Consider the following 72,089-nt stretch of genomic DNA (forward strand, 5'->3'; position numbering starts at 1 on the left):
AGATAGAGAGGGAAGGAAGAGGGGGAGGGGTGGAGAAGCAGATGGGCTCTTCTCCTGTGTGCCCTGATTGGGAATTGAACCCTGGACTTCCATACGCTGGGCTGACTCTCTGCCACTGAACCAACCGGGCAGGGCCAACAATCAATGTTAAAAAATAGAAAAAGAACAGACACTTCAAACGAGAGGATATGTGAATAGTCAATGGGCAGATGAAAACATGCACATCCATCAGTGGCAGCCCAGAGAGGTAAAGAGTGCAAATTTATGGGCCTGACCTGTGGTGGCGCAGTGGATAAAGCGTCGACCTGGAAATGCTGAGGTTGCCAGTTCGAAACCCTGGGCTTGCCTGGTCAAGGCACATATGGGAGTTGATGCTTCCTGCTCCTCCCTCCCTTCTCTCTCTGTCTCTCTCTCCTCTCTCTCCCTCTCTGTCTCTCTCCTCTCTAAAAAACTGAATAAAAAATCTACCTAAAAGAGTGCAAATTTATTAAGTGAATACTCCACAGCAATAAAGCCAACCCGGGTCCCTCAGACATAATAGTGCATGAATAAAGCCATCACTGAAGAGAACGTACTGTGTGGTTCATTTTGATAATTCAAACAGGTAAAACTAATCTATTTTGATCATATTCAGAATATTATCAAAACTAGCTTGTGCAGCAGAGCAAGTATTCTCAGCGACAGCACGGGCCTGGCGGCTGCCCCACCCAGCGGGTAAGTGGGCGTGTCTGAACGCGACTGGACTCCCAGGCCCAGGGAACTGGGGTACGCTCCGCGGCAGGCGCGCAGGCGCACTATTTCCTTTCTTCGGAGGGAGCTGCCCTGCTGAGCTCTGCCAGCCTGTGACAATGACTCACTCATATGAACCTCCTCCCGGGAGACAGGAGAATCCCTGTGCCTCCAGCTCAAGTCTGGGGCTCATCTCTGCAGGGTGTGTGGCAGTTTAGGCCCCAAAACATGCTCTGGGTGTCACCAGGCTCATTGCTGCAGCAATGAGCACCAGACTGTGGCTTGTATACAGTTAGATAGCGTGGACAATACAGTTTCAGATCACAACTGGCTCTTTCCAGAATTCGAAATAGTAATAGGAACAGGATGAGATTACACCTGAACTTTCAGGAAGAGAAGATGAATTGGAGATTTTCGGGAGCACGGGTGAAGAATTGAGGAAGAATTGAATTTCATGGCAGAACATGAATCAGAGGCAGACTTAACGGGGGGGGGGGGCACACCGGGCGCGCCCTGGGCCCCGACTACTGAAGGGCCCCACAAAACCCCAACTTGACACTTTATTCTAATGACACCAAATTTGGTTTCAAATGTGCAATTTTAACATTAATAGTGCATAATATTTTTTATTTATTTAAAAATATGGTTAACATGTATTTTTATTTTCCCTATCTCTCTTTTTTTAAAGGGGCCAATATTTCTTCTGCGTCCAAGACTTCAAGCGACCTTAATCTGCCTCTGACATGAATCCAAGAAAGATAAAAATTTCCAGAAGTTTAAAAGTAAACAAGCCCTGGAACCAGAAGAGATTCTCAGATATGGCAGGCGGATCGCCCCCACCCTGGCTCCACAGAGGAAGCAAGATGTAACAGATGCCCTCAGACAACAGTGTAAAGTCTGTAAAATGCTCATATCTTTTACATCTTGCAGTTCCAGTTTTAGGACTTTATCCTAAGGAAATAATTATACCAGAGAGAGGAATACAAAGATCTTGTTTTGAAATATCTAAGTATTAGTGAAACAAAAATGTGCAGTGACAGAAATGACGTAAATTTTGGTATACCTACCCAGTGGATAAGGTACAGATCTAAATTGACACAAGATGCCACTATAGATGGCATTCACAGTGGGATCACATGAGTTGATTACATAGTGTTTTATTTTTTTTAATTGAAGCCTTTTTGTCACGTCAACACTTTCATGTTCACGGCATTGCAGCGCTTTGAGGCAAGTAAAGCTTTGCTCTTACTTACTCCTTGCCAAGCTGTCTGTTAGATGTCACAACTCAGAGATCTGTTTGTTTGTTTGTTTTGATTTTTATATACACTGATGGGGGATTGAATCCACAACCTTGCTGTATGAGTCTCGACGCTCTAACCAACTGAGCTACCCGGCCAGGACTCTCATGTTCCTTTGAAGTAAATGTGTCACAGAAAGTTCCAACCAAGAGCAGAGATTGTCACTGGGAGGAGGGAGGAGCACACAGAGAGGAGGGAGAAGGTCATGATTTGGAAGGCAAGCATGGGAGGGGGTGTAAGGACCCAGCACGCTGCTCCCTCACGGAGCTTTGATGTGGTTTTGGGCTCCAGGGAAAATGGTCCTGAAGGTTCGCTGCACGTAGCGGCACCCTAGAAGGAACCCTCTGTGTTTTCACTAATGTTCCTCCTCCTCCAGATCCTTCTGGTTTCTCTTCTACCAAAGCCCCTTGAGGGAAGTTTCAGTCCTTAAGCTGCAGATTGGACCATCGTGGTCAAAACTTCCTTGCAAAGTACTATTTTATGACAGAAAGGGTTCCCTTTGAGTGCAGCCAGTGCATTAAGTTCCGTCCCATGCAGCAGTGGGATGCTGCTTCGGACCCGATCAACCAGATCCTAAAGGAATCAACCCCACCTAACACCAGCTTTGGCCAGAACCCAGACTAGCCTCAGAGCACACCCCAGGCAGGAAACAAGACTACAAATTGGCCCTGTCATCAACCGCATTACTTTCCCACAGGGCTGGCCTGTGTCCTGCGTACCTGTGCTCAGACTCTGAGGGAGTTTAAGGTGAGGCGAAGGAGGGGGAGGAGGCAAATCATGGGGTGATGGGATGGGCTCCTACATCACCCCAGATTGGGGACCAGGTCTATTGGTCCCTAGGACCCACGCCAGCTCCACCTCCTAGAATCCTCCTCAGACTCTGGGCCCTGCCTATGCCTGCCAGCCTCCAGGTGTGGGAACTGTTAAAGTGCCCACAGATGAAAGCTTTTCTAAAATAAAGGCTTTATTGAGCCATACGCTTGCTCAAAAAGGACCAGGTCCTGTGGCACAAAGTCTAGGCCCCCATCAGCAGAGGTAAATAGGAAAACAAACATGTCTACGGCCCTGGAGTTGACAGACCCTTTTCTATATGTGTTGGGCATGGGGGGAAGATGTGAGTTGTTTTGAAAGAATTTACGTTGTCTATAGATAAGGGAGTGTGGGGACAGCAAGGAATGGGCAGCCCTATGACAGGTGCACAGTCTGAAGTGAGGGAACATTGACTACTTTTTTGTGTTGTTCAATATTGCTTTATTCCTCTGGCTATTGGGAGTCCCTGCCCACCTGCCCTATCAGCCCCAAATTCAGGATGGGCTGAGTGCCCTGGAGCGTCCTCCTCGGTGCCCAAACCACCGAGCCTGTGGTTCTGGGGGGCGTCTACAGATACTGCACCCAGACAGGTAAAGCACAAAAGCCTGGAGGTGACTGTCCCCATCAGCCTCCTGCAGTCCCACCCGGGTGACCTTCCTCCGTAGCTGCTCAGGAGTGGCGGCTATGGAGTGAACATTGCAGGTGGCGCTGAGTGGCAGCAGCCCTGCTGCTCCAGGGTCGTGGACTGGAAGCCGTAGCAGCAGGAGGCTGGTGGTGCTCAACCCTGTATGCCTCCTCTCCTCTCCTTTTCCCTGACCTGGAATCTGGTGACTTTTACCTGGGGCACCAGGTGAGTCAGAGGTAAAAATGTATTGCTCATCCTGTGACACTCCTGGGACCTAGTTGCCCTAGACTCTCTGCCACAGACCCCTTCCTACTTTAGGACTGCCACCTCCCATATGGTCCTAAGCCCTGGGCAGAGTATCTGGGGCGAGGGGTGGTGCATGCTGAAAGTTCTGCAGTGTGGGTTGCTGCTATCAAACAAGTAAAAGAACCAAGAAATCTATTTTTGTTTTTGCCTCGTCCTGTCCCAGAAATGCCAGCCTCTTGCCAAAAGGGGCCTGGCTTATTGAGACCTCAGACTCAAGCTCAACTCTTTCTCTTTTGTTCCATTCCTATTCCAGCCTGCCTGTACTGTGGGCCTGGAGGAACATTCCCCTCCCTCACCAGGTCCAGTAATAATAACAACAACACCTCCGCCCTCTGCGTCTCATCTTCTTAATAAATCCAACCTCACATCCACTTCCTGTCCCTTCTCTCCTAATCCCACACCCAGCCCTCTCTCCCTCCTTCTCCCCAACACTAAACTCCCCCTTCTGTCCATTTCAGGAAGCTGGGAGCTGCCTACTTGTGGGTGCGAGCTGCTAAATTTAGTGCCTCTGGCACCTTGAAGAATTTCCCACTCATTATCTGGGGATTTCAACCCTCAAGTCCTGCTCCGTGGACATAGATAAAAGTCAAGTGGTTACCCAGGGAAGAGGACATGGAGGAGGGGGACAAGAAAAGAGGTGGGAGGAGGGTGTAAAGAGGGACAAATATAAGGTGACGGATGATTATTTGACTATGGGTGATGAGCATTCAACTCAATCAACAGTTCAACTGCTATAGAAATGTTTACCTGAAGTCTATGTACTCTTATTGATCAGTGTCACCCTGTTAAAGTTAATTTTCTAAATAGAATTTAAAAATTAAAAAAAAGAAAGAAAGAAATGTAAACTGAGCTTGACCTGTGGTGGTGCAGTGGATAAAGCATCAACCTGGAACGCTGAGGTTGCTGGTTCAAATCCCTGGGCTTGCCTGGTCAAGGCACATACAGAAAGCAACTACTATGAGTAGATGCTTCCTGCTTCTGCCCACTCTTTCTTATTGTCCTCTCTCTCTCTCTCTCTCTCTCTCTCTCTCTCTCCTCTGTCTCTAAAAATCAATATATAAAATCTAAAAAAGAAATGTAAGCTGATTTATATCCCAGTAATCAAGTTCTTATCGGGTTGCTGCGGAGGGGGGTCTTCTTCAGCCTTTTCCACTACGCTACCTTCTATGGGAGGACCTCTCTTAGGCAGGGACTCACTGCTTTGCTGGGCACCCTGCTCTGCTGCAGGACTGCTGCAAGGGACAGGAGGGGCCAGCAGCCCAAGAATAGGAACTAGTGCCCCTCTCAGGCTGGACGACTGGAGCTCCTCCCTCCTGTCCAGGGTGAGGCTTGAAGGCCCTTTACCTGGAGTTTGACTGGGGGATACTCAGGAATTCTGACAGTTTTCTGGTGAGGTTAGGCCCAGGGCTGGACTGGGTACTTCACTTTTGACAGGGTGTTTGATGTAGACACTCTGATAAAATGGCTCCAGACCCCAGGTCCAGTTTTGAAGGTGGCCACAACCCAGAGACATCTTGAACTTCTAGTGCCAAGGGCCTGAGGGTCTCTCTCCCACCCTCCAGTCTGGACCCAGCCCAGAGCCTGGGTACAGCGACTGAGGTGCCATTGTCTTGTCACAGGTCTCCATCAGCTGTCTGTCTGCCGCACACTCTGTGGTTTCTCCTAGACCAGTCAGTCCAGAGACCTGAGAAGGCAAGACATGAGTTCTGGGCATGCCCCCATCTCCCCCTCGGGCTCCTCCACAGATAGAGGACCACGTCTCCCAGCCACACCTGCCGTGGCGAAGGCAGCCCCAGCTTTGCCACCAACCCACAATCAGGGCTGTCTTTTTAACTTAATCCTTTGGTGCCCTTTCTGGTGCCGGGACCAGTCCCTACCTGAAAGTCGGCCCTCTGGAGCTAGTGGGTCACCTGGGTGACAAGACAGAAAGGGGTCACAGGGAACAGTGGTCCTTGGGTTCTTCAGGGAGGGGGTAGCAAGAACTGCTGGATGGGTGATGCCGAGTGTCTTTAAACTTGGGATCAGACTGGAGGAGATGGAGGTTGGGGTGTTCGCTACAGGGAAAGACCTCCTACAGGCCCGAGTCACTCCCCTGAGGCAGCCTGAGGGAGGCAGCTCCTAGGACTCTTCCCTCCTCACAGGCTACTCCCACAATGCTCGGCTTGAGGTATTTTAGATCCACTCCCAGGAAAAGAAGTTTCTGGCAAAGTGTTGGCTAGGAGGCATGTGGTAGCAGAGAGCTGGGCTTGTGAGAACACATCAGTGAGGGACCAAGGTTGGGAGGAAGACCAAATCGGGACTATTTAGCTTCCTCCATGCAGGCTACTCACTGCGATGGGTGTGCATGTGGGGTGCGGGTGGGGGGAGCAGGGACAGGCGTAGGGGGTGAAGGGCAGTCACTGACAGAAACAGGGCCTGGCACCAACGAGGGACCCTGAGATATAATGGGGACCTGGACATGGAAAGGCAACTTATTAAGAGGAGAGGCCCTGTCATTTGAGGACACACGAGCGTGGAGAGGAGCTCCCAGACTGAATGGAGGCCGGGGCTGCAGAGTAGGACGGAAGCAAAGTGGTTTTGGTTTAAATCATTTTTTGTTTTTTTGTTTGTTTTTTATTCAGTGAGAAGAGGGGAGGCAGCAACAGACTCCCGCATGTGCCCCGACTGGGATCCACCAAGCGAACCCCATACTGAGGGATGCTCTGCCCATCTGGGGCCATGCTGGCAACTGATGCCATCTTAGTGCCTAAGGCAAGGCCATGGACCTACTCTCAGCACCTGGGGCCAACTCATTTTAATTGAGCCATGGCTTCAGGAGAGAGAGAGAGAGAGAGAGAGAGAGAGAGAGAGAAGAGGAGAGGAGAGGAGGAGGGGTGGAGGAGCAGATGGGCGCTTCTCCTATGTGCTCTGACCCGGCATAGGACCCAGGACATCCACACGCCAGGCTGACGCTCTACCACTGAGCCAACGGGCCAAGGTGGTTTAAATCTTTAATGCACCTCCTGGCTAGGCAGTGACAGCAGGCATGTGTCTGGGGAGGGCATGACCCAAGCGCTGGGGATTGGTGGCCCAGACCACTTGACGGACAGCTCATCAGGCCCCGCAGAGGTTCTGGCTTCTGCTCCCAGGAGTGTGTGAGCTGCACTCCCTCCGCCACGTGCCGCCACGTGCACAGCCACAGCCACGGGAAAGGAGAGCAGCTGCAGTAGGGCCCTTCCTCTGCCTCTAGCCCCCTCGCCTCGCCTCCTATCTCCTCAGTCCATCACATCCCTCTGAACGGCTCCTGGGGAGCAGAATGATTGGCTCAAAGATTTCCCATGCTCTGCGCCTTGTCTGTCATTCTCAGGTTCAGTCTGACTTGTTCTCGGGAATCTGAAGCAGGTGGCCCGGGAGGACTCAATTGCCGCATTTTGGAGGCACTAGACGCTCTCCCTCACAGGAGCACCCATGCCTTTCGTCCCTCTGGCGCCCATCCTCTGGGGCTCCCCACGGAGGCTGGCGGCCAGGGGCGCAGTGGGCAGCAGCTGTCCTCCTGGACTCACCCCCAGAACCCGTCTCCAAGGCCCCTTTCCTCTGACTCCTCAGTGAGCCAACAGCAGCCCCGCCCGGGCTCTCCTGTTGTTTCTTCCATCCTAAGCCCTTCCTTGTTTCACTGTCCCCAGCTTTGTGAAATGGAGTCTCAAGATACAATTTTAAAAAAGAATTCGGAGGCACTAAACACTAAGGAATTAAGAGATTGGTCACTGCATGGGTCTGGAGCATTTAGCGGGCCAGGGTGAAAGCCTTTGAGGTCACTGGGCTGGGATGTTTGGGGATGAGGAATTTTAGCAGCGGGGGTTACACCTCCATTTACTACTTTGCATTGGTTACAGGCAACAGTCCTGAAAGTTCGTTCATATTCAGGAAGTGGTTGCCTAGTGGCGCACTAACAAATGCCTGGAAGCTGATTCAGAGCTCCAGCACTGGACGGCCAGTAGTCGCGGCCATCATGTCCAAGCACGTGCAGGTTCACATTGGATTCGGGCAGATAGTAAAGAAACGGTGGAGCCAAAAAATGATGAGCCATTCCTTTATTCAAGTCTTGCATCGGCCAATGATCAAACACACAGGGCTCCCAAAGCCACTGACACGTTCTCTGGTTCCACAACCAGGAGAATCTTCTCTGGTTTCTCCTAAAATCAAAGGCCCTCCCCAAAATCTGTGGAGCTCACAAAAGCCTGTCACACCTCTGCACCATTTGCACACCTTCTCTCTCTCTGCCAATCATGGCTTCTCCTTCTCTCTGTAAAACTGGCTTCTCTCTCTCTGCCAACATGGCTTCTTCTCTTCTTCTCCTCCTTCTTTTCTCCTTTTCAAAACTTTCTGGCCTGAGAACCTCTCCTCCAGCAAACATTAGCAAGACAATGGCCCTTCCCAAGCAGGAAGGTAATTTGCAATTTCACAGACCATGTTTACCTGGCGCTGCCCAGCCCCCATTGTTAACTATAAGTGATCAAGCATAAAAATCACATTTTGCAAACTTATTTGACCAACATTCCACCCCTTTTGTTCGCTTTGCAATCTATATCACAGAGATTTCTGTACAATGAATAAGGTATATCACACATACAAATTACAGCAACAGCACAAGTCATACAATTTCAATAATCACAAAGGTGCCCTTCACCATGTCTCTCTGAGCACTTTGCCCAAAGTGCAAAATGTCCTTGTAGCTTCTCTCCAACTGGATGGAAAGCTTCCCAGTGCAGGAGGGCCTCCACCAGGGCCGCCCTCCCCCTCATCAGGGTCTCTCATATTATCCCAAAGCTGCATGTCCATCCAACAAGGGAGCTGGTGCCCCCTCTGGTCACAGTCCAAACGTCAGTCCACACACATGGGGCCTCAGGCCTCCCCCCTCATCCCTGCCATCCTGGCAGCTCTTAAGACCCTGCCCCAAGGAGGAGCATGTGGCAATGGCAGCCAACATTTCCACCTCTGCTCCAGAGAGCATGCTGCCATCCACCTCTCTGTCGCCCAATCGCAAACCCACCTGGGCCTTAGTAGGTACTCTTCGCTGCTGGGTTTCTACCTTCTGGAGTCTGCGGACGGCAGTTTCAGCCCTCTCATCCTCAGAAGAGGAGCTGGAAACACCTGCTCCTGCCGCCTCAGAGCCACTCCGCCGGCATGGCTCCATCTTAGGCTCCAGCAGCTGCCAGCTCTCAGCAACTTCCAGGGCAAACTGCAACTCATGAACCTATGCAGCTCCTTCTCCAGCACTTGCTCCAGTTCCAGGATCTGTGTCTCTTTGTCCCATGGCCACTACAACTCCTTCCACTCCTCGGTTTGCAGGCCTCGGGCAGCCTCTTCCATAACCCTCTCAGTTTCCTCTCGCAGGAATGTACAAATCAGCCAGCCCATGGTCCCCAAAAGGACAGCCATGGGGAACCATGACAACACCCAGTCAGTCCTTCACCCGACCCCTCAAAGGTGGTGATGGCTCCATATCAATCTGATCCGAATCCTGCCGACAACTCCGCTGCCCTGCCCCCAATGCAAACTATAAGCGAGCAAACATAAAACATCACAATTTACAAACTTATTTGACCAAAAAACACGCATTCAGGAATGTGAGCCATCTTTAGTTAGTTGGCCTACAACTATTACCTGGTTCACTTTCTGTCTCTTTCACTTTCCTGCCCACAGTTAATTTACAACACTTTAAATGATTCTCTTGTCAGAACCAGATATATGACGCCACAGAGAACTGCTGTGTTGAAGAGACCATAGTGCAATTGCCTGGAGTCGCCTGTGTGGATAAACTGCACCAAGGGCCCTGCATCCAGCTGTGCCACCTCAAATCCTCTGGTTTCCTGGAGAAGATGACTAAGGCAAAAGGTGCCTGAGTGCTCATTGGCCCCTGTCATGAAGAAATGCCTCAGGTAGGGTCCTGCTGGGCTCCAGGCAGGAGGGTGGGGTGTGGGGCAAGCAGGGGACGGTTCAGGTGTGGGCACACCTGCTCTGTCCTTCATCTCTCCACCTCTTGTCCCAGATCCTCACCCCCCTGCCCACCCTCTATGTCGCCCTCAACCCTGGTCTCACAAAGTCCTTCTCTGTGACTTGCTGGTTGAAGAGAAACCTGCCAGGTGGACCAGAGCTGATGATTCCTGCAGCAGCTGGGGGAGGATCCGGGGCTGGGCCTGGCCCTGGGATGTGGGGGTGGAGTGTGGTGCGGGGTGCTCTGATGGCTTGGAGACCACAACTCTGTGCGTCCCATCTCCTCATGATGCAATCCAAAATACAGCAATACTGAATGCAAACACCATTAAACACTATTAAACAAAGAGATTGTTTTTCTTGATTCTCTGCTTGCAAATTGTGTGGCACCCAGAGATAAAATTGTCTGTCTCTTAATGGCCTCACCTTCCCTTCATGAGTAGGCAGCATCAGCAGTGGCATCCTTCTGAGAATTTGTTGTGAAAGACTCAGCCAAAAAGCCTTGTTTGTTGTGATTGTAGCCTGAGCTAATGTGTGTTGTGAAGAGAAAGAGTTTCAAGTGACTCAGGCATCTCTCACCCTCTCAGCCTCAGGGCCCATTGTTTGCAAGGCACATTTAATCATCCACGGACTAGGACATACATCTCATTATCCAGCCTACTTAAGTTCCACTCAAGGCAGGTCTCATGCCAAGGATGACATCACCATTGATTAGAATAAAAGAATGTGTTTCCCCTCTGCTTTCAGATTTTGTCTGGAGGGACAGTGCAGAGTCCCAGCTCCAGGTTGTAGGTAGAAAGTGGGAGAGATGTCCAGTTAGCTCTGCACAGATCAGGAGGTCCAGGCAAAGCTTTCTGGACTGAGAATACCTGTTGCTTTCTGGACTGAGAATGAACTGCCCCAACACAAGAGGGGGACTGCTGAGCTTAGTTCCAGGGCCCATCAGAAAGCAAGCCAGGCCTGACCAGGCAGTGGCACAGTGGATAGAGCATCAGACTGGGACGTGGAGGAGCCAGGTTTGAAACCCCGAGGTCGCCAGCTTGAGTGCGGGCTCATCTGGTTTGAGCAAGGCTTGAGCCCAAGATCGCTGGCCCGAGCAAGGGGTCACTTGGTCTGCTGCGGCCCCACGGTCAAGGCACATATGAGAAAGCAATCAATGAACAACTAAGGTGCTGTAACAAAGAATTGATGCTTCTCATTTCTCTCCTTTCCTGTCTGTCTGTTCTTCTCTCTGCCTCTCTCTCTCCTCTCTCTCTGTCACACACACACACACACACACACACACACACACACACACACACACACACGAAAGGCAAACCAGCCATTGCCAAATGCTAAAAACAAAATCTTCTGCCCTTCCCCTGGCTTCTCTTCCACCTGGATCTTCTGTTCCTGAGGTCTCTTGCCCTGTCTCTTCCCATCCTCTGTAACTCTTCTCTCTTGACACTCTTTCTCAATCTACCTTTGTTCAATTTTTATCAATCTTCAGATATCACTTAAAGTAACAATACAGACAACAGGAATGTATTTTACTAAAAACTGTGCCATCTTTTGAAAATTAGAGCTTATACAGTGAGAATTGACAATATTGCTTACATCTCTTCCCCTCCCTAGCGGTAACTGCATTTACAAAATACTATTCGTATTTTTTATAAAGTTTATGCATTTCTATACATACAAATATGTGTACATATATGCCATGCTTTTCTCTTTATAAAAGTAAGGATAATATTATACCTACCCCTTCAGTACTAGGATTGGAGCTGTGAATCAGGTTGTGTAACATGCACTGAGCCATATTGTTGCAGGAACAAAGGAAGTGACTCTTGGAGGAGAAAGGTGCTCAGACAATGTTCTGGAGGAAGAGGCTTTATTCGCCAGCAGAGCAGTGTGACCTTCTAGGCATCACAACACGAACTCCCCCAAGTTAGCTTTTCTGAGTCTTATATACCTTTACAACTTTAGCTTGCATGTGAAAGTTGCCTGATATCTTTGACTTGTCTGCAGGCCTACCTGACTTTCGTATCTCTGGTAGGGAAGGAGGTATGAGATGAGGTTTGGACCATTTGTCCTTGATCGTTCACATATCCCGTTTTCCTTGCTTATGTCACAAGATATCTTAGGGAGCTAATAAAGAGGCTGCACAGCTGTGGTTTGTTACTTTTTAAACTAACTCAGTCAGCCCTTCTAGCCCTTCCTCCCTCGATGTGTAAATAGCAAACAAAATGAAACTAAACCATGGACAAATTGGTTGTCTAACACAAGAAGAGTATGAGCCCAAGTGGATCCAGGATTTTAGTTCCAAAATACATTTTTTAATGATTTCATTTATTGATTTTAGAGATAACAGAGAGAGTGAGAAAGGGTGGGGAAGAATGGGAAGCATCAACTTGTAGTAGTTGCTTCTCAAATGAGTCTTAGTCAGGCAAGCCTGGGGTTTCGAACCAGCAACCTCAGCATTCCAGGTCAATGCTTTATCCACTGCACCACCACAGATCAGGCTTTAAAAAATTTTTTTAAATACACTTTTTAATTTCCTGTAATAAATTTGACACTGACTCCAAACCCACCAAACAAGAGAATCATTTTTATTAAAGATTTTGTTTCTGGAGATGTTTCCTGTGGTTGCACAACTGTGTCTGCAGTTCTGACTTAACTTTCCCACACCCAGGTCAACATTTACAATCTCTTTTAGGGGAAAAGACTTTATTATACAGAGTTTGTCATGGAGAAGGGCCCTTGCTAACATACAACATCAAAGAGGCCCTTGCAGGTTGGCTCAGCAATAGAGCGTCCACCAGGTGTGTGGAAGTCCTGGGTTTGCTTCCCTGTCAGGGCACACAGAAGAGGCAACCATATGCTTTTCCCCTTGACCCATTTATCTCTCTATCTCTCTTCCCCACCCGCAATGGCTCAGTTGATTCGAGCATGCTGGCCCCCAGGCACTGAGGATGGCTCTTAGGAGCCATACCTCATGTACTAAAAATAGCTTGTTATGAGCATGGCCCCAGATGAGCAGAGCATTGGCCCCAGATGTGATTTTACGGGTGGATCTCCATCAGGGCACATGCAGAAATCTGTCTCTCTATCTCTCCTACTCTCATTACTGCTTTCTTACATTGCACCAAAATAAAGCTCCTCTCACAAATGGAGGCATGGTTAGTAGTTAAAGAAACAAGGAATCACAGTTTCTACTCCTTCTCTTACATGGATGAGCCTAAAACGCTCCTGTCGGGATAGCAGGATTTGATTTCTTTGGGATGTGTGATTTATGTTAAAGTGTTATTTCCATGTTTTTTATCTTGGAGAGAAATAAGTAATCCCCAACAGGTTAAATTGCCTACATCTTCCAGGTGACCCTTAGGTGATAACATTACACTATACTCCTCTGAGGTCTGTAATATATGACCAACAAAGTGTAGCCCCCAACAATCCTGTAGCCCTCCAATCTCAACTCTGGGGTCTGTTGGCATAGATGCGATCCAGCTCCATAACTCTTGAAATCCAGAATCTCAAGGACATAATCTTGGTTCTTTTTCTGCCCATGTCTATAAAACCAACGTTTCCCTCCAACGTGCTTTCCCTCACTCCAGTGGCACATAGGACAGCAAATTCAGGGGTTCGGTATGATTGACCTATGACACACATAATTTCACCTCCCCCTCTATCATGTGGGAATGAAAAGAAGTTACAGTATCTTTAGGAAAACAATATTCTTTCCCCTTATATCACCCCTTTTCTGGGTTCCAGTTTCTTCTTACCTGTCTAGTTGGTTCAGTCCCTCTCGCATCTAGTGACCAAGGCGAGTTACTTTTTTAATTGGTTGATTTCAGAGAGAGAAGGAGGGAGGGAGAAAGAGAGAAACTTCAATTTGTTGTTCCACTTATTTATGCACTCATTTGTTGATTCTTGTATGTGCTCTGACTGAGGATCGAACTGGTAACCTTGGCATATCAAGATGCTGCTCTAACCAACTGATCTACCTGGCCGAGACTAGGGGAGTTTTAAACCAAATAAAGAAATATACAAATCTCAGATGACTAATTTCATTGATGTCCTGTATTTTTCAGCATACAGGATCTATATTTATACCTAAATATTCCAATTTTTGAGGGAGCTATTTATAAATGTAATTGTTTTCTAAATTTTCCTTTCCATTTTTTCTGTGTGATGTCCTGTTCGACAACTTTTCTAAATTTACTTATTAGTTCCAGGAGCTTTTTGGTAGGTTTAGAATGGCTCCACCCTAGTGTCCTAGTGACCCTGCAAGTCTCCACATAGGCCACATAGGCAAAGCTTAACTGTAGCTGATCTATGTCTTGGAGAACACATTCTGACCCTTCCAGAACATGAGAACATAAGAGGCTTGTGGCTTGTGAAGAGCTACTACACACGGTTTCTCACCCACTTCTGTGTCTACTAGGGAAGCTGTATTGACGTAGTTTCTCATCTAGGATTCTGGGGAAGTATGAGGCTTTCTATCTTGCTCTCCTGATGGCAGGACTGCAGGCTATAAAGCTGCAGAGCTGGAGCATGGTATTGCCTACCCAAAACAGGGTGCCCTATCATCTGTTTTGCAGTCACCTGGCCTCTTTTGTTCCAGTGCCATCCAATGCAAGAGACATGAGGTTGTTGCTCCTGTGGCTAGTCTTACTTCTGCTGTCTATGTAAGTACTAAACTGAATCTAAAAAGCACTTGTTGCTTTGTGACTGACTGGCTGAATTTATCAACCTTTCCTCTGACTTGACAAGAGCTTTCATAAGATTTCTATGTGGATAATGCCATTATGCAGACATGAATTCTTGTAGTAATACCCTGTATGATTTTTCTTCATGATCAGTTCTACTGTTTATTGAGGGTTTTCTACTTTAGTTCAGAATTCCTTGCTTGTAAGTAGAGAATAATGAACAAAGAACCAAGCTAATTAATTTAAGAAACAGGAATGTAGTTCTTCCCGATCTATATTTCCAGCAGGTATGGTGCATAAATAGGCAGTGACTCCTATGAGGTGCATGATCAGAAGAATGCAGATGAAAACCTGCCAACGCAAATACCAATCTACACAAATAGACACCTGCCAAATTAGGAGAGGAAGGTTAAGGTGTATGTGTGCACTCGGCACTCTCACTGAAGTACCGCACATACATGTAAAGAGGACGGAGCCCTCCTCTAACCACGAGCTTTCACATGTATTAAAGTCTCTGCCTTATTTCTCTTTTAACCTCCCAATCTTTTTTACTGTGATGTGGGAGAAAGCCAGCAGAGAAAAGAGGGGCCCATCTAAACATAAGCCACTTACTATCTCATCTCAATAACAGCGATGGCAACAAAAAATAATAGTAGAAAACACGGAAGGAGTCTTTCTTTGGACAAGGAACTCTACAAGGCGCTCTTTCAGTACCTTTTATGGATCCAAGATGTCTATCCTATGTCTAGCTATTTCTTTTTCATTCTCCCAGCAGGGTTTCTGTGGCCCTTGCTCTTCTTCTAGATCACACTGCAACTTCATTATTTTCCTAAATAACTGCAGACAGCAAAGGCTGGAGGTGGATTGTGTGTAGGAGAGAAAAAACCCCTGGCAACTTTCAGGCTGGAGAAGAATGGCAAGTCTGGGACAACCTGGCATTTGATGTATGTTAGCCAAGGAATCTTTGCCAACTGTGTTTCCCTCTTGGCAATGTTAAAAAAAAAAAAGACACATCAACACTTTGAATGGTTCCAAGGTGGTATATAGGTATATACCCTGAGTCTTTGAGATATCTTGGAAGATGAAGTTCAGAAACATGTTACTAAATGTTTTTTAACATGTAACTATGACTCTTTATGCCCCTCCCTTTTTGTAAGCCCTGCCCTTCTGCTGTAATGTGAGGTGGGTGTGTTACCAGAGTATATAGGTCACAGCATACGGTCACAGCGTATGGTCCCAGACCTGGTCCTGCTCTCTGCCATCAAGTGCTCCGGAGGGTGATCAGGACCCATGGAGGCCAGAACCTCAGGTAAGGGCGCTCCAGCCCCAAGTCTAGTTTATGTGTTATCACTCCCATTGTTCCTCTGAACCTCAAACTTAATTCTCTTTCCTGCCCACATTGCCTTTCCACATTGAAATCACCCCTGTGTTATTTGTGACTTTATCAAATCACTCTCTTGACCTTTAAATTTTAGACTCTTAAATCTATTTTTTAAAAAACCTACATGTCCCATCTTTTTATACATTTCCTTCATCTCTCCAACTTTATCCATAGTCATGGTGCCCAGAAACTGAAATGAAGGAGCTTCAACTCCAAAACCTATTCAAGCCTGATCATATCCCCAAAGCGACCCTGCACCCCATTACCCCCTTGTCAACCTAACTTCAGCTTCCTCTCTCCTTCTTAATGACCTTACTGATCCCCTGCTCCGCCCTTCTCTCAACTGGGAAACTTCACTGCATTCTTTGATTCCTAAGGTCTAGTTCCAAGAGTTTTCCCTGTATTCTCTCCCCTCAAAAAGCCCAGGCTGCTCAGGCCCAGCTGTCTGGAGTCTTATCTGTGTCAGGAACTAGACCCTAAGCAGAGATGACCCTAAATACAAACCTTTAGAGCAAATCTGGAACTAAGCCCTCCTCACACTGCCCCGCTCTTTCTTGAGGTCAACAATCCCAGCCTCATCCTCAACCCCTTTTCTGGTTTTCCAGGTCTTGTCTGCATATCAATCTTCCTCCTCCTCCAGTGCTCAAAAGCAGACACAGGTGAGTGCAGGATGGAGAAGAATGAAGAGGGATGAGGCTGCCCTTGGGAAGTAGGACTGTGGTTCATAGAAGGCTCCTGATTTGGGGGGTAGGGTCCGTACCTGGTCCTCTATGAACCCACTAACAATTTCTGTCCAGGGGCCCGCATCAGCTCTAGGCTGTGGCTGATCCAGCGAGCACCCAGGTGTGGGAACCAGGTGTACAACCCTTTGAAACACTGTTGTGACCATGACACCATCCTATCCTTCAACCGGACCCGCCTCTGTGGCCCCAGCTGTACTTTCTGGCCCTGCGTTGAGCTCTGCTGCCCTGAGTCATTTGGCCCCCAGAAAAGGTTTGTTGTGAGGTTGAAGGTTTCTGGCATGAAGTTCCGGTGCTCTTCGTCTCCCATCTCCCGGGTCTGCGCCAGGTAAGGACCTGCCTCACTCTGGTGACATCAGGAAGAGGGGACTATGGTAGGGAGGGACTCTGGAGGCTGGGGCCCTCCTGGGTGGGGATCCTGGTCCTGCATCTCCCCATCCCTCTCTGGGTCTGCATGTCTTCTAAAATGCTCAGTCTCAGTCTCTCTTATTTTCTGCAGGGCATGAGGGACAACTAAGTTGTCCTCGTGGAACTGGAACATCTTCCTATAAGGACACATTCTTGCCTTGGTCAAGTAGCTCCATTGGTTAGAACATCGTCTCAATCTGCCAAGTTTGCTGGTTTGACCCCTGGACAAGACACATACAAGAATCATCAATGAGCCTGGCAGGATAGCACTGTGGGTTTGAGCATTCTCTCCAATACACCAAGGTTACAGGCTCAATCCCCTTCAGGGCACATACAAGAATCGATAAGTAAATACATAAATAAAGTGGAATAGCAAATTGAAGTTTCTCTCTCTTCTTTCTTCTCTCTAAAAATCAATAAATAATAATAAAAGCTGTGGTTTTTAATAAAGGACTCATTTTAGGATATAATAAAGAATGGGGAGCGGCACAGTTTTCAAATGATAAAAACATACTTTAGTGTCTGGTGAGGTTAAACATGTTCTTTATGAATTTCCAGTAGCAACTTGCTGAGAAATGGTTCCACAGGAACTTCTCTCTGCTCCTAAAGCCCACCGTGACTGCAGCAGTCTGGGTCACCTCAGTCAGCCTAAGTATTCTATCTCCACCTGGCTCAGGCTTCTTCTCTTAGCTAGTGGAGCAGGCGTGGGGAGGGGAGGTGCGTGTCCCTCCCTGTGGAGTGGAGAAGGCCCCAGCCCAGAACCACCTCGTGGTTCCTGCACCTGCAGCTCCTGTGGGAGGTGGGGAGGGCCGAGCCGCCCTGAGGGTCTGAGGGGAGAGGAGGGAGAGAACCTCAGCCTCACTGGGATGGGTGAGTTCTTTGTTCTGAACCCCCACTCTCTCCCCCTTGATCCCCAGCTCCCAACACTTCTACTCATACTTGATGGAGATGTCTCTGGTTGAAGAGAGAGAGGGATACAGTTTGAGAGTGAGTGAATGAGAGACAGAAACAGAGACAGAGAGTAATAGAAAGACTCCTGGGCCAGTTTGTCTCCTACTGAGTGTCTTGGTCATGAACATCTGGAAGCCCAGTGGGAGGCTTGGTGCAGAGCACTGGTTAGGAGGCCTAGATGTGGAACCTGACAGGGATGTGTGATCATGGGCTTATCAAATGTAAGCCTTCATTTACCATCCGAAACTGGAGGAAAATATCACCCATGCAGTAAGCAAATATGTACAGAGATCTGCTAGGTGCAGACACATTTTATTTTATTTTATTTTATTTTATTTTTTTCTTTTCTTTTCTTTTCATTTTTCTGAAGCTGGAAACGGGGAGAGACAGTCAGACAGACTCCCGCATGTGCCCGACCAGGATCCACCCGGCATGCCCACCAGGGGCGACGCTCTGCCCACCAGGGGGCGATGCTCTGCTCATCCTGGGTGATGCCATATTGCGACCAGAGCCACTCTAGCACCTGAGGCAGAGGCCAAGGAGCCATCCCCAGCCCCGGGCCATCTTTGCTCCAATGGAGCCTTGGCTGCGGGAGGGGAAGAGAGAGACAGAGAGGAAAGCGCGGCGGAGGGGTGGAGAAGCAAATGGGCGCTTCTTCTGTGTGCACTGGCCGGGAATCCAACCCAGGTCCCCCTCACGCTAGGCCCATGCTCTACCGCTGAGCCACCGGCCAGGGTGCAGACACATTTTAGAGTTGGAATCAGAGAGATGACCAAGTCACTGGTCAGGACAAGGCCTGCTATTGTGATGGTATCAGGCCCTGAGCAAGACAGCACAGTAGTCAGACTTGATTGTGGGCTCAAACACACCCTGAGTTCAAATTTCATATTTGTTAGATTCTACCAGAGTGAACCAGGTGAGTTCAGGCCAGTTACTAAAATCTCTATGAGCCCCATTTCCTCAGCTGGAAAGCGGGGATTCTGTTATTCCTAAACTCATGTGATAGTGGAGATGATTAAAAGGCTGGATGCCTATAAATGGCTGAGAACAGACAGGACCCAGCAGGTTGTCAGAGTGGCTCAGTATTGTCACTCCCACCAGGTCGACATCCTGAGGGATGTGACTCTCTGACACTGCCTACTCTGCCTCTTCCTCTCACCCAGCCTCAACACCTCTGCCTGTTCTACCATATGATGAGTTTCTCTCCGCTTTAGGGCCTTTGCTCCTGTTATATCTCCTGTCTGAAATTCTCTTCCCCTGTGTCACTCCAAAAGCCTCAGCTTCAGTATGTCCTCCAAGAGGCCTTTATGGCCCACAGAATCTATGTTCATTCATTACATGTCATTTGTTCTGTTTTCTTATTTGACAGCTTCCTTACCTAAAATAATGGTGAAAATAACATTTATGAGTATTTTAGTTAAAATTTTCTTCACAATAGGAAAAGTTTAAAAGTTCTACTAGAATTCATATTTAAACGAGTATATTGAGTCTTACTTCATTGAAGAGTACAAATGGTGTCATGACTCAGTTAACAAGAGGCCTGGAAGCTGGAGACAGAATCCTGTGGTCCTGGGCTGGCTGCCTAAGGAAACCTGATGGAGAGAAGTGAGAGTGACCTACCTGTAGGCCCCAGAAGAGGTCTGTCTTTGTCTTTGCAATCTCTTTCAGTTCAGTTCAAATAACACCTTGTGAAGCCATTTTTCTCATTAAATCAGAAAAAATGTAAGAGAAAAATACATGTGTGTTGATATATTGTTATATTGTCTTGCAGCCCAGAAATATGAATTTGTTCTAAGCAATTTAAACTGAGAAACTCGGGTCAAGAGACCCTGGGGCTGCAGATATATTTAAAGTTTTCTAACCCTATGAGCCTAAATTTATTAGGACCCCTCCTTTATGATTAGGGAAATTGAGGCACACATTGTAAAAGAAGCATTGTGAATTCGCCCAGATCTCCCTGTTAGTATCAATGAGAGCTGAGATTTAACCCAGAATGTTTTTGGAGCCAGTTAGAACTTGATGACCACATTCTGTTACCAGTGCCAGTCTCCATGACAACGGTGGGGGCTTGTCCCTGACATGGACATGTCTGTGGGACCAACATACTTTATTTCCTCTGAATGCTCCACTGGCATTCTCAGAGTTTTCTTCTCTTCTTCAAGCCCCAGGCAGAAATCTCTAGCACTCAGTCCCTTTTAACAAACACCCCTCAATACAGAATCACCAGTCTTTTTTCCCCTTTACCTTAAATGTTGCAAGTCGTAAAGAACAATCCTTTCTTCTTACTTGTTACTATAAGATCTGACAAAAATTCTAAGTCCTTGAGAATCAGTCTTTCCATGTAAAAATTTTTAATATATCCTTAATTCCATACATTCCAAATAAAAACTATTCTAAATACATCATATAAAATTTGTTATTTTTAAAAATGAAACTACATGAATTATTTTTAGAAATTGACACATGAAAAACTAAGTGTTGGCAATTCCTCAAAAATTAATAAAAAGTGAATAAATGAAGGGCTACTTTCTATGTTAAAAATGAAAAATAAGCCTGACCAGGCAGTGGCGCTGTGGATAGAGCGTCGGACTGGGATGCAGAAGGACCTAGGTTCGAGACCCGAGGTCACCAGCTTGAGCGCGGGCTCATCTGGCTTAAACCAAAAAGCTCACTAGCTTGGACCCAAGGTCGCTGGCTTGAGCAAGGGGTTACTCGGTCTGCTGAAGGCCCGCGGTCATGGCACATATGAGAAAGCAATCAATGAACAACTAAAGTGTCGCCACTAAAAACTGATGATTGATGCTTCTCATCTCTCTCTGTTCCTGTCTGTCTGTCCCCATCTATCCCTCTCTCTGATTCTCTCTCTGTCCCTGTAAAAACAAAACAAAACAAAACAAAAACCACAAAAATAAAAAAAAAAAAATGAAGCAGAGGATTACATCTGACCCAGCAAAGACTCTATGCATGGACTGAGTGAATTCCTGGCCTCGTGAACCTGAAGCTGCGATAGACTCTCTGTGCAGTGGCTTTGGCCACGTGGCTTGACAAGCATCTCTGTCATCCAAACACTGAACACCTAAAAGGGGATACAATAATGGGCACTCCTGACCAGTGACGGGTATCTCACCTTTTATCCATGTTCTAACAGCTATACTTTCTCTTTTTAAAAATTTTATTTAGAAAACTAAATTTAACAGGGTGAAATTGATCAATAAGAATACATAAGTTTCAGGTAAATATCTCTATAGCATTTGGACAGTTAATTATGTTGTATACCCATCACCCAAAGTCAAATCATTTTCTGCCACTTTACATTTGTCTCTCTTTACATCCTTCCCACCGCATCCCCACAACCCCCTCGCCCTGGTAACCACTTCACTTTTATCTATGTCCATGAGTCAAAGTTTTATTTCCCACCTATGTGTGAAATCATACAGTTCTTAGCTTTTTATTATTTATTTCTTTAACTCAATATAATGTTCTCAAGGTCCATGCATGTTGTCATAAATGGCACTATGTCATAATTTCTTATAGTTGAGTAGTATCTAAGTCTCTTAACATTGCACGATATCTCATGTGCTTCTCAGCACAAGGATGGAGGCAGACTGTCAGTACCATGGACAGATCCCATTTGTTTTGGTGCTACCAGCATATCTTTGTGTGAAAAAGTAGACAGCTGAAAAGTTTTCCACACTGTAGTACAGAGAACCCCAGAAAATGTTCGAGGAATATGTCCTGGGATGACAGAGTAAGGTCTGATTAAAAGTGTGAATGAATCCTGAAGGAACTAAAGTCAGGGAGATCTACAGGGACCCAAGTCCTAGAACTCATCTTTACACATGCCTTGTGTCAGATTTCTGGTCACAACTACCAGTTGTGCAACTACCAGTATCCACATTCAATAATGAAAGAATCATTTTATAATTGCTCTTGAGTCCACAGGTCATCTAGGTGGTTATATCAATCTGAGCCAAAATCAGTTAAAGTTGATCATGGCAGGGGTTATCCAAATGATTGTGCTCAGCTGGTGAGTAGACTGGGTTTTGGCTCATCTACAAACTAATTCACTTGTCAATGTAAAAATACTCAAACCTGTAAAGAATTTATATAAAAATTTATTTAAAAAATGACATCAGAGTAGTGGTGGCATGAGGGATGTCCTTGAAATTTTGGCAGGTTGAGAAACTGTAGCACAGTGAGGGAACTACAGATAGGCTTTCAGGCTTACCTTAAGGAATCTGCACGTGAAATTGACTGATGGTGGGGTGGGGTGAGAAGGGGGCGGAAGATAAGATGCACTCACAGTTGTCCTCTGTAGTGGAGATAGGCCCAGACTGTCTGTTTTTTTGTCTTCCAGGGCTCCAGAGATGGGAGAGGCCTGGAGTGACTGGGTCTTCTCCTGCCAGGAGGAGGGGAGAGATTGAGAAGCAGTTGGGGACATACTAGACTAGGGCAGTGGCAGAACGAGGGGTCACAATCAGTGTTCCACAGTCTGCCAGGAGTTTTCACTTGGCACAGAGACAGAGAGAGACAAACTGCAGCAAAGGTGTCTCCAGATCCCGCTTCTCTCCTCTCATGGGTTGCAAAGAATGGTGGGGATATGCCCCACAACTGGTTCTATAGGACTGCTTTTTCCCCTGAGGAATGGGGTGCTCTGTGTCTGGTACCCTGGTCTGATGGCATGTGCAGAGAAGTGTGAAGAGACCTAAAATTGCCATTGCTAAAGCCATAAAGCCCTCAGAACATACCCCACTCATCATCATGACTGCAGCCCTGCCTGCATCATCACAACAGTAACATCTCAGCAAAGAACAGCCCAGAAATTTCAGAGTTAAAATTTGTTATCCACTGCAACATACTGGAAGAAAACAGAAAAACTTCTCAGAAATAAAATTTATTTTTTTCTTCTGAATTTATTTCCTTAAGTTTTTATTTTTTTATATTTTGTGGGTGTTTTGTTTATGATATTGTATTTTGTTTTTTGTTATTCTTTTGTGGTTTTTCTCTTTTACTTTTTATTATTTTTTAAAGTCTTATGTTTTTATTGTCTTTTCTTTTCCTTTTTTTTTCTTTAGGTTGTGTTTTTTTCACTTCTTAGCAATATTACTCTCAACTTCCATCAAGGCAGAAGAAAATAAACACCATGGTTACATAAGAAAGAGATGTAGGTCAGAAAGAAAATGAAAAATCTCCAGAAAGCAGTTCAATCACATGGAAACCTTGGAGTTAAACAATAAAAGAAAATCAAAATTGGAAGTTTTTGAAAACACTCAATGAGATGAGAGAAAACACTGATAGGCAATTTAATGAGCCAAAAATAACAACAACAACAAATTAATGAAAAAAATAACTATTTCATCAAGCAAATTGAAACTTTAAAAATGAACCAAATGCAGATGAAGAACTCAATTCATGAACTGAAAATGAGCTAGCAAGTTTAGCTATAGAACAGGCTAGACAGAGAAGAAAATCAGTGATATCAAAGACAGGCAACTAGAAATGCTACAGAGAGAAGATAGAGACTCACAAATTTTAAAGAATAATAATAGAGCTCTACAAGAATTGTCTAAGTCCATCAGAAAGAACAATATAAAAATAATAGGTATTTTAGAAAAAATAAATTACCAGTAAAAGCCACAACAAGGTCACAATAAAACCAAGAATTAAATGTGACAAAAACATAGAAGGGGAGAGGATAAAAATCAACAATAGCAAAGGAAGATGGAGTGGAGAGGCACTCATTAGACAAAGGACTCTTTTTTTTTTTTTTCTTTCTGAAGCTGGAAACGGGGAGAGACAGTCAGACAGACTCCCGCATGCGTCCGGCTGGGATCCACCCTGCACGCCCCCCAAGGGCGACGCTCTGCCCCCCAAGGGCGACGCTCTGCCCACCAGGGGGCGATGCTCTGCCCACCAGGGGGCGATGCTCTGCCCCTCCGGGGGCGTCGCCCTGCCGCGACCAGAGCCACTCCAGCGCCTGGGGCAGAGGCCAAGGAGCCATCCCCGGCGCCCAGGTCATCCGCGCTCCAATGGAGCCCCGGCTGCGGGAGGGGAAGAGACAGAGAGGAAGGAGGGGGGGTGGAGAAGCAAATGGGTGCCTCTCCTATGTGCCCTGGCCGGGAATCGAACCTGAGTCCCCCGCACGCCAGGCCGACGCTCCACCACTGAGCCAACCGGCCAGGGCCGACAAAGGACTCTTGTACATATGAAAAATGTTCTCTTAATACCCTAATGGTAACCACCCACAAAAAAAACACTACTGAAAACATACCCTAAAATAGAAGATGCAGGGGAAAGAAGCATGGAATACTACCAAACAAAAACAAATGATAAAAACACAAAAGAGAAGAACCAAAGGAGACACAGAGCCAGAAGAAAACAGACCACAAAATGGCTATAGGAAACCCTCAAGCACCAATAACTACCCTAAATGTAAATGGACTGAACTAACCAATAAAGAGGCACAGAGTAGCAGATTGGATCAAAAAGCAAAACCCAACCATATCTGCCTTTAAAAGGCATATCTAAGTTGCAAGGACTAAAGTAGACTCAAACTGAAAGGTTGGAAAGCATTCCTCATGAAAATAATACCCAAAGAAAAGCAGGTCTAGACACACAAATATCTGACAATGCTGACTTCAAGACAACACAGGTAACAAGAGAAAAAGATGAGCATTTCATATTGATAAAGGGGACATTGTATCAAGAAGATATAACACTTCTTAATATATATGCTCAGAATCAGGGAGTACCAAAATATATAAGACATCTATTATCTGCTCTAAAAATAGAAACAGACAAAAACAAAATCATACCTGGCAATCTCAACACACCATTGACAGCTACTAACCAAACAGAAGATCAATAACAAAATATTGGCCTTACCAAATAGACATGATAAACATTTACAGAACATTTCACCCCAAAACATCAGATTATACATTATTTTCCAGTGTGCATGTAACTATCTCAAGGAAAGACCATATGCTGAGACACAAAACTAACATCAACAAATTCAGGAAGACTGACATTATACCAACCATATTTTCTGACCATAAAGCTTTGAAATTAGAATTCAGTTGCAAAAAGGAAGTAAAGAAATCCATAAAAATGTAGAAATTAAGCAACATACTTCTAAAAAATGACTGGGACAAAGAAGAAATAAAAGCAGAGATCAAAAAAAAAAAAAATAAAAAAAAAATAATCAAAAAAAAAAAAAAAAAAAAAAAAGCAGAGATCAGTCTGACCTGTGGTGGCGCAGTAGAAAAAGCATCGACCTGGAAATGCTGAGGTCACTGGTTCAAAACCCTGGGCCTAAAGGCAAGAGAAGTGAAGGCAAAAATTAATGAATGGGACTACATCAGACTAAAAAGTTTTTGCTCAGGAAGAGAAACTGATAACAAAATAAACAGACAGACAACAAAATGAGAAATGATATTGTCAAACAACAGCTCAGATAAGGGCCTAATATCCAAAATTTACAAAGAACTCATAAAAGTCAACAACAAACAAACAAACAATCCAATAAAAAATGGGAAGAGGACATGAACAGACACTTCTCCCAGGAAGAAATACAAATGGCCAACAGATATATGAAAAGATGCTCATCTTCTTTAGTTATTAGAGAAATGCAAATCAAAACTGCAATGAGATACCACTTCACACCTGTTAGATTAGCTATTATTAACAAGACAGGTAATAGCAAATGTTGGAGAGACTGTGGAGAAAAAGGAACCCTCATACACTGTTGGTGGGAATGTAAAGTAGTACAACCATTATGGAAGAAAGTATGGTGGTTCCTCAAAAAACTGCAAATAGAACTACCTTATGACCCAGCAATCCCTCTACTGGGTATATACACCCAAAACTCAGAAACATTGATACATAAAGACACATGCAGTCCCATGTTCATTGCAGCATTGTTCACAGTGGCCAGGACATGGAAACAACCAAAAAGCCCATCAATAGATGACTGGATAAAGAAGATGTGGCACATATACACTATGGAATACTACTCAGCCATAAGAAATGATGACATCGGATCATTTACAGCAAAATGGTGGGATCTTGATAACATTATACGAAGTGAAATAAGTAAATCAGAAAAAACCAGGAACTGCATTATTCCATACATAGGTGGGACATAAAAGTGAGACTAAGAGACATTGATAAGAGTGTGGTGGTTACGGGGAGAGGGAGGAGAGGGAGAGGGGAAGAGGGAGGGGGAGGGACACAAAGAAAACTAGATAGAAGGTGACAGAGGACAATCTAACTTTGGGTGATGGGTATGCAACATAATTGAATGACAAGATAACCTGGACTTGTTATCTTTGAATATATGTATCCTGATTTATTGATGTTGCTCCATTAAAAAAATAAAATTATTAAAACAAACAAACAAAAAAAACAAAACCCTGGGCTTGCCTGGTAAAGGCACATATGGGAGTTGATGCTTCCTGCTCTTCTCTTTTCTCTCTCTGTCTCTGTCTCTCTTCTCTCTCTCTCTCTCCCTCTCTCTCTCCTTTCTAAAATGAATAAATAAAAAAAAAGCAGAGATCAAAAGATATATATAGATAAATGAGAATGACAACATAACATATCAAAATTTCTGGGATGAAGTGAAAGCAGTAATAAGAGGAAAGTTCATATCATTAATTCCTGATCTCTCCCCTTGAAATTTCAACAAATTGAACAACTATATAAAACACAGAGAAGAAACCCCAGGTAGGCTCACAGCCATGCCTGAAAGATCCACACACTCAAGGGACTGAAGATGGGATATGTTGAACAGGAAGGCAAGAATAAAACACTTTTGTGGTAGACTCTGGAAAGGAGAGAAGCCAGATGACCAAATTTTTCGCTTTCCAGTCTCAAAGTGGTTGATCAATGTCACCCTGTTAAATTTAATTTTCTAAATTAAAAAAATGGGGAGAGGACCTAAATAGACACTTCTCTCCAGAAGATATACAAATGGCCAACAAATGTATGAAATGATGCTTATTTTTATTAGCTATTAGAGAAATGCAAATCAAAATTACAATGAGATACTACCTCACACCCATTAGATTAGCTACAATCTACAAGACATGTAATAACAAGAGTTGGAGAGGCTGTGGAGAAAAAGGAACCCTCATTCACTGCTGGTGGGAATGTAAACTAGTACAGCCATTATGGAAGAAAGTGTGATGGCTCTTCAAACAATTAAGACCAAAACTATCATATGACCCAGCAATCCCTCTACTGGGTATCTATTCAAAATCTTGTAAACATTGGTATACAAAGTTACTTGCACCCCCATGTTCATTGCAGCATTATTCACAGTGGCCAAGACATAAAAACCACCAAAGTGTCTTTTGATAGAGGATTGGATAAAGAAGATGTGGTACATATATACAAGGAATACTACTAAGTCACAAGAAATGATGACATTTTGCCTTTTACAACAACATGGATGGATCTTGAGAACATTATACTAAGTGAATTAACTATGTCCCAAAAAGCTAAGAACTATATGATTTTGCACATAGATGGGATATAAAATTGAGACCCATGGGCATAGATAAAAGAAAAGTGGTAGGCCCTGCCCAGTTGGCTCAGTGGATTGAGCATGGCCCAGCATATGGACATCCTGGATTCTATGTCCCATCAGGGCACACATGAGAAGTGACCATCTGCTTCTCTTCACTTCTGTCAACTTTTTTCCTGCCTCTTTTCTCCCATTACCAGTGGCTCAATTGGTTCAAGCATAGGCTCTGGGTATTAAGGATAGCCTGGTTTGGTCCAAGTGCATCAGCTTCAGGCACTAAAAATAGCTTGGATAATTTGAGCAGCAGCCCCAGATGGGTGTTGCCAGGTGGATCTTGGTCAGGGTGCATGCGGGAGTCTTTCTTACTATCTCCCCTCCTCTCGTTTTAAAAAAATAAAGTGAAGTGGTTACCAAGGGAAGGGTGTTTTGAAGAAGGGGTATGGTGGAGGGGAGTAAAAATGGACAAATATACATTGATGGAAAATTATTTGACTTTGGTTGATGGACACACAACACAATCAACAGTTCAAATGTTATAGAAATATTTACCCTAAAAATATGTACTTTTATTGATCAATGTCATCCCATTAAATTTAATTTTCTAAATTAGAATTGTTTAAATATAAAAAAATTTTAATTAAAAAATTGATATAATATCAAGCATAGTTTTATATTTCTGACCATGATGGCATGATACTAAAAATCAACTACTATAGAAAACTGAAAAACATTCAAACAGTTGGAAGCAAAATAGCATGTTATTAAATAACAAATAGGTTAACAATGAGAGCAAGGAAAAAATAAAAAATTTCCTTAAAACAAATGAAAATGAACATACAACTTCTCAAAATCTATGGGACACAGTGAAAGCAGTCCTGAGAGGGAAATTCAAGCATTACAGGCATATATCAAGAAGCAAGAAAAATCTCAAATAAACTATCTAACCCTGAACCTAAAAGAACTAGAAAAAGAACAACAAAGAAAGCCAGGAGGAAGTAAAGGAGGAAATAATACAGATCAGAACAAGAATAAATGACAGAGAGGCTAAAAAAACCCCCAAAAAACAGAGATTAATGAAACCAAGATCTGGTCATTTAAAAAGGTAAACAAGATTGATGAACATTTAACCAGACTCATCAAGAAAAAAAGAGAGAGGACCCAAATAAATGGAAGTAGGAATGAAAGAGAAGGAACAACTGACACCACAGAAATACAAAATATTGTAAGAAAATATTATGAAGAGCCATATGCCAAAAAACTGAACAACTTGGGTGAAGTGGAAAAATTCCTAGAAACATACAATCTTCCAAAACTGAAACTGGAAGAATCAGAAAATCTGAGTAGACCGATTATAACAAATGAAATGGAAGCAGTTATCAAAAAACTCCCAGCAAAAAAAAGTCCTGGACCGGATGGCTTCACAGGCAAATTTTACCAAACATTCAAAAAAGAACTAACACCTACCCTTATCAAACTAATCCAAAATATTCAAGAGGAAAGAAGACTGCCAAGCTCATTTTACGAATCATACATTATCCTAGTAACAAAACCAGGTAAGGACACTACAAAGATAGAAAACTATAGGTCAATATTCTTGATGAGCATAGGTGCTAAAACTCTCAACAAAATATTAGCAAACCAGATCCAGCAATACATTTAAAAGATCATACATCACAATGAAGTGGGATTTATTCTGGGGAAGTAGGGCTGGTACAATATTTGCAAATCAATAAATGTGATGCATCATGTAAACAAAATGAAGAGTAAAAATCACATGATCATATCAATATATGCAGAATAAGCATTTGATAAAATCTAGCACCCATTTATGATAAAAAAAACACTCGGCCAAGTAGGAATACAGGGAACATACCTCAACATAATAAAGGCCATATATGACAAACCGACATTCAACATCATATTCAATGGGCAAAAACTAAATGCAATTCCCTTATGATCAGGGACAAGAAAGGGGTGGCGCTTTTCACCACTCTTACTCAACATAGTACCAATAGTCCTAGCCACAGCAATTATACAAAAAGAAGAAATAAAAACATCCAAATTGGAGAAGAACTAGTAAAACTATCATTATTTGCTGATGACATGATACTGTACATAAAAAACCCTAACAACTCCACAAAAAATCTACTAGACCCAATAAATGAATTTGGCAAAGTGGCAGGATACAAAATTAATATTCAGAAATCAGTGGCATTTTTATACACCAACAATGAATTTTCAGAAAGAGAAATTAAGAAAACAATTTTATTTATTATTTGGAACAAAAAAATGAATAAAATAAAGTACATGGGAGTAAATTTAACCTAGGAGGTAAAAGATCCATCCTTAGTCAAAAAATATAGGACATTGAAAAAAGAAATCGAGGAAGATATAAACAAGTGGAAGCATACACTGTGTTCATGGATGAGAAGAATTAACATCATTAAAATGTCCATACTATGGCCCTGGACAGTTAGCTCAGTCAGTTAAGAGCGTCATCCCAAAACAACAAGGTTGTAGGTTTGATGCCCAGACAGGTCACACATGAAAAGCAACCAAAAAATGCACGACTGAGTGGAACAACAAATGCTTCCCTTCCCCCTCCTGTCTCTCTCACTTCCTCTCTCTGTCTTTCTAAAAATCTATTTTAAAAAATGGCTGATAGCTCAGTTGTTTGCAGTGTCATCCCAGAGCAATGAGGTTGCTGGTTCGATTTCCCCATAGGGCACATACAGGAGCAGCTCCAAGTTCCTGTCTCTCTCATTCTCTGCCTCTCTCTCAAAAAAGTTATACATTTAAATTATATCACCCTGCAAATAACACATAGACTTATTTTTTTTAAACCCAGCCTGACATTTTTAGTCTTAAGCTTGAAGTATTTAATTTTAATTACCACAAACTTAGTGGTTTAAAATAACAGAAGAATACAGTTCTGGAGGCTAGAAGTCTGAAATCGAGGTATTAACAGGGCTGAGCTCTCTCCAGCTTCTGGTGGATTCTGGCATCTTTGGCTTGTGTCTGCGTCACTCCAGTCTCTGCCTCTGTCGTCACATGCCTTCTCCTCTGTCTGTAGTTAAATATCCCTCTGCTTCCTTCTTATAAAGACACACATGACTGCCTGACCTGTGGAGGTGCAGTGGCTAAAGCGTCACCCTGGAATGCTGAGGTCTCTGGCTCGAAACCCCGGGCTTGCCTGGTCAAGGCACATACAAGAAGCACCTAAAGAGGGTCCTTGGGTTACAACACAGTTCCGTTCCCACGACAATGATGTAAACCGAATTTTGGTGTAAGTTGAAACACACCCTAGCCTAACACAAACAGAACACTTGAGCTTTTAACAGTCCAAAATGGCGTAGGTAAGCGTACTGGGGGTCGCCATCTCCCTCACTCATAGACAGCGTTACTGCATATCCTTCTGCTGTGCAACCAAACTAGATCGCCCACGTAGTCAATAAGTATGATGCTAACGGCGTAAGCCAAAACACTCATATCTGAATTTTTAAAAGTTTTTATGGGACTAAACATGGTCAACTTGAAACAATGTATGTTGACACTGTCGTAACCCAAGGACCCTCTCTACTATGAGTTGATGCTTCCCACTTCTCTCCCCACCCCCTTTCTCTCTTCTCTTATCTCTAAAACCAATAAATAAAATCTTTTTTTTTTTTTAAAGACAAGCAAGATTGTACTTAGAGGCCACCTGGATAATTCAGGACAACCTCTCCATCTCAAGGGCATTGACTTCATCATCTCTGCAAAGACCCTGTTGGGGTATGATCATGGTGGCACTGTGGTGTTTTGCTATATAAAGTAACATCACGGGTTCCAGGGATTAGAACGTGGATATCTTTGGGGGAAACTTTTTAAGCCTACCAGACCCATTATATTACATAGCTTTCAAAGATACAGTAAATACAACAGTCCTAATCAATTGGGAGTTGAAACAAAAAGAATAGTGAAAATCAATTTCATTTATGAAGTGTCAAAGGGCAGAAGCATTCGGTAAGAGGGCCGATGCTAGGCGAGGTGCCCCTCAGCGGCTCAGCAGTGTTATCAGAACTCGGTTTCTCTCTGCATCTTCTCTGCCTCTGGAGTGTTGATCACACTAACTGTGGCTTCCCTCCTGGTTGAAACCTGGCTTCCATAAGCATTCATGGTTATAAGGTGCGCTCCACCAGTGTCTCCCACTCCCCCCCTCTGCCACCCAGGATGATCTCTCAAAGATGCAAGTGGCTCACATCACTCCCATCCTTCTATGCTCTTCCATGGCTCCCCAGTGCCCTCAGCATGAAGTCCAAACCCTCTGTGAGCCAGACAAGTCCCAGAAATTCTGCAGACCTAGTTCCCCACACACCCCGGTCCTTTACACTCGAGCAACGTCAGGTTTCTTACAGTTGCACAAATTACCCTGAGTCTTCTCTTCTCCGTGCCTCTGCTTACCCGGATCCCTCTGCCTGCAACAGTCCTCCCTCTCTCTTTCTTTCTCTCTCTTCACTCTGGCTAATTGTGCTATAGACTCAGGTAGATCTGCAGGACTAAAGTGTTGCGTGATTTTTTACATCAACATAAAACTCAGTAACTCTTGGCTTTAAATTCTTCATACTCCTGTTGCTATTACCGTCATTAGGAACAAACCACCGCTCATCCTCTGGTGGCAGAAGGAGGCAATAACAAAGGATGTCACATTTTCTTCTCCAGAGCAATCCCAAGGTCACAGTTAATGATGTTCCCTGACCACCTGCCAGGCACCCCGCTAATTGTATTGTGCAATATAGTGTATCTTTTTTTTTTTTTTTCAGAGACAGAGAGAGAGAGTCAGAGAGAGGAATAGCCAGGGACAGACAGACAGAAATGGAGAGATGAGAAGCATCAATCATTAGTTTTTCTTGTGCGTTGCAACAACCTTAGTTGTTCATTGATTGCTTTCTAATATGTGCCTTGACAGCGGGCCTTCAGCTACCACGTAACCCCTTGCTCGAACCAGTGACCTTGGGTCCAAGCTGGTGAGCTTTTTTTTTGCTCAAGCCAGATGAACCCGTGCTCAAACTGGCGACCTTGAGGTCTTGAACCTGGGTCTTCCGCACCCCAGTCTGAAGCTCTATCCACTGCGCCACTGCCTAGTCAGGCAGTGTATCTTTTTTTTTTTTTTTTTTTACGGAGACAGAGAGTGAGTCAGAGATAGGGATAGACAGGGACAGACAGACAGGAACAGAGAGAGATGAGAAGCATCAATTATTAGTTTTTCATTGTGTGTTGAAACACCTTAGTTGTTCATTGATTGCTTTCTCATATGTGCCTTGACCTCGGGCCTTCAGCAGACCGAGTAACCCCTTGTTGGACCCAGCGACCTTGGGTTCAAGCTGGTAGGCTTTTGCTCAAACCAGTTGAGCCCGTGCTCAAGCTGGCGACCTCTGGGTCTCGAACCTGGGTCCTCTGCATCCCAGTCCGATGCTCTATCCACTGCGCCACCGCCTGGTCAGGTGTGTGTATCTTTTTTAATAGGTATTATTTTCTTTATTTACTGCCTGTCTTCCCCACTAGAATGTAGATGGGGGAACTTCTGGTTTGTTCACAGCTCAATCCTCAGCACCTACAACATATGGGAGGAGGGAGCAGGGTTGGGGGTGGAGGGGAAGACACAGTAGGTGCTCAATAAGTTATGAGAAATGGAATTAGCATCCATCCTGGCCCTAGACTCAGACCTGAGTCTCTCCCCACTAGACAAGGGAACCCAGAAGCAAAATGGATCCCTTGTTCTGGACATGATGTGGGACTAGAATTCCCTGGACAGCCCAGACCCTCCTTCTAAAACCTGCATGGGCTTCTTCCCTGAGTCAGTGAGGCAAGGGGGTCAGCCATGCACCCCTAAACCCGAAGGGGGTCCTGTTTCATAGCCTGTGCGCAGACCTGGGGCAAGCCAGTGGGGTGCACGGGGTGAGAGGTTGGTAAGGAAGAGGAGTGGGCTGTGAGTTAGGAGCCAGGAGCCTCCTCTCCATGTTCCTCCATGTTCCTGGGCAGAATTCCAAGGAATTATAAGTTCCATCGGAGTCCTGAAGCCTCTAGTTCCGCTGAGAAACTTAATAACAGGACTCTACCTGCAGGATGGCAGGCGGGGACCACCTGCCAACGGAGGGTGCCTGGTTAGTGCAGGTAAGGGAGGAGACACCTGTAAGAAGTCCTGGATGAGGAGAAGTGGCGGCAGCGCCCAGCAGAGCAGGCAGGAAACTGAATGCGAGCAGCAGCTGGGTCAGCACCGTGCCCAAATCACCACCACTGAGCGGTGAAATGAAGATCCAAGTTCCGCAGCCGCAGACCGACAATGCAGACCGGGCCCAGCGTCTCCAGCGGGAAGTGGAGGGAGAAAGACTGCTAGGATCAGCTGAGAGCGGAAGTGGCCTCCTTTAACCACAGGATCCAGAGGAGCTGGACCGTGCTCAGGTGCACCAGGCCACTGCCCTGCAAAAGTTGAAGGAAAGTAAGAAACGTGCCCATGATCCCTGGCCAGATAGCTCAGTTGGTTAAAGAGTCGTCCTGATACATCAAGGTTGTGGGTTCGATCCCCAGTCAGGGCACATACAAGAAACAACGAATGCATGCATAAATAAGAGGAACAACAAATCGATGTTTCTCCCTCTCCCCCAACTCTCTCTCTCCCTCTCGCCATCTCTCTTTCTCTCTCTTTCTAAAAATCAATAAAAATTAACCCCTGGTAAAATGGCTTGGTTGATTGCAGTGAGGTCCAGGGTGCAGGGGAGGCAGGTTAGCTTCCCCAGTCAGGGCATATACAGGAGTAGTTCCACGTCCCTGCCTCTTTCAAGGAAAAAAAAAATGTCCTAAAGCGATCTATAGACTCAATGCAATTCCTATTAAAATACCGATGGCACACTTCACAGACCCAGAACAAATGTTCCAAATTTTATATGGAACCAAAAAAGAACCCAGATAGCCTCAGCAGTCTTGAAAATGAAGACTAAAGTGGGAGGTATCACACTTCCTGATACTACAAGGCCATAGTAATCAAACAGGCATACAGATCAGTGGAACAAAACAGAGAACCGAAAAGTAAAGCTATGCCTTTATGGTCAATTAATATTTAACAAATAAGGCAAGAGTATACACTGGAGTAAAGACAGTCTTTTTAATAAATGGTGGACAGATACATGCCAAAAAAAAAAAAAAAATGAAACTAGACAACTAACTCATACCATTCACAAGAATAAACTCAAAATGGATTAAAAACTTAAATGTAAGTCGTGAAACCATAAAAATCCAAGAGGAAAACATAGGTAATAGAATCTCAGACGTCTATCGTAGCAATATTTTTGCCAAAATATCTCTTCAGGCAAGTGGAAAAAAGTACAAAATAAACAAATGAGACTATATCCAACTTTTGCACAGCAAAAGACACCATAAACAAAATAGAAAGACAACACACTCTATCAAAGAACATATTTGTCAATATGTTTTGTAAAGGGTTAATAACCAAAATTTGTAAAGAACTTATAAAACTCAAAACCAGAAAGAGAAAAAGTCCAATTAAAAAATGAGTGAAGGGCCTAAATAGACACTTTTCCAAAGAGGACATATAGATGGCCAATAGACGGATGAAAAAATGCTCAATATCACTATCATCAGAGAGATGCAAATTAAAACCACAATGAGATATCACCTCACACCTGCCAGAATGGCTTTCATTAACAAATCAACAAACAGCCAGTGCTGGCGAGTGTGTGGAGGAAAGGAAACTCTAGTGCACTGCTGGCGGGAATGCAGACTTGTGCAGCCACTGTGGAAAAACAGTATGACATGTCCTCAAAAAATTAAAAATGAAACTGCCTTATGACCCAGCTTTCCCACTTCTAGGAATATATCCTAAGAACACCAAATCACTGATTCAAAAGAAGATATGTACCCCCATGTTCATTCCAGCAATGTTTACAATAGCCAAGATCTGGAAATAGGCCAAAAGTCCATCAGTGGACAAGTAGATAAAAAAAAACTATGATACACTTATACAGTGGAATACAACACAGCCATAAATAAGAAGGAAATCTTACCTTTTGTGACTGCATGGATGGGCCTGGAGATTATTATGCTAAGTGAAATAAGCCAAGCAGAAAAAGACAAATACCATATGGTCTTACTTATATGTGAACTCTAATGTACACTATAAATGGAGAAACAAAATAAAAACAGAGGGCTACAAGGAACAGATAGACAGCTGTCAGGAGGGGAAAGAGGGGACAGGGTCAAAGAAGGTGAAGGGTTTAGGCAAAATTATATACCTGTATACACAATACACACATACAGACAGGGTAGCAATAGCCAGAGGGAAAGGGGATTGGAGGTAGGAGGAGGCGGAGAAAGGGGAAATATAGGAGTGGAAAGAGACTTTGCATGAGGCATTGGGGACATAATGCTGTGTGTAGAGAGTTTTACATTGAGTGGGACACTTGAAACAATGTCAACACAATAAATTAAAAATTAGAATAAAAAAAAGAAAATATATGTTTGTTTTGCCTGGTTTGCAAAGGTCTCTGTTATCTCTCTTGTGTCTTTTCAAAACAGAGGTGTTGCCTGACCAGGCAGTGGTGCTGTGGATGGAGCATCGGCCAGGGACACTGAGGTTCCAAGTTTGAAACCCTGAGGTCACCAGCTTGACCACGGGTTCACCAGCTTGAGCACGGAGTTGCCGGTTTGAGCTTGGGATAATAGACATGATCCCATGGTCGCTGGCTTCAGCCCAGGGTCACTGGCTTGGCTGGAGCCCCCCCCCCCCCATCAAGGCACATATGAGAAAACAATCAATGAACAACTAAAGTACCACACAAAGAAATAATACTGCTCATCTCTCTCCCTTCCAGCCTGTCTGTCCCTGTCAATGTCTGTCTGTCTCCCTCATACGTACACTAAAAAAAATAAAATAAATATAATAAAACATAAGTGAATTAGCCAATAAAAGAATCTGTTTCTAAAAGTTATAAAATATATTCGTAAAAAATCAATCTAAAGAATACTAATTACTCATTTTTAATTGTCACTGACAGTTAAGATTTTTGAGAATTATGAATTCTAATTTAGTTACAAAAGAACTGTATAATTTTAATAGTAAAATTTAAAATAAATAAAAATACAGTTTTAAAGACAAGGATTTAAAATGCATTGTTTGTAAGGTATTTTTCCCCGCAGAGGAAGAAGGAAGGGGCCAGAGCTGCAAAGTGTGGAATAATAAAAGGCTTTATTGAGTACAGCGTGCTTCCTGCCCCACTAGGTTCCCTGGCCCTGGGGAAAGAGGGAGGCCAGTGAAGTCGCAAGGAGTGACCCGCGTGGGAGATATTTAAAGGGTCCCTAGGTGGTCAAGCTAATATGATGTAGTGAAATCTCACTGGCTGATGGACAGTTGCTCTTTTCCAAAGGGCTCCTGGGAAGTTTCTTTTGGCGCGCTTGGTTGTGGGCAGTCCTAGCCAAAGTTCGCGGGTCTGGGTTCCCCACGTGACCATGCCCCATTATCCACTGACCTTACATTGTTCTAAAATAGTTATTTTTGAATAAGTTAAAGAAGGGACAAGGAACATTGCAAAAGGTTTATATAAGTCACAAAATGTGCAAGTTGCAGAAGGTTTGTGAGAGGGAAAAAGCAAAGAAGAAAATGTAAATTAATTTGGCCTATTTAATATGCTTGAAATTCCACGAAAAGCTTTGCAAAAATATATTAATAATAAATAATGACTATATGCCATTCGTATACATCTATATTCTGAAAATTCCGTGAAAATCTCCAAGAGTCTACAACTTTCTAATATATTTTTGTTTGTAATTCTGATTGGTACCGGTGTCTTAAAATGTTGTTACAAGAAAAATTCCTTTGTCAACTGCATTATAATGAGGTCTATAACTATGTCATTTTAAGTTTTTCCTTTTGTCATCTAGAGACACCCATTGTTTTGGTCTAATGCTTTTACAAATATATTACATCTTCAGAAAGATCCATGGAAAGGACTTGAACTTATTCTAAAATATAAGTTTCTAAAGATAATGTTCATATTATACCTTTGAGCTGAACAAAGATTTGTAAAACTCTAGGAAATAGCTAGATTCATAGAAATACTGATAACTAATCAAGATAAATAGATATGGATCAAGACTAAATGAACTGAGAATTGTTTTCCTGACTCCATTCAAAATGTTGTTAATTTTGCCTGACCAGGCGGTGGCGCAGTGGATAGAACGTCGACTGGGATGCAGAGGACCCAGGTTCAAGACCCCGAGGCCGCCAGCTTGAGCGCAGGCTCATCTGGTTTGAGCAAAGCTCACCAGCTTGGACTCAAGGTTGCTGCCTTGAGCAAGGGGTTACTCGGTCTGCTATAGCCCCACAGTCAAGGCACATATGAGAAAGCAATCAATGAACAACTAAGGTGTCGCAGTGAAAAACTGATGATTGATGCTTCTCATCTCTCTCTGTCCCTATCTATCCCTCTCTCTGACTCTCTCGCTGTCTCTGTGTAAAAAAAAAAAAAAAAAAAAAGTTGTTAATTTTAAAATTGTTATAATTTCCAAGTACAAGGAAACTTGTTTCTTAAAAGCAATTTAGTAAAGTATATTTTTATGAGCAATATTAAGGCATTTGTATTTTTCTCCCTACTTGATCTCTCCAGAATCTGACAACTCTTAACAAATAACTATTGTTGTAATTATAATACATTTTTGTGCATGAATCCAATAAGAATCTGTTCTCTCTACAAGACACAGAACCAGTTTTCAATTGTGGTTTTGTTAACCAAAACTTTGACTAAAATGTCATATATGTGGAATCTAATGAACAAAGTGAACTAAGGAACAGAATAGAGGCAGAGGCTGGGTCACAGGAGCAGAGGGACAGCTGTCAGATGGAAGGGGGATGAAGGGACAGGGTCAGAGAAGGTGAAGGAATTAGTGAAATTACATATACATAACACACAGATACAGATAACAGGACAGCAAATCAGAAAGGGAAGGAGAGGGGGGAGGGGGACACCGGGGGTGTAATGTGGGACATGGTGGTGGAGGGTAAGGGTGTTATATTGAGTGAAACACTTGAATCCATGTTAACACAATAAATTAAAATTAATAAAAATTAAAAGGAACATGCCTGGATTTTGGATGTCACCAGAAAGCTTTAAGGAAATAAGATTAACTTCAAAGCCACTAGGAGCCGTAATCAAACCTGTTAATTTTGACAGGTGTAAGGAAACTACCCAAGGGCCTTATGAGAATCCTGCTCTCTTCCTCCCTCGAGTCTCAGACACTCTCCATCCATTTACCAACCTAAACCTCAACTCTAGGGAGGGTAAATCTTTTCTTGAGATGAATTTAATTTCCCAGTCAGCCACTGACATTCACTGTAAGCTTCAAAAGCTTGAGAAAGAACCCCAGATCCCTCAGTCAGAACTCCTTGACCTGGTTTATAAGGTCTTTACCAATCAAAATAAAGGAAAGAAAAAGGAAAAGAGAGAACAAGACCAGCACTGGTCTCAGGAACTGAGAAATCTTCCCAATGGTTGCCTCTGCATTATGGGGGCTCTCCAGGGACAAGCTTACACGAAGGCTACAAGCGAACGTCAGGGACAGTGCTTGTGGGCACCAGGCTCACAGGCCTACTTCAACTGTAAGCAGATAGGTTGGTCCCTGAAGTAAGAAATGCCCCAGGAAGCAGCCGCCACTGGGACTGTGCCTACTCTACAAAAAGGGTGCTCAAAGAGAGAGTGCTCTCTCCTCAAAAAGGGACATCACCCTCACCTTCTGGAGCCAGCTGACACCCCTGCCGTGGCTCCCTCTATACCTTCGAGTGTCCTCAGAATCTTGTATATGTCTGACTGCAGGCCCCAGCCTAGACTCAGGCTCCACCTCAGAACACCTAATTAGCTGAGCTCTGGGTAATGCTCCCTGTTGCAGGTATATGTTGCAGACTCATCAATATTGGTGGAAGCCACTTACTCTGCTCTTCCCAAATTCTCGTGTCCCCTTCCTCCCTCTCCTATCTTCATCACTGGGGCCAAAGGAAAGGTCCAATCTCCTTCTTGTACTCCTCAACTTGTCTGCATGCTAGGAGATCTTCGCCTATCCTTTCCTAGTCCTACCATGTGCCCTTTGTGCACCACAAACTTGAAAATTGTCATGCGTGTCAGGTCCATGTAAAACAAAACAAAACAAACAAACAAACACTGGCTCCTTCTTTCCTAATAAACCCTGGGGCTATGCACGTAATAGAATCTCCTCATATGGGAAAACACAACTAATACCCTACCAAAGACTTCAGCTTATCTCATCACCCAAGCCAGACTCTCCTTAACAGCTACCTTCCTGCTAATTCAGTTACTAATCTTCTTTTTAACATTTCAATCACCACTCGCATGCCCTCTACTCAAGGTTTCTACTTCTTTTGTGGAACCTAAATTTAATATTTAGTTCTGGTTTTCTTAGCTGACACTCTTTCTTGGGCTCCTTCCTGCTCTATTACTAGTTCTACTTTTTGGCCCTTACATTCTTGATTTCCTTGTCTCCTTCATTCAAGAACACATTCGAGTCCTTAGCAACTCCTCCAATAGGATGACTCTCCCCCTCCCCCATGACCACTTCAGCTTTCCAAGCTGTCCAGTTTCGGTCCCTTCCTCTCCATGACCTCTGTACAAACTTTCAGGCAAGGACAGCTCTACATCCCTAACTCAGCAGGAAGCCGTTACAGAAGAATTGACCTTTGCCCATAATTCCCAATTTCAGGTCCAATGTTAAGAATAACTATTTCAAAGCCAGAGGGGGGCTGAAAGGACAGAAAGACAAAGGCCCATCTTTTACCCCTAACCTAATCTCCTGATTAGAATCAAAGGAGGAGGCCTAAATGGTCACATGAAATCCATTGTGATAGGTGTGGGAGACAAGGGAAAGTAAAGCAGGACATGTCTGGGACTGAATAAAAACTAAAAGGAATAGACACTTCTTTTACATAGGTCAGTATATGATAGTTAACGACTGACTAACATGATAAAAACAACTAGGAGGTGTGGTCTCTGCCAAAGGGTATGTTATCAGGTATGTTTTCTCAGATGCAAAAAATACAACAGACAGTCTCAGTTAAAGGGAAGACTGACCTTCGTTAGGGAAAAACACCACCTACCCGCCATGAACTACTTTCAGTTTTAATTTTAATTTTTTTTTTCTTGTATTTTTCTGAAGTTGGAAACGGGGAGGCAGTCAGACAGACTCCCGCATGTGCCCGACCGGGATCCACCCGGCTCGCCCACCAGGGGGTGCTCTGCCCATCTGGGACACTGCTCCATTGCAACCAGAGCCATTCTAGCACCTGAGGCAGAGCCCACAGAGCCATCCTCAGCGCCTGAGCCAACCCTGCTCCAATGGAGGGGAAGAGAGAGACAGAGAGGAAGGAGAGGGGGAGGGGTGGAGAAGCAGATGGGCGCCTCTCCTGTGTGCCCTGGCCGGGAATCAAATCCAGGACTCCTGCATGCCAGGCTGATGCTCTACCACTGAGCCAACTGGCCACGGCCTTTAATTTTAATTTTTTAATTTCAGACCATCCTGCTGAGACAGGCTAGTAAAGCAGGACAAGTAGAATAAGACAGATAGCTAAAAAGCCACGCAGTTTATAACACCTAGTAAATCACAAAATTCTGTCTTTTGTAACCAAGAACACTTAGGACTAAGTGGTTTACACTTCTCCCTCACCAAGGAGAAATGCTTAAATTACCCTTCTCAGAGTTATAGAGAGCAGCAACCCAATTGGCATTAATTGTGCCAACCACACTCAAAGACAAGTGAAGTGAATAAACCTCATTTGGTACATGAGCATGAAAATCATGAATATTCTATTGAGATTCTCTCTGAAGACTTCTCCAGAAACTCCTAGCCTTTAAAAACTTGAAGCCAAAGGTCGCAAAGAGCACTCTTCCTCTCCCACAGACATGTATCTCCTAAACTCTAAAAATCCCCACAAGACTTGCAATGAGGGGAGCAATGGGCAGCAGTGGCTCACCTCAGGCTAACCCCCATAGCATGCCTTGAAGGCACCCTTTCCTCTGACTTCCTAGTGTAAGCTCATTTTTTTCCCTTAAGGACTCTAGAGAGCCAAAGCTGCTCCACTAGGCTCTTTCCTATTGCTTCAGCTACTCTAGGTTCTTCCTTATTTAACTGTTCTCAGCTTTAATAAACTTACTCTCAAAATCACCTGGATTCCTGCTGTGAAATGTTTTCTGCATGCAGTCAAGAACCCACACACTACCAGATTGCCTGAGGCAGACAGGTCCCCTTTCAGGTAACAATGCCACCACACAGAGCCTTTCAGCAAAATGGAATGCCCTCGGAGTATCTCCAGGTCATTCCTCCTAGACCCTGCTAATAAAACTATAAGGTGTTCAAGAAACTTAACTTAGTTGTATCACAAAGGAGTATCTTGGTACAGAGGAGAGACTGTATAAAAGAGATATGCAGTGTGTTTTTTGTTTATTGGGTGAGCCCCACACATAAAATTTATAGTATATCCACAGTTTTAATAGTATTGTACTAACAGAGCACTGTTAGCTTGGAGCAAAAGAGACAGAGAAGTACAAAATGAAAAGATACCTATAGACCAATGTTCAATGGACTCTCTCTCTCTCTCTTTCTCTCTCTCTCTCTCTCTCTCTCTCTCTCTCTCACACACACACACACACACACACACACACACACACACACACACACACACACACACACGGCCATCATGTGTGTTCTCTACTCACTTCATTTGTAACCAGGGATCACTATGAATTTTATTATCTGCTGCCATGTCTGGAGATATCTCCTAATGAATTTGAAAACTAATGGCCTGGGTGAGGGTGGAGGTCAGCAATTTCTGGATAATTGCAGCACCATGAAAGGTAACATCATGAAACCAGAAAGTAGAAAAGGAGGAGTCAGAAGTCACAGGCAGTGATAGTGTCTATGCAAACTGAGGAGCCGGTGAAGCGAGTTCTCCCCCTGAGGCTGGATTGTGTTTACATCCAGCACAGCCACGGAGACTGATAGACAGTAATTTTTCAACTTCCTATTCCTCCAGCATATCCCTTGCATCAGACTCCCTATTAAACCATGACGTACTCAGACCGTGTTTCTGAGCCCTTTTACCTGGCCACACCCCTAATAACCCACTTTTTGTCACACAAACTCATCCTGTTTGGCTTCAGAGTCCCAAAACGTAGTAACTATTATTATTTCCTGGAAAATGAAGTAAAGGTACATAAATTCAGGAGCATATGAAGATTTTAATACGATTTGGTCCAAATGACCAAAAACACATCTGAAGGTGAGAAATTTAAACTTTTATTTCAATTATGTAATAAAAAGTATTCATTAAAAATGTTGAAAAATCAAGGATTCCAAGATGTTCCAACTGCCACTTCTCAAGATCAAATTGGATTACAACTAAATTTAAGAACAATTATCTTGTAAAACCAACTTTGGCTAAACGAGAAGTAGCAGAAGCCACACTGAGACTGGTAGGAAGGGCAGAGATGTGGAAAGGGCTACTCCCGCTCCCAGGAGCAAGCAGCAGCCAAGGGTCCAGAGGGAGTCTCACAGTGGGGAGGTTTGCCCTGAGAGGTGCAGGTCCTAAGCCCTAGGCTAGGCATCCCATCCTAGAGCACCAGAGCCTACAAGAGGTGCTCCCATAGCATTTGGCAGTGAAAAGAGGCGAGATTTCTGACTGCAAGAAAGAGACAGGAGCTCTCAGAGATGCCCACTTTATCTTAAAGGGCCCATGCAGAAAATCTTATTTAGAGCCACTTACCCAGGGCTTCAGTGGAGGGAGGGCTGAGAGGACTAAAGTTGTATGAGGAGAGTGTGAAGTTGATCACCTCAGGGAGAAACTCAGTGGAGGACAGCCCAGTGCTGAGTTATTCTAAAATACTGCAGTCATCATATATAAAATTGAGACTTATGGATATAGATAAAAATGAAGTGGTTACCAGGTGGAAGGGAATGTGAGGGAGGGGGAAGGGGATTTGAGTGATTGGGGAAGGCAGAAGGGTGGGGAGAAGAATGTAAAGAGGGACAAATATAAGGTGATGGAAAATTATTTGACTTTGGGTGATGGGTATATGTAAGGCCAGGAGCCGCCATCGTGGCCATTCACATGCAGGTTCCCATTGGATTCGGGCAGACGATAAAGAAATGGCGGAGTCAGAGGATGGGGGGCCATCCTATTTATTGGTGTCTCACCAAGACAGGCAAACCACAAAAGAAGACAAGGGAAAAGCAGAAAACCAGCTCTTCCCATGAAGGGCCAGGGATCAGGGAAGCCCCTGCAATTGTGATAGCAGGAACTGTGTGTCCAAGCTCCTGGTCTGTCCCACTTTATAGTGTAGAAAACCAAAATCCCTTAATCCAATATACAAACAAGGAAGTCCCCGACACAAAGTCACTCATCCAAGGCATAATTGGATTCCTCATGAGAGTGCACCACCCAGATCATACAATCAGTCAAGGGTGTGGGGAAAAGCCCAGTCCCAAAACCAAACCCCAGGCCACAACGACCTGGCCTGCTTATAGCCTGTCCCCCACACCCAATATAAGTCACAAGCGAGCAAACATATATATCATATTTACAAACTTATTTGACCAACATTCCACCCCTTTTGCTCACTTTACAATCTAAACCACAGGCATCTTCCATGATGGTCACTGTGCAAGGAGTAGGATACATTGCATAAACAGAAATAGTACCAACTACAGCAATAGGATTAACAAATCAAAAACTATGGGCGAAATGAGAGAGCTGTCAGTGGCACCAAGAGAGGCAAATCTTTTCCCTCTGGCAGAATACAGGCCAGAGTTTTGTCTGCAGACAGCACCGTAGCTGGCACCAGAGGCCGCCCTGAGCGGGCATACCAAACCTTATTGGCCAATACACCAGCATCTGCTGGTTCTATGTGTAGTAAAATAGGGGAACTCATTATTGGCCATAAAGAAATTACAAAGGTGCCCTTCAAAATGCTGTCCCCTTGAGCACTCAAGGGATAATACACTTCTACCTTAGGTGGCCAGGTGCTGGTTGCCCAAGGGGTTAACTGGAGGTCCACCTCTAACCCCTTTCCCCATGGTGCCAACAAGGCCACCCATCTCAGATGGGGGGCCTGTACAGTCCAGGGCCAAGTCCATTGAAGCTGTTGTCCTTTAAGAAGGGCTGTTGGAGCAGGCAAGAGCACATTGCCCTGCTGTCCGAAACCTGGCTTGAGTAAAATGTCCTTGGTGCGTATCTGCAACTGAATAGGGGCAGCTGTCCGATGCAGGAGGGCCTCTACTGGAGCTGGGCTTCCCCGTCGAGGTCGCTCATTCAAAATCCGAAGTACTGTCCATAAGCGGCGTGTCCATCCAGTAAGAGAGCCGGTGCCCCCCTCCTGTCGCAGTCCCTGCTTTAAGAGTCCATTATAACGCTCAATGATACCAGCAGCCTGGGGGTGGTAGGGAACATGGTACTTCCAGTCCACCCCCAGCTTTTGAGCCCATTGCCTCACTGTTGAACCAGTGAAGTGGGTACCATTGTCACTTTCAAGGACCAGCGGTCGCCCATATGCAGCACTCAGGCGGTCCAGAGCCTGTATGACTGCCCTCTGGTCAGGGTTACGAGCGGGGTAAGCAGCAAGCAGCCCGGTGGCAGTATCTACACAAGTGACTGCATACTGGTACCCTTCTGACTTTGGTAAGGGTCCAATGATGTCTATCTGCCATCGTGTCAGTGGGACATGACCCTTCTGGATCTGTCCAGGTGACACCAGTGGTCTCCGAGGGTGTTCCTTGGAACATACTGCACATTGCTCACAGGCTGCAAGTACCTCTGCATAGGACACAGGCAAGTTCCACGCCTTAACCGTAGCCCACATAGTTTTCTGTCCTGCATGGAGCAGGCACCGGTGGAGCCACTGTGCCACATCACCTGCAGGTGCAGTCTCCAACCATCGCACCCTTGCCAACGTTTCTGCCTCATCATTCCCAGGATGGGCTAGAGGGGCATGCCCTGTGACATGATATACTGTCACCTGCTTCTGGTGTCCTATTTCCCATAAGTCCTGCCACATGGCCTGACCTCATAATGGACGGTGCATTACCATCCACTGGTTAATGTGCCAAGTAGCAATCCAAAGGGTCAGTCCACGATAGACAGCCCAACTGTCAGTACAGATCACCAGAGGTGAAGGTTCATTATGGGCTACTAGCCAAACAGCTCTTAATTCTGCCCATTGGCTGCTTTGGCCTGTACCCGTGTCCATCCAAATAGTCTCAGTGGCCGGATGGAAGGCGATAGCCGTCCATTTGGCAGGTTGGCCCCTGCTGGAACCATCAGTATACCAGGCATCTTCGGGGATGGGCACCCGCCCCTCCTGGTAGGGACTGACCTCAGGTTCTGCCTCCTGAGCCCCAGTTGCACCTGACTCTAGGGTATGTTGTTTTGACTGTAACTGGTGTTGTGGTTGTAATACTCTCAGTTGCCAGGAGGGCAGCATACACAGCTGCCAGCTGCTTCTCTACTAATGAGTAACGAACTTCAGCACCTTTCCACAATTGGGACCAAAATCCAATAGGTTGCCATAGGCACTCTGTCCGCTGCCACAAGCCCCATCCAAACCCCTCCGAGGTTACATGAACATCCAGCTCACAGGGCCTGGCAGGATCAAACACATTCAAGGCCTGTGCCACCTTGACAGCTCTCTTAGCAGCTGCAAATGAACCTTGCGCCTGCTCAGTCCAATCCCAGCGAACCCCCTTTCGAATAAGGTTGTACAAGGGGCATAGTAACTGAGCCAAATGCGGTATAAATGCTCGCCAATACCCCAACAAACCTAAGAATTCCTGTAACTGTTTTACCGTAGTGGGCACGGGGTATGCTTGAATCTTATCTATAACTGCGTCAGGGATAACTTTTGTCTTACCCGACCAGACAACTCCCAAGAATTTAACAGATAACCCAGGTCCTTGAAATTTGTTCACATTAACTGCCCAGCCACATGCTTTCAAATGGGATAGCATGGTAGGGACTGCTTGCTCCAATTCTGAAAGAGAATCACTAGTTAGCATAATATCATCAATATAATGGTACATGCGGACTACCTCTGGCTGTTTCCATTTAGCCAGGTCAGCAGCCACCAGCCCATGGCACAAGGTGGGGATATGCAAATAGCCCTGGGGTAACACTGTAAAGGTCCATTGTCTCCCTTCCCAACTGAAGGCAAATTGGTCTTGACTCTCTGTGGCTATATCAATAGAGAAAAAAGCATTGGCCAAGTCTGCCACAAAGTGGTATGTCCCCAACTCATGGCTTAGCCGATCCATCATGTTAGCTATCGAGGGAACAGCAGCGTGCAAAGGGGGAACAACTTTATTAAGTTCCCTGTAATCTACTGTCATTCTCCAGGTTCCATCTGCTTTGCGCACAGGCCATACTGGGGAGTTGTAAGGACTGTGTGCTGGCCGGATGATCCCCACCTTTTCTAGTTCAAGGATTGTCCCTGTGACTTCTTCATAACCACCTGGCAGGCGGTACTGCATGGTGTTAGTCACACGCCGAGGGACGGGTAATTGCAAAGGGGAATGTGATGCATGTCCCCGCAATACTGCCTTCACAACCCTGATCCGCAGCCGGAACTCCCCAGCTGTAGTTTCCAACCACAGTCCTTGCAAGACATCTACCCCCAAAATATATTCAGGAATAGGAGATACATACACCTTATATGGCTTAGGAGGCAGTCTCCCTATCCCCAATGGAATAGTTATTGGCTTCACTTGAACAGTTTGGCCCCCATAACCGTCAATGGCCACTGGGGTCCCAGCAAACCGCTCTGGGTTTCCATAGAGAAGGGAACATTCTGCACCTGTATCCACCAAGGCCAACACCTGTTGTACATTGGAAGGGGACCAGTGGATAGCCAGTTCCACATGTGGCCTCCGGTCCCCGCCCATCCCCGTTAGACGGGTCCCTCGGCCTTTTTCCTATTCAAACTGGTACAATGGGTCTTGGGAGTTCCCCTCTCCCTCGGCCGTCTCTATCATATAATCTTGTAACCGAGCTGTGCACGCACCAAACGTTTTATTGGTAGCTGCTGGGGCCTTTCGTCTCAGTGGCTGGAACTTCTGTTCTGGTTTAAGCTGCCGCCAAAGCTCCAAAAGAATTTTATTAGACTGGCCATCCAATTTCCCCTTATCTGCTCCAGCCGCAATCAAGTCTACCCACATCTGCGTTCGGGTAACCTTTACAGGCCCGTTTCCCTTGTTAGTTGGGGGGGAAACATAGGCAGCAGCCCTCACTGCTTTATGATCCCGAGCAGCCTCCAGCTCTCCCAAATCTGCTACCATCTGTGTAACTGCATTGATGGGCTGCCCCACATAGGGGCCCAAGATAGCCACAAGTGACCCAAAAAGGGCTGATGGGGCGCTAGCAAGGACAAATTCCCTCATTTTGGCCGTAAACACTTCCTCGTCTGGCCCACGAGACCCAGGGTTGAAAACAGCATTCTTCATACCTAGTTCTCGAAGGACCTTTACTAACTCACTGTAGCACTGCCACCGACTCATTGCCCCCGGCAGTTCTCCAGCATTCTGCCAGACCATACGAATGGCAGCCATCACCCATTCTAATAGGGTATGGTCTCCTGGGTTGCCATGGCAGTTCTGAAGACGCTGCCTCAAGGAAGAGTGTGTGGTAATGGCGGCCAATTTCTCCATCTCTGTTCCGGAGAGCATGATGCCATCCACCCCTATATCCCATAATCGTAGTAACCAGGCTACCAGGGATTCAGTAGATTTCTGCCTAAATTGTGCCCCCAACTCCATCAGCTCTGCCTGGGTATAGGGCCGGACCACAGAGTGTTCCATTACCTGGGCAGGAGGCTGTGGCTGCCCCTGAGGGACTCTTTGTTGCTGGGTTTTTACCTTCTTGGCGACAACTGGTCGGGCTCTCAGTGTGCGTATGGCAGCTTCAGCCTGAGCCTTCTCATCCTCAGAAGAGGAGTCACAAGCGCCTGCTCCCACTGACTCAAAGCCAATCCACCGGCACGGATGCTGCTGCTCCTTTGGTGACCTTTTAGGCTCCTGTGGCTGCTGGCTTTTGGCCGGAAGCTGAGACTCGAGCTCTTGAATCCGCAGTTGTTTCTCCAACAACTGCCGGTGAAGACATTCAGCTTCCAGGGTAAACTGCAACTCGCGAACCCGTAATTCCTTCTCCAGTGCTCGCTCCAATTCCAGCCTTTTCTGCCGTTCTATTTGCAATTCATGCTGAAGCTTTTGACCTCGGGCAGTTTCCTCTTGAGTAAAAAACATGTAGCCCATGACCCCTAAAAGGACAGCCATGGGGAGCCAGAGCAGCAACCAGTACTCTATCCCACCCATCAAGGGTGGTGGCTCCATACCAATCTCTGAATCCTGCCGGAAACTACGCCAGTTGTAAGGCCAGGAGCCGCCATCGTGGCCATTCACATGCAGGTTCCCATTGGATTCGGGCAGACGATAAAGAAATGGCGGAGTCAGAGGATGGGGGGCCATCCTATTTATTGGTGTCTCACCAAGACAGGCAAACCACAAAAGAAGACAAGGGAAAAGCAGAAAACCAGCTCTTCCCATGAAGGGCCAGGGATCAGGGAAGCCCCTGCAATTGTGATAGCAGGAACTGTGTGTCCAAGCTCCTGGTCTGTCCCACTTTATAGTGTAGAAAACCAAAATCCCTTAATCCAATATACAAACAAGGAAGTCCCCGACACAAAGTCACTCATCCAAGGCATAATTGGATTCCTCATGAGAGTGCACCACCCAGATCATACAATCAGTCAAGGGTGTGGGGAAAAGCCCAGTCCCAAAACCAAACCCCAGGCCACAACGACCTGGCCTGCTTATAGCCTGTCCCCCACACCCAATATAAGTCACAAGCGAGCAAACATATATATCATATTTACAAACTTATTTGACCAACAGTATACAACATAATCAACAGTTCAAATGCCATAGTAATATTCACCTGAAACCTATGTACTCTTATTGATCAATGTCACCCTGTTAAAGTTAATTTTTTAAATAAAATTTAAAAAGTAAAAAGAAAGCTGTGGTATATATATACACAATGAAATACCACACAGTACTGAAAAAGAAGGAAATCTTACTTTTTGCAACAGCACAGATGGACCTGGAGATTATTATGCTAAGTGAAATAAGCCAGGTAGAGACAGATAAATATGATATAATCTCATTTATATGTGGAATCTAATGAACACGGTAAACTGAAGAACAGAATACAGGAAGAGGCGGGGTCATGAGGAGCAGAGGGACAGCTGTCAGAAGGGAGGGGATGTGGGGACGAGATCAGGGAAGGTGAAGAGATTAGCCAAATTATATATACATAACACATCAATACAGATAACAGGACATCAAGTCCCAGAGGGAAGGAGGGAGGAGGTAATGGGAGGGGAGACAAAGATGGTTTAATGGGGGGCATATTGTGGGGGTTTGAGGGTGTTTGTTATATTGAGTGAGACACTTGAATCCATGTTAAAACAATAAATTTAAAAATGTAATTAAAAATGTTGAAAAATCAGTCTTGAAATACTAAAAACCTTCAGACTTGAATCTGGAATTAAGAAGAAAACCTTCTTTCTTTACTTGCCCGTTTTTTAATTTTCCCAGGGCAGGGGCAGCGGTGAGGTAATAGACTCAGGCTTAGGAATCTAGAGGGGACAAGAGAGGCAGAAATTTGGAGCAAAAACAATTAACCACACCCCCAGGGCTGAGGGACAACACGTCAAAGTGTAGCTGTGGTTTGTAACTGGATCAGGATTTGGGTTGGATGTGAAGAGGAATTTGAAAAACTGTATATCAGGAATTGCCAAGTGATGCACATTTAATATTCCAAATATCAGGTGTGCACAAAGATTAACACATGCTTATTACGGGTGTGCGCAGAAGAGCCTGGAGCAGGAACCTCAGACACCACATGTGGGTTCTGAATTGTATGGGGTGGCTGGGCGCTTCCTCAATTACGTCGACTCATTGGCATCATCACAGATGCCCCACAACTATCATGAAAGCCTTTTGCTTTCCTTCTCAAAAGGACAGTTAGAACACACACACACACACACACACACACACACACACACACACACACACGTCACTTATGTCATAGACTATTGATCACTGCCTCATCCTCCAGCTGTCACTTCAGAAAGCACGTCCTTGGGGCACTCCCTCACTCTCTCCCCACATTCTTTCAAGTCTCCTTGTTATCAACTCCTTTTGGGTCCCTTTATTTTTTCTATATGCCCTTTAAAAGTAGTTCAATATTTATCCCTTTAATGTCTGTCTCCTGTACTAGACTAAATCACATCTGTTCTGTTCAGAGCTGTGAGCTCTGCACCCAGCAAAGGACCCTGCACGGAGCAGATGCTCTCTGTTTGTTGACGTCAACATCAGCAGCCACAGTGAGGAACGTAATGGGGGTGACCCTGATGTAATTTGATAAGAAAGAGTCAGGAAAGACTCAAAATCTAGGAGTAAATCTGAGGCAAGTATGCAAGATCTTCACACTCACAACTTCAAAACATTGCTCAAATAGGTTAAAGAATATCGAAATAAACTCGTATTTCTTCTATGCTCATGGATTGGATATCCCAATATTCTTAAGATGTAAATTCTTACCATTTGATGTAGAAATTCATTGCAACCAAGATCAAAGAACCAATAGATTTTCTTTATTTTTTACTGCAAATTTACTTGCTGATTGTTGTCAAAATACCTAGAACAGCCAAAATAACTTTATTTAGAAGAATAAAAATTAAGTGTAAGATAACATTTTTTATTATTTAGAAAATTAAGATAATATTAATAAAACAATATGATATTGGTTTAAGGACTGACAAATAATCAATGGGACAGGATAGAGAGCCCAGATAAATCTAAACATATATAGTCACAGAATTTTCCAAAGGACACCCTTACAATTAGATGAAGAAAAAATGAAATTTCTCTATGTAGTTTTTTAATTTCCCAGGTAATTGAACACCTATGTGGGAAAAGAAACATTCTCACTTCAGATACAAAGATGAATTCAAAATGGAGTATAGGACTAATGTGAATGGTGAGATCATAAATCTTCCAGAAGAAAACATAGAATTTGAGATTAAACAAAAAATCCTTTAAATGACATAAAAAGCACTATCAAAAAACTAATTAATTTATAAGTTGACGTTATTAAAATCAAAAACTTTTGTTTATCAAAACAAATCAACATGAAGAACGTGAAAAGGCAAGACACAAACTGAGTTCGAGAAAGATGGTGAGATGACCTAGAGACAGACCGCATCCAGAGTATAGACCCGCTAAGAAAAACACCAACAACTGATTTTTAAAACTAGTGAAAGAACAGACACTTTAGATGAGAGGATGTCCAAATAGTCAATGGGCAGATGAAAGCACACATGACTTAACTCATCATCAGAGAAATGCAAGGAGATACAACCATTCACCGCTCAGAATGGCTAAAATGTAAGGTCTGGCAGCACCATATGTCAGCATGAGTGTGCAGCATGGGGAGCTCTCCGGGAGTGAGAATGGATCTAACTATTTCGGAAACATGTTTTATCTGTGCAAGTAAACCCATGGCTACCCTAGGAACTGAGAAATCCCTCTGAGGAAATATATCTGTGGATTCATCAACAGGCACGTACAGGAATGTTCAGAGAAGCCTTCTTCATTCCATCCAAAACTGAGAACAACTCACACATCCACCAGTGGCAGACTAGACAGGTAAATAGGGGTTAAATTCATTAAGTGGATATTCCGCAGCAATAAGCACGATCTGCTGCTTTACACGCAGATACCTGTAGCTCAGACATAATGGTGCATGAATAAAGCCATCACTGAAGAGAACATACTGTGTGGTTTGTTTTGGTAATTCGAAACAGGTAAAACTAAATTATGATGATCAAACTCAGAATATTAAATCTGGGCGTGAGCGCCGGTGTGGTGGAACTGGCCCTCTCGGATCAGCCCACGAGTTTTGCTGCTGCTCAGAAAGCAATTTTTAGCCAGGTGGGCGGGCAGGCGTGGCTGGATTCCACCAGGCCAGGTTCCTCAAGCCTGTGGAAATGTGTGTGTGGTCAGCTGCAGGCATGCCTGCTTGGCGTCTGTTTCTTCTGCTGTGCCATGCACTGAGTGGGCCTGCAGCATTTTTAGAAATCAGCTACCCAGGAAAAATGACTTTTACTTATACGAGCCATCTTCTGAGTCTTTTCCAGAGATGGGAGAATTTGTGTGCATTCAGTCTAAGTCAGGGTGTGCAGCTGTTTAGCCTCAAAACAAGCTCTGGACGTTACCAGCCTCATTGCTGCAGCAAGGAGCACCAAACTGTGGCTTGTATACAGTCAGATAATGTGGACAATACAGTTCCAGACCACAACTAGCTCTTCCCAGAATTTCAAATAGTAAAAGAAACAGAGGATGAGATTACACCTGAACTTTCAGGAAGAGAAGATGAATCGGAGATTTTCGGGAGCGCGGGTAAAGAATTGAGGAAGAATTGAATTCCATGGCAGAACATAAATCCAAGGAAGATAAAAATTTCCAGAAGTTTAAAAGTAAACTAGCCCTGGAACCAGAAGAGATTCTCAGATATGGCAGGCGGATCGCCCCACCCTGGCTCCACAGAGGAAGCAAGATGTAACAGATGCCCTCAGACAACAGTGTAAAGTCTGTAAAATGCTCATATCTTTTACATCTTGCAGTTCCAGTTTTAGGACTTTATCCTAAGGAAATAATTATACCAGAGAGAGGAATACAAAGATCTTGTTTTGAAATATCTTAAGTATTAGTGAAACAAAAATGTGCAGTGACAGAAATGATGTAAATTTTGGTGTACCTACCAAGTGGATAAGGTACAGATCTAAATTGACACCAGATGCCACTATAGATAGTATTCACAGTGAGTTGATAACATAGTATTTTATTTTTTTTAATTGATGCCTTTTTGTCACAAGTCAACACTTTCATGTTCACGGCACTGCTGCGCTTTGAGGCAAATAAAGCTTTGCGCTTAGTTACTCCTTGCCAAGCTATCTGTTAGATGTCACAACTCAGAGATCTGTTTGTTTGTTTGTTTTGATTTTTATATACACTGATGGGGGATTGAACCCACAACCTTGCTGTATGAGGTTGATGCTCTAACCAACTGAGCTACCCGGCCAGGACTCTCATGTTCCTTTGAAGTAAATGTGTCACAGAAAGTTCCAACCAAGAGCAGAGATTGTCACTGGGAGGAGGGAGGAGCACACAGAGAGGAGGGAGAAGGTCATGATTTGGAAGGCAAGCATGGGAGGGGGTGTAAGGACCCAGCACGCTGCTCCATCACGGAGCTTTGATGTGGTTTCAGGCTGCAGGGAAAACGGTCCTGAAGGTTCGCTGCACATAGCGGCACCCTCAAAGGAACCCTCTGTGTTTTCACTAATGTTTCTCCTCCTCCAGCTACTTCTGGTTTCTCTTCTGCCAAAGCCCCTTTCAGTCCTTAAGTTGCAGATTGGACCATCGTGGTCAAAACTTCCTTGCAAAGTACTATTTTATGACAGAAAGGGTTCCCTTTGAGTGCAGCCAGTGCATTAAGTTCCTTCCCATGCAGCAGTGGGATGCTGCTTCCGACCCGATCAACCAGATCCTAAAAAAATCAACCCCAGCTAACACCCAGCTTTGGCCAGAACCCAGACTAGCCTCAGAGCACACCCCAGGCAGAAAACAAGACTACAAATTGGCCCTGTCATCAACCGCATTACTTTCCCACAGGGCTGGCCTGTGTCCTGCGTACCTGTGCTCAGACTCTGAGGGAGTTTAAGGTGAGGCGAAGGAGGGGGAGGAGGCAAATCATGGGGTGATGGGATGGGCTTCTACATCACCCCAGATTGGGGACCTGGTCTATTGGTCCCTAGGACCCACGCCAGCTCCACCTCCTAGAATCCTCCTCAGATTCTGGGCCCTGCCTATGCCTGCCAGCCTCCAGGTGTGGGAACTGTTAAAGTGCCCACAGATGAAAGCTTTTCTAAAATAAAGGCTTTATTGAGCCATATGCTTGCTCAAAAAGGACCAGGTCCTGTGGCACAAAGTCTAGGCCCCCATCAGCAGAGGTAAACAGGAAAACAAACATGTCCACGGCCCTGGAGTTGACAGACCCCTTTCTATATGTGTTGGGCATGAGGGGGGGGGGAGATGTGAGTTGTTTTGAAAGAATTTACGTTGTCTATAGATAAGGGAGTGTGGGGACAGCAAGGAATGGGCAGCCCTATGACAGGTGCACAGTCTGAAGTGAAGGAACATTGACTACTTTTTTGTTGTTGTTCAATACTGCTTTATTCCTCTGGCTATTGGGAGTCCCTGCCCGCCTGCCCTATCAGCCCCAAATTCAGGATGGGCTGAGTGCCCTGGAACATCCTCCTCGGTGCCCAAACCACCGAGCCTGCGGTTCTGGGGGGCGTCTACAGATACTGCATCCAGACAGGTAAAGCACAAAAGCCTGGAGGTGACTGTCCCCATCAGCCTCCTGCAGTCCCACCCTGGTGACCTTCCTCCGTAGCTGCTCAGGAGTGGCGGCTATGGAGTGAGCACCGCAGGTGGCGCTGAGTGGCAGCAGCCCTGCTGCTCCAGGGTCGTGGATCTGAAGCCGTAGCAGCAGGAGGCTGGTGGTGCTCAACCCTGTACGCCTCCTCTCCTCTCCTTTTCCCTGACCTGGAGTCTGGTGACTTTTAACTGGGGACACAGGTGAGTCAGAGGCAAGTGAAAATGTATTGCTCATCCTGTGACACTCCTGGGACCTAGTTGCCCTAGACCCTCTGCCACAGACCCCTTCCTACTTTAGGACTGCCACCTCCTATATGGTCTTAAGCCCTGGGCAGAGTATCTGGGGAGGGGGGTGGTGCATGCTGTGGGGACGATGGTACAGTGACTGAGTCAGGGCTGCCGAGGGTCCTCTGTGGCATCCAAGCATGGACAGTCACACACATACACCCATAGTTACAGTCACAGTCACACCTCAATCACTCAACCTCCCGCGGTCAGGCAGCCATAGACAGGTTCACACAGCCCGTTAGACTCAAAGCCCCACTCCTACATGGTTGCTGTCACAGTAGTGCAATCACACTGGCACACAAACTCTGATGGGGTGGATGGGTGGGTGGGAGCATGGGGCACAGCAGCACCAGCTTGTCTTCATTTGGCAGAGTCCTGGCTGGGGCCGGGCACATTCAGAGAAGCTGGGAAGGCCCTGTTTGCTGCTGTCGGGGTACCTTGGAGATGCTGGGGTGGGGGCAGCCTTTCCTAGGACGATGAGATAGGGAGGAAGGTGGGTGAGCGAGGAGGGCAGATGAGGGGAGATGAAAGTTCTGCAGTGTGGGTTGCTGCTATCAAACAAGTAAAAGAACCAAGAAATCTATTTTTGTTTTTGCCTCGTCCTGTCCCAGAAATGCCAGCCTCTTGCCAAAAGGGGCCTGGCTTATTGAGACCTCAGACTCAAGCTCAACTCTTTCTCTTTTGTTCCATTCCTATTCCAGCCTCCCTGCACTGTGGGCCTGGAGGAACATTCCCCTCCCCCACCAGGTCCAGTAATAATAACAACCCTCTGCATCTCATCTTCTTAATAAATCCAACCTCACATCCACTTCCTGTCCCTTCTCTCCTAATCCCACACCCAGCCCTCTCTCCCTCCTTCTCCCCAACACTAAACTCCCCCTTCTGTCCATTTCAGGAAGCTGGGAGCTGCCTACTTGTGGGTGCGAGCTGCTAAATTTAGTGCCTCTGGCACCTTGAAGAATTTCCCACTCATTATCTGGGGATTTCAACCCTCAAGTCCTTCTCCGTGGACATAGATAAAAGATAAGTGGTTACCCAGGGAAGAGGACATGGAGGAGAGGGACAAGAAAGGAGGTGGGGGGAGGGTGTAAAGAGGGACAAATATAAAGTGACGGATAATTATTTGACTATGGGTGATGAGTATTCAACTCAATCAACAGTTCAACTGCTATAGAAATGTTTACCTGAAATCTATGTACTCTTATTGATCAGTGTCACCCTGTTAAAGTTAATTTTCTAAATAGAATTTAAAAATTAAAAGACAAGAAAGAAAGAAATGTAAACTGAGCTTGACCTGTGGTGGTGCAGTGGATAAAGCATTGACCTGGAACGCTGAGGTTGCTGGTTCAAATCCCTGGGCTTGCCTGGTCAAGGCACATACAGAAAGCAACTAGTATGAGTAGATGCTTCCTGCTTCTGCCCACTCTTTCTTATTGTCCTCCTCTCTCTCTCTCTCTCTCTCTCTCTCTCCTCTGTCTCTAAAAATCAATATATAAAATCTAAAAAAGAAATGTAAGCTGATTTATATCCCAGTAATCAAGTTCTTATCGGGTTGCTGCGGAGGGGGGTCTTCTTCAGCCTTTTCCACTACGCTACCTTCTATGGGAGGACCTCTCTTAGGCAGGGACTCACTGCTTTGCTGGGCACCCTGCTCTGCTGCAGGACTGCTGCAAGGGACAGGAGGGGCCAGCAGCCCAAGAATAGGAACTAGTGCCCCTCTCAGGCTGGACGACTGGAGCTCCTCCCTCCTGTCCAGGGTGAGGCTTGAAGGCCCTTTACCTGGAGTTTGACTGGGGATACTCAGGATTCTGACAGTTTCCTGGTCAGGTTAGGCCTAGGGCTGGACAGGGTACTTTGCTTTTGACAGGGTGTTTGATGTAGACACTATGATAAAATGGCTCCAGACCCCAAGTCCAGTTTTGAAGGTGGCCACAACCCAGAGACATCTTGAACTTCTAGTGCCAAGGGCCTGAGGGTCTCTCTCCCACCCTCCAGTCTGGACCCAGCCCAGAGCCTGGGTACAGCGACTGAGGTGCCATTGTCTTGTCACAGGTCTCCATCAGCTGTTTGTCTGCCGCACACTCTGTGGTTTCTCCTAGACCAGTCAGTCCAGAGACCTGAGAAGGCAAGACATGAGTTCTGGGCATGCCTCCATCTCCCCCTCGGGCTCCTCCACAGATAGAGGACCACGTCTCCCAGCCACACCTGCCGTGGCGAAGGCAGCCCCAGCTTTGCCACCAACCCACAATCAGGGCTGTCTTTTTAACTTAATCCTTTGGTGCCCTTTCTGGTGCCGGGGCCAGTCCCTACCTGAAAGTCGGCCCTCTGGAGCTAGTGGGTCACCTGGGTGACAAGACAGAAAGGGGTCACAGGGAACAGCGGCCCTTGGGTTCTTCAGGGAGGGGGTAGCAAGAACTGCTAGATGGGTGATGCCGAGTGTCTTTAAACTCGGGATCAGACTGGAGGAGCTGGAGGTTGGGGTGTTCGCTACAGGGAAAGACCTCCTACAGGCCCGAGTCACTCCCCTGAGGCAGCCTGAGGGAGGCAGCTCCTAGGACTCTTCCCTCCTCACAGGCTACTCCCACAATGCTCAGCTTGAGGTATTTTAGATCCACTCCCAGGAAAAGAAGTTTCTGGCAAAGTGTTGGCTAGGAGGCATGTGGTAGCAGAGAGCTGGGGTTGTGAGAACACATCAGTGAGGGACCAAGGTTGGGAAGAAGACCAAATCGGGACTATTTAGCTTCCTCCATGCAGGCTACTCACTGCGATGGGTGTGCATGTGGGGTGCGGGTGGGGGGAGCAGGGACGGGCGTAGGGGGTGAAGGGCAGTCACTGACAGAAACAGGGCCTGGCACCAACGAGGGACCCTGAGATATAATGGGGACCTGGACATGGAAAGGCAACTTATTAAGAGGAGAGGCCCTGTCATTTGAGGACACATGAGGGTGGAGAGGAGCTCTCAGACTGAATGGAGGCCGGGGCTGCAGAGTTGGACGGAAACATAGTGGTTTTGGTTTAAATCATTTTTTTTGTTTGTTTGTTTTTTATTCAGTGAGAAGAGGGAAGGCAGCGACAGACTCCCACGTGCGCCCCAGCCAGGATCCACGAAGCGAACCCCATACTGGGGGATGCTCTGCCCATCTGAAGCCATGCTGGCAACTGATGCCATCTTAGTGCCTAAGGAAAGGTCATGGACCTACTCTCAGCACCTGGGGCCAACTCATTTTAATTGAGCCATGGCTTCAGGAGAGAGAGAGAGAGAGAGAGAGAGGAGAGGGGGAGGGGTGGAGGAGCAGATGGGCGCTTCTCCTATGTGCTCTGACCCGGCATAGGACCCGGGACATCCACACGCCAGGCTGACGCTCTATCACTGAGCCAACGGGCCAGGGTGGTTTAAATCTTTAATGCACCTGCTGGCTAGGCAGTGACGGCAGGCATGTGTCTGGGGAGGGCATGACCCAAGCGCTGGGGAATGAGGGCCCAGAACACTTGACGGACAGCTCATCAGGCCCCGCAGAGGCTCTGGCTTCTGCTCCCGGGAGTGTGTGAGCTGCGCTCCCTCCGCCACGTGCACAGCCACAGCCACGGGAAAGGAGAGCAGCTGCAGTAGGGCCCTTCCTCTGCCTCTAGCCCCCTCGCCTCGCCTCCTATCTCCTCAGTCCATCACGTCTCTCTGAACGGCTCCTGGGGAGCAGAATGATTGGCTCAAAGATTTCCCACGCTCTGCGCCTTGTCTGTCATTCTCAGGGTCAGTCTGACTTGTTCTCGGGAATCTGAAGCTGGTGGCCCGGGAGGACTCAATTGCCGCATTTTGGAGGCACTCCAGGAGTCCCCAAACTTTTTACACAGGGGGCCAGTTCACTGTCCCTCAGACCGTTGGAGGGCCAGACTATAAAAAAAAACTATGAAGAAATCCCTATGCACACTGCACATATCTTATTTTAAAGTTAAAAAAAAAAACAAAAAAAAAAAAACAGGAACAAATACAATATTTAAAATGAAGAACAAGTAAATTTGAATCAACAAGCTGACCAGTATTTCAATGGGCACTATGGGCCTGCTTTTGGCTAATGAGATGGTCAATATCCGGTTCCATATTTGTCACTGCTAGCCGTAACAAGTGATATGTGCTCCTCTCACTGACCACCAATGAAAGAGGTGCCCCTTCCGGAAGTGCAGCGGGGGCCAGATAAATGGCCTCAGGGGGCCGCATGTGGCCCGCGGGCCGTAGTTTGGGGACCCCTGCACTAGACGTTCTCCCTCACAGGAGCGCCCACGCCTTTCGTCCCTCTGGCGCCCATCTCCTAAACTCTGGGGCTCCCCACGGAGGCTGGCGGCCAGGGACGCAGTGGGCAGCAGCTGTCCTCCTGGACTCACCCCCTGAACCGGTCTCCAAGGCTCCTTTCCTCTGACTCCTCAGTGAGCCAACAGCAGCCCCGCCCGGGCTCTCCTGTTGTTTCTTCCATCCTAAGCCCTTCCTTGTTTCACTGCCTTGTTTGCTTTATGAAATGAAGTCTCAAAATACAATTTAAAAAAAGAATTCGGAGGCACTAAACACTGAGGAATTAAGAGGTTGGTCACTACATGGGCCTGGAGCATTTAGTGGGCCAGGGTGAAAGACTCTGAGGTCACTGGGCTGGGATATTTTGGGATGAGGATTTTTGGCAGTGGGGGTTACACCTCCATTTACTACTTTGCATTGGTTACAGGTAACAGTCCTGAAAGTTCATTCATATTCAGGAAGTGGTTGCCTAGTGGCGCACTAACAAATACCTGGAAGCTGATTCAGAGCTCCAGCATGCTGCATTCAGGAGCGTGAGCCATCTTTAGTTACTCGACCCAAGCTATTACCTGGTTCACACTCTTGTCTCTTTCACTCTCCTGCCTGCAGTAATTTAATTTAGAACATCTTAAAATGATTCTCTTGTCAGAACCAGATCTATGATGCCACGGAGAACTGCTGTGTGGAAGAGACCATAGTGCAATTGTCTGGAGTCGCCTGTGTGGATAAACTGCACCATGGGCCCTGCATCCAGCTGTGCCACCTCAAATCCTCTGGTTTCCTGGAGAAGGTGACTAAGGCAAAAGGTGCTGGAGTGCAGCCTAAGTGCCCACTGGCCCCTGTCATGAAGGAATGCCTCAGGTAGGGGTCCTGCTGGGCTCCAGGCAGGAGGGTGGGGTGTGGGGCAAGCAGGGGATGGTTCAGTGTGTGGGCACTCTAGGCTGGGCACCCTGCTCTGTCCTCCATCTCTCCACCTCTTGTCCCAGATCCTCATCCCCCTGCACACCCTCTATGTCTCCCTCAACCCTGGTTTCACAAAGTCCATCTCTGTGTCTTTCCACTTGAACAGAAACCTGCCAGGTGGACCAGAGCTTATGATTCCTGCAGCAGCTGGGGAAGGATCCGGGGCTGGGCCTGGCCCTGGGATGTGGGGGTGGAGTGTGGTGCGGGTGCTCTGATGGCTTGGAGACCACAACTCTGTGCATCCCATCTCCTCATGATGCAATTCAAAATACAGCAATACTGAATGTAAATACCATACTTAGTTGTGCTCTCAGTTAAACAAAGAAGTTGTTTTTCTTGATTTTTTGCTTGCCTTTGGTCTGTTTCTCAACCTTTAGACATCACTTAAAATAACAAAACAGATAACAGGAATATATTTTACTGAAAACTGTTTCATCTGTTGAGAACTAAAGATTATACAGTGAGAACTGACAGCATTGGTTACACCTCTGTCCCTTCCCAGTGGTAACTGTGTTTACAACATACTGTTTGCATTTTTCTATACATTTTATGAATTTATATACATATAAATATGTGCATATATGCTGCACTTTTCTCTTTAGAAAAATGGAATATTATATATACCCCTTTGAAGTCCTAAAAGTTCTCCAATATTTTTTATGGTGCCTGGATTTCTAGTTTATGAATAAATTGTAATTTATTTATTATTCTTCTTTTTAAAAATATATTATTTATTGATTTTAGCAAGAGAGGGAGAGAGACGGGACCACCTACCTGATCAGGTATTGAACCAGCAACGTCTGCACTTTAGGACAATGCTCTAACCAATCAAGCCATCCAGCCAGGGCTTATTTTTCTTCTTTTGAAAGTCACTTGAGTTGTTCCCAATTTTTCAGTCTTACCCTAAAAATACTGCAATATATATTCTTGCACATATTCTTTTGTGCACATATTAGAATGTTTAATCAGTAACAGCACTAGGAGGAGAACTGTAAAGCAGGTTGTTTAAGATGCATTAAGTCATATGTAAACAAACAACAAAATAAAACTGGAACTATGTACAACTTGATTGTCCTACACAACAAGAGTATGAGCTAGGGTGGATCCAGGATATTAGTTCTAAGAGTGTAAGGACTTTTTGAATGGCTTTCACTAAACTTTGCACCAACTCCAAACCCTCCAAAGAATAGAATGTCATGTTTTTCAGAGATTTTATTTCTGGAGATGTTTCTTGTGGTTGCTTAACTATGTCTGCAGTTCTGACTTAACTATCCCACACCCAGGTCAAAATGTCCAATCCTTTTTAGGGGGAAAGACTTTATTACGCAGAGCTTGTCATAGAGAAGTGCCCTCACTATCTCATGATATCAGAGAGTTACACTCATACGATCACCAGCTGTCCTACATTTTATCAAAATAAAGCTCCTCTCACAAGTGGAGAAACAGTAGTTAAGGGAACCAGGAATCACAGTTCTACTTTCTCTCTTACATGGGTGAGCCTAAAGGACTCCTGTCAGAACAATTGAATTTGATTGATTTGAGGTGTGTGCTTTGTGTTAAACTTATTTTTTCTATGTTTTTGTATCTTGGGAAGAAACAAGCTACCCTCAATGGATTAAATTGCCTAAATCTTCCAGGTGACCCTCATATGATAGCACTGAGGTCTGTGATATTTGTCCAACAAGGTATAACCCCAACAATCCTGCAGTCCTCTATACCGTCTACCTTCCAGTCTCAACTCTGGGGTCTGCTGGCATATGTGAGATCCAGCCATGACTCTTGGGAACCAGGAACTCAAGGACAGGATTATGGCTCTTTCTCTGCCTGTTTCTATCAGTCCAGCATTTCTCTCCAATGTGCTTTTCTTCAATCCAGTGGCACATGAGCAATACAGCAAGTTCAGGGATTCAGTATGATTGACTTATGACAACAGCCACATTCACCTCTTCCCTCCACCATGTGGGAATGGAAAGAAGTTACAGTAACTCTAGGAGAACAATATTCTTCCCCCCAAAATCACCCTTTTTCTGAGTTCTCATTCCCTTATCTGTCTAGTTTTTTCAGCTCTTTCCCATCTATGGTCCCAGAGGAGTTTCTTTCTTTTCTTTTCTTTTTTCTTTTAGAGAGAAGAGAAAGAAAGAGAGAAAGGAGGGAGTGTAGGAGCAGAAAGCATCAGCTTGTAGTAATTGCTTCCCATGTGCCTTGACCAGGCAAGCCCAGGGTTTCGAACTGGCGACATCAGGATTCCAAGTCAATGTTTTATCCACTGTGCCACCACAGGTCAGGCGGGAATTTCTTTTTTTTATATATATTGATTAATTTTAGAGACAGAAAGAAAAGATGAGAGAGAAACATTGACTTTTTTTCACTTATTTATACATTCATTGGTTGATTCTTGTGTGTGTCTTGACCTGTAATCTTGGTGTAGTGGAATGACATTCTAACCAAATGAGTGACTCGACCAGGCCAGAAGAATTTCAAACCAAATAAAGAAACATACAAATAAAGAAATAACCTTTATCAAAATGGGGATGGGGAAATAGGAAAAAAAGATAATGGTGACTTCAGTCTGACCAGGTGGTAGGGCAGTACATAGAGCATCAAATTGGGACACTGAGGTCCCAGGTTTGAAACCTCGAGGTCACCAACTTGAGCATGGGCTTATCCAGCTTGAGCACAGGCTCACCGGCTTGAGTTCAGGGTCTCTGTCTTGAGCGTGGGATCATGGACCCAATCCAATGGTTACTAGCTTGGACCCAAAGGCCGCTGGCTTAGCCCAAGGTCACTGGCTTGAGCCCAAGGTTGTGACTTGAGCAAGGGGGTCAGTGGCTTGGCGGAAGTTCCCCCCCCCCCCGTCAAGCAATCAATGAACAACTAAAGTGATGCAACTACAAGTTGATGTTTCTCATCTCTCTCTCTTCTTGTCTGTTTTCCTGGCACATGTGCTTTAAAGAAAAAGAGATCATGTTGAATTGCATGAGGGAAAACAGTATGAAATCAGGATTCTTGAAGGTCAAGTCCAGTCTGTTGACAAGGACATGAACAGAACTAATTGGGAATTTTCTACTGAACCAGAGAACTGGTAGTATGACATTTTTTAAAAGTTAAAGAAAAAAACCCTAGCCAATCTAAAATTATATGCTCTACTGAAATAGCTGAGCAAAATGAGCATGAATATTTTTCCACTTCCAGTCATTACAGCACTAAATCAAACCAGACCAGTTTTTCTGATAGTAACAACTGTAAAACCAAGGCTACTTTTTACTTTGATTCATTTCTTTGGTGTCTATAGTTTCCAGCATATAGAATTTATATGTAAACATTTTAATTTTCTAGAGAGCTATTATACATGTAATTGTTTTTCTAATTTTCATTTCCAATTGTTCTTGCCTGTATATAGAAATATAATAAATTTCTGTGTGATGGCCTTTCTTGTATTCTACAACCTTTCTAAATTCAATTATTGGTTCCAGGAACTTTTTTGGTAGGTTTAGAATGGCTCCACCCTACTGTCTTAGTGACTTTGCAAGTCTCCAAGCAAACCACATAGGCAAAGCTTAACTGCAGCTGATCTATGTCTTGGAGAACACATTCTGACCCTTCCAGAATGTGAGAACATGGGAGCCTTGTGGCTTGTGAAGAGCTACTACACACTGTTTCTCATTCACTCTTGTGTCTATCAGGGAGGCTGTATTGACATAGTTTCTGATCTAGGATTCTGGGAAAGTATGAGGCTTCCTACCTTGCCCCCCTGATGGTAAAACTGCAGGCTATAAAACTGCAGAGCTGGAGCATGGCATTGCCTACCCAAAATAGTGTGTTCTATCATCTATTTTGCAGTAATCTGGCCTCTTTTATTCCAGTGTCATCCAATGCAAGGGACATGGGGGAGCTGGCACCTGTGGCTAGTCTTACACTACTCTCTATGTAAGTAATAGACTATCTGAATCTCAGAAGGGCTCATTGTCTTGTGAATGACTGGCTGAACCTATCAGCCTTGGTTCTGGGTGACAGTGGGATTTCTATGTAGGTAATTTAATTATACAGACACGAATTCTTCTAGTAATACCTTGTATGATTTTCCTTCACGGTCAGTTGTACTGTTTATTGAAGGCTTTCTATTTTAGTCAGGAATTTCTTGCTTGTAGGTTGAGAATTAGGAATGAAGTGACAAGCTAATTAATTTATGAAACAAGAATGTGGTTTCATCAGGTGTCCTAACAGCAGCTATGCTGTGTACATGGGAGGCGAGTCTCCACAGGTGGGACTTTCATCAGATGCATGCGCAGAAAGATACATTATGGGAAATCCCCAACCTACACAAACAGACATCTGCCTAGTTAAGAGGAGAGAGCTAATAATACACATGCACATATCCAACACTCATACTGAAGTGTTACACACACATTGAAGAGGGGAGAAAAGAATCCCTCCTGCTACCATGAGCTCCACATGGTCTTAAAGGCTCTGCCTTATCTCTCCTTCACCTTCCCAATCCCCTCACTGTGACATGGGAGGAAGCCAGCAGAGAACAGAGGGGCCCATCTGTTAACATACCACTTATTATCTCATGGCAATAACAGTGATGGTGACAATAAAATAATAGTGAGAAACATGGATGGAGCCTTTCTTTGGACAAGGCACACTACAAAGTGCTCTTTCAGTTTTTATGAATGTCAGAGGTTCATCCTACCTCTATCTGTTTCTTTTTCATTGTCTCTACCAGGGTTTCTATGGCCTCTGCTCTTCTTCTAGATCATTCTTCAACGTCATAATTTCCTCCAAAAAATTCTGAAGAATTGTAGACATTGCACGTCTGGAGATAGATTGTGTGTGAGAGAAGAGAAACACCACCCTCCCCCCCGAAACTTACGAGGTAGAGAAGAATGAGAAATCTAGGACAAGCTGATGTTTGGCTGGTGATGTACCAAGGAATCTTTTTCAACTGATTTTACCTCTCTGAAGTACTCAAAGAATGACTCATCACAACTTTGAAAGTTACAAAGTTGTGTAACTTTTACTCTGAGATATTGTGATATCTGGGAAATTGGAAATTGGTTGCAACTGGTTCAAGAACATTTTATTAAAATTTAGATGTTCTTTTTTTCCCCATGTCCCTCCCTGTCTGGTAGCATGGACTTCTAGTGTAATGTAAGGTGCGTAGGCACATAAGATATATAAGTCACAGCATACGGTCCCTTGCTGTTCTTCCATCAACTACTCTGCAGGAAAATCAGGAACCATGAAACCCAGAATCTCAGGTAAGGACATTCCAGCCCCAAGACTAGCTTATATGTTATCACACACTATTGTTCCTCTGAACCTCAAACTTAATTCTCTTTCCTATTCAATTCTTGGCTTTCCACCTCTTTAATTACCCTCATGTTATTTGAGACTATATCACAGTCTCTCTCCTGACCTGCAATTTTTTTTTTTATTTTTTATTTTTTGTATTTTTCTGAAGCTGGAAACGGGGAGAGACAGTCAGACAGACTCCCGCATGCGCCCAACCGGGATCCACCCGGCACGCCCACCAGGGGTGACGCCCTGCCCACCAGGGGGCGATGCTCTGCCCCTCCGGGGCGTCGCTCTGCCCCTCCGGGACGTTGTTCTGCCGCGACCAGAGCCACTCTAGTGCCTGGGGCAGAGGCCAAGGAGCCATCCCCAGCGCCCGGGCCATCTTTGCTCCAATGGAGCCTTGGCTGCGGGAGGGGAAGAGAGAGACAGAGAGGAAGGAGGGGGAGAGGGTGGAGAAGCAAATGGGCACTTCTCCTATGTGCCCTGGCCGGGAATCAAACCCGGGTCCCCCGCACACCAGGCCGACGCTCTACCGCTGAGCCAACCGGCCAGGGCTGACCTGCAAATTTTAGACTCTTAACTCTATATACATATAAAAAACCTTCATGTCCAATTCTATTCTACATTTCTTTATCTCTCAACTTTCGTCCACAGTCATGGTGTCCAGAGGCTGAAATACAGGAGAGCTCCAACTCTTCTGTATTGACCTATTCAAGCCCAATCACATCCCCAAAGCAACCCTGCACCCCAATTCTTTCCTTGCCAATCTAGTCTCAGCTTCCTCTCTCCTTCCTAATCACCTTATTAATATTGTTAACACCTGCTCCTCCCATCTCTCAACTGGGAAACTTCACTGCATTCTCAGATTCCTAAGCTCTGGTTTTAGCAGTTTTCCCTGCATTCTCTCCACTCAGAGGGTCCAGGCTGCTCAGGCTCAGCTGTCTGGGCTCTTACCTGTGTCAGGAACTAGACCCTATGCAAAGATGGCCCCAAACCCAAACCTTTAGAGCAAATTTGGAACTAAGGTTTCCCCACAGGGGTCTGCCCTCCCTGAGGTCCACACTCCCAGACTCATCCACATGACAAGACTCATCCTTGTCTTCCAGCTCCTGTCTGCATATCAATCTTCTTCCTCCTCCAGTGCTCAAAGGCAGACACCGGTGAGTGCAGGATGGGGAAGAATGAAGAGGGATGAGGCTGCCTTTGGGAAGTAGGACTGTGGTTCATAGAAGGCTCCTGATTTGGGTGGTGGGGTAGTGCCTTGTCCTCCTTGAACTCACCAGCAATTTCTGTCCAGGGGCCCACATCAGCTCTGGACTGTGGCTGTGCCAGCGAGCGCCCAGGTGTGGGAACCAGATGTACAACCCCTTGAAACAGTGTTGTGACGATGACACCACCCTGTCCGTAAACCGGACCCGCCTCTGTGGCCCCAACTGTACTTTCTGGCCCTGCCTTGAGCTCTGCTGTCCCGAGTCATTTGGCCCCCAGAAGAGGTTTGTCGTGAGGTTGAAGGTTCTGGGCATGAAGTCCCAGTGCTCTTCCTCTCCCATCTCTCAGATCTGTGCCAGGTAAGGACCTGCCTCACTCAAGGTGACAACAGAAAGGAGACTATGGCAGGGAGGGACTCTGGAGGCTGTGGCCCTCCTGGTTGGGGATCCCTGTTCTGCATCTCCCCATCCCTCTCCAGGTCTGCATCTTTTCTAAGCTCAGTCTTTGTCTCTCTCATTCTCTGCAGCTTATGAGGGACCACCAACCTGGAACCTGAAAACATCTGGCTATACATTCTAATCCTGGCTGGGTTGCTCAGTTGGTTAGAATGCCATCCCAATATGCCAATGTTTCCAATTCAATCCCCAGTTAGGTAGCATACAAGAATCAATCAATGAATGCATAAAAATAAGGAAAAAAAAGATATTTCCTTCTATCTCTAAAGATTAATGCATAATAAAAAATAAAAACAATTGTGGCACAGCAATACCTCGGTTTTCGTTGACTTTGATTATCGTCGGTTTCAGTTTTTGTAGATTTTTCTTTCTTTTTTTTTTCTTTTTTTTTTTTTTTCCATTTTTCTGAAGCTGGAAACGGGGAGAGACAGTCAGACAGACTCCCGCATGCGCCCGACCGGGATCCACCCGGCACGCCCACCATGGGGCGACGCTCTGCCCACCAGGGGGCGATGCTCTGCCCATCCTGGGCGTCGCCATATTGCGACCAGAGCCACTCTAGCGCCTGGGGCAGAGGCCACAGAGCCATCCCCAGCGCCCGGGCCATCTTTGCTCCAATGGAGCCTTGGCTGCGGGAGGGGAAGAGAGAGACAGAGAGGAAAGTGCGGCGGAGGGGTGGAGAAGCAAATGGGCGCTTCTCCTGTGTGCCCTGGCCGGGAATCGAACCCGGGTCCTCCGCACGCTAGGCCGACGCTCTACCGCTGAGTTTTTGTAGATTTTTTCTGTGAAAATTTTGTCTCGGTTTTTGTCGGTTTCCTCAGATTTCATCAGCGCGCCCACCTGACCTTGTTGTTAATTTTGTGAAAACAAAAGGCAACTCTCGCATTCTCCTGCTCAGTGTGGCATTGTTTCTTGTTGTGTGAGCATCACCCAGTGCATCTAGCCAAACAATTCTATTGCTTTCCAGTGTTTTTGTGCTTTTTTTTATTGATTGCGACTGCTAATATAATTACATGTAAGTGATTACTGTGCGTACAGCATTCAGTGTAATTTCTTATTGTTTTTAGTATTAAACACTACATTTATTCTCTATAAAATGTGTTTTTGGTATGTATTTTGGAGTGTCTAGAACTAATTAATTGGATTTACATTGAGCCATATGGAAATAATTGCCTCGATTTTCATCGGTTTCAGATTTCACCGATTGTTTTTGGACGGATTATCAATAAAAACTGAGGTATCACTGTATTTTTAAAAGGACACATTTTAAGATAAGAGGTGGAATGGGTGGGTGGCATGCTTTTCAAATGATGAAAACATCTTATTGCCTGGTGAGGGTAAAGGTATTTGTTCTGAATTTCCTTGCAGCAACTTGCTGAGAAATGATTACACAAGAACTTCTCTCTGCTCTCCTAAAGCCCACCGTGCCTGCAGCAGTCTGGGTCGCCTCAGTCAGCCTAAGTATTCTATCTCCAACTGGGCTCAGGCTTCTTCTCTTAGCTAGTAGAGCAGGCGTGGGGAGGGGAGGTGCGTGTCCCTCCCTGTGGGGTGGAGAAGGCCCCAGCCCAGAGCCACCTCGTGGTTCCTGCACCTACAGCTCCTGTGGGAGCTTTTCTTTTTCTTGCTTGAAATTTTCTTCCCCTTGGTCAGTTCAAATGCCTCAGTTTCAAACTATCCCACTCCAAGAGACCTTCCTGACCCACAGAAACTATGTTCATTCACTGCATATCATTTGTTTTCTTATTTGACATCTTCTTTTCCTGGAATTAATGGTGAAAATAACATTTCTTGCTATTTTAGTTAAAATTTTCTACATGATGGGAAAAAGTTTCACATTTCTGCTAGAATTCATATTTATACAAGCATACTCAGTCTTACTTCATTGAAATGTACAAATGGTGTCATGACTCAGTTAACAAAAGGGACTTAGGAGCTGGAGACAGAATCCTGTGGTCCTGGGCTGGCTGCCTAAGGAAACCTGATGGAGAGAAGTTGAGAGTGACCTACCTGTAGGCCCCAGCAGAGGTCTGTCTTTGCAATCTCTTTCAGTTCAGCTCAAATAACACCTTGTGTTACCATCTTGCTCATTTAATCAGAGAGAAAATATAAGAGAAAATTCCATATATATGTTTTGTTGGTATGTTGTTTTACTGTCTTGCAGCCCAGAAATCTGAATCTGTTTTCATCAATTCCAACTGAGAAACTCAGGTCAACATTTACCTAGCCAAGACTGGGGTCCAGCTGCTGGTGGTGAGAGCTCTCAGTCATGGAGGTGCAGATTCATTTAATCTTTACTAAATCCCATTCGCCCAAACAGTTAAGTCCTCTTTATTATAACTGGGGAAACTAGGAAAAAGGCACACACAGTAAAGGAAACATTATATTGATAAATTCACTCAGATCATCCTGTTAGTATCAATCGCAGCTAAGATTAGAACCCAGGATGTGTTTGAAACCAGAGCCAGAACTCAACTACTGCACTCTTCTGTTATCAGTGCAGGTCACCATGACAATGGTGGGAGCTTGTCCCTGACATGGACGTGTTTCTGGTACCAACATATTTTGTTTCCTCTGGACTCTCCACTAGCATTCTCAAAGTTTTGTCCTTTTCTTCAATCCAAGGGAAGAAATTTCTAGCACTCTGGTTTTTTTTTAACAAATACACCCTGAATACAGAATTACCACTTTTTTTTTTTACCATTTTACTTTATATATTGCATTTTCTTCTAAGAGTCACATAAGAACAATCTTTCCTCCTCCTACCTGTTACTGCAAGATCAGCCACAAATTAGAGTGAGAATCATCTTCCATGTGAAATTTTTTTAGATATCTTTAATCCTACATATGTCAAATAAAAATTATTCCTAAAAAATCAAATGCCACTTGTTATTTTAAAAAACAAAACTGCCTGACTAGGTAGTAGAGCAGTGAATAGAGCATTGACGTGGCATACTGAAGACTCAAGTTCAAAGTCCAGAGGTTGCCGGCTTGAGAGTGGGCTCATCAGCTTGAGTGAGGGGTGGTCGACTTGAGCATGAGATCATAGACATGACCCTTTGGTCGCTGGCTTGAAACTCAAGGTTGCTTGGTTAAGCCTAAGGTCACTGGCTTGAGCAAGGGGTTACTGGCTCAGCTAGAGCCTCCCAGTCAAGAGACATATGAGAAAACAATCAATAAAAAGCTAAGGTGCCACAACTATGAGTTGATGCTTCTCATCTCTCACTTCTTATCTGTCTCTGTTTGTCTGTCTGTCTGTCCCTCTCACTCACTCACTGACTCACTAAATAAATAAATAATAAATAACAAAACTACATAGATTATTTTTTAAAAATGAAACATAAAAAAGTAAGCATTCACAATCCTTCAAGAAGACTCCATAAGGAAATGAATGAACGAAGGACTACTTCTTGTGTTAAAAATGAAGTGGAGAAGCAGAGGATCACATCTGACCCAGCAAAGAGTCTAGGCATGGACTGAATGAATTCCTGGCCTTGTGAACCTGAAGGCTGTGATAGACTCTTTGTGCAATGGCTTTGGCCATGTGGATTGACAAGCAACTCTGTTACCCAAGCAGTGAACACCTAAACGGGGATCCAATAATTGGCACTCCTCGCTGCTGAAGGGCATCTCATTTTTTGCTTGTCTTCTGAAATCCAGAGTCTCCTGGCCTTGAATGACATCTCATGTGCTTGTCAGCACAGGGAAGGAGACACGTGGTCAGCACCACGGACAGATCCCATTTGTCCTGATGCCAGTGGCATCTTATGTGAGGACCGAGACAACTGAGGAGTTTCCCACACTGGGGTACAGAGCTCTCCAGAAAATGTCTAAGGAATATGTCTTTGCATGTCAGAGTAGGAGCTAAGTAAAAGTGAATGTGTCCTGCAAAAGCTGAAGTTAGGGAGGTCTACAGGGACCCACAGCCTAGCACCTATCATGACACACACCCTGTGTCAGATTCCTGGTGCTGCAGAATCAACTCTCTACCTTCAGTGACATGAAACAGCCACTTTATAATTGCTCTCGAGTCCAAAGGTCATCTGGGTGGTTCTGAAACCAGAAAAATGACCTACATGTCTGGCTGCCTATTGCTATGAAGACCAATTACATGACACAGGTGTTGGTGAGAAGGAAAAAGGTTTATTCAAGTGCCAACAATCTGAGAAGAGGGGGAAATGGTCCTCAAAATCCATCTCTCCCTTCTGGTGCACAGGCATTTTTATAAGAAAGGAGAAGGAGGGGGGTGGAATAAGCAAAATTAAAGCAAAGGAATCAAAGTGGGGGGTTTAAAAAAAAAGAATCAGAGGGAGGGATTTGAAAGTCTTGTGCTGAAAGGACTGGGACTAGTGAAAACTAGCTCAGAGTGTTCAGAAAACAGATGGAAGGCCACATATCTTCTGCAGCTGGCAAAACTGAAAGTTGGAGTTCATTCCCCCTTTTGGTTGTTACAGGAATGAATGCTGGCAAACAACTTATAACAAGTGCCCATGGATTCTTATAGTCAAGCTGCCCTCTTTGGCCTTGAACAGGCATGGCCAACATACAGCCCACGGGCCAGATCTGGC

At 45.1% G+C, this 72,089-nt stretch overlaps 2 protein-coding genes and 1 pseudogene across 2 annotated transcripts; 2 read left to right on the forward strand and 1 right to left on the reverse strand.

Annotated features, from left to right (window-relative positions):
* Positions 1 to 15,719: 15,719 nt before the first annotated feature.
* On the forward strand, positions 15,720 to 53,152 carry LOC136398179 (programmed cell death protein 2-like; annotated as a pseudogene).
* A 1,722-nt stretch (positions 53,153 to 54,874) lies between these two features.
* On the reverse strand, positions 54,875 to 55,264 carry LOC136398180 (C-C motif chemokine 27-like). The gene has a single exon (XM_066372558.1). The coding sequence runs from the start codon at positions 55,262 to 55,264 to the stop codon at positions 54,875 to 54,877; it is 390 nt and encodes a 129-aa protein (XP_066228655.1).
* Positions 55,265 to 65,776: 10,512 nt separating this feature from the next.
* Positions 65,777 to 67,432, forward strand: LOC136397349 (insulin growth factor-like family member 3). Its single transcript, XM_066371864.1, has 3 exons — positions 65,777 to 65,823; positions 66,967 to 67,020; positions 67,158 to 67,432. The coding sequence occupies exons 1-3, from the start codon at positions 65,805 to 65,807 to the stop codon at positions 67,430 to 67,432; spliced, it is 348 nt and encodes a 115-aa protein (XP_066227961.1). The 5' UTR covers positions 65,777 to 65,804.
* Positions 67,433 to 72,089: the final 4,657 nt, after the last annotated feature.

Source organism: Saccopteryx leptura, chromosome 3 (assembly GCF_036850995.1).
Source record: "Saccopteryx leptura isolate mSacLep1 chromosome 3, mSacLep1_pri_phased_curated, whole genome shotgun sequence".
Classification (NCBI taxonomy): domain Eukaryota; kingdom Metazoa; phylum Chordata; class Mammalia; order Chiroptera; family Emballonuridae; genus Saccopteryx; species Saccopteryx leptura.

Coding starts and splice junctions, on each gene's coding strand:
- LOC136398180 (XM_066372558.1), bottom strand. CDS start 55,264: ATGAGCAATACATTTTCACTTGCCTCTGACTCACCTGTGTCCCCAGTT.
- LOC136397349 (XM_066371864.1), top strand. Junction 67,021..67,157: donor GTGCTCAAAGGCAGACACCG/GTGAGTGCAGGA, acceptor ATTTCTGTCCAG/GGGCCCACATCAGCTCTGGA.